General features: G+C 39.7%; 5 protein-coding genes across 5 annotated transcripts; all 5 read right to left on the minus strand.

Moving 5' to 3' along the window:
- Nucleotides 1–3,620: 3,620 nt before the first annotated feature.
- Nucleotides 3,621–4,642, minus strand: LOC106830848 (olfactory receptor 1L4-like). The gene has a single exon (XM_014840695.3). The coding sequence runs from the start codon at nt 4,554–4,556 to the stop codon at nt 3,621–3,623; it is 936 nt and encodes a 311-aa protein (XP_014696181.2). The 5' UTR covers nt 4,557–4,642.
- A 12,506-nt stretch (nt 4,643–17,148) lies between these two features.
- On the minus strand, nt 17,149–18,182 carry LOC106830847 (olfactory receptor 1L4-like). Its single transcript, XM_014840694.2, has one exon. The coding sequence runs from the start codon at nt 18,082–18,084 to the stop codon at nt 17,149–17,151; it is 936 nt and encodes a 311-aa protein (XP_014696180.1). The 5' UTR covers nt 18,085–18,182.
- Nucleotides 18,183–26,775: 8,593 nt separating this feature from the next.
- Nucleotides 26,776–27,794, minus strand: LOC106830845 (olfactory receptor 1L4-like). Its single transcript, XM_014840693.3, has one exon. It carries the CDS (start codon nt 27,709–27,711, stop codon nt 26,776–26,778), a length of 936 nt encoding a protein of 311 aa, XP_014696179.2. The 5' UTR covers nt 27,712–27,794.
- Nucleotides 27,795–46,861: 19,067 nt separating this feature from the next.
- LOC106830791 (olfactory receptor 1L4-like) lies at nt 46,862–47,868 on the minus strand. Its single transcript, XM_014840596.3, has one exon. The coding sequence runs from the start codon at nt 47,795–47,797 to the stop codon at nt 46,862–46,864; it is 936 nt and encodes a 311-aa protein (XP_014696082.3). The 5' UTR covers nt 47,798–47,868.
- A 12,548-nt stretch (nt 47,869–60,416) lies between these two features.
- Nucleotides 60,417–61,414, minus strand: LOC106830844 (olfactory receptor 1L4-like). Its single transcript, XM_044778832.2, has one exon. The coding sequence runs from the start codon at nt 61,350–61,352 to the stop codon at nt 60,417–60,419; it is 936 nt and encodes a 311-aa protein (XP_044634767.1). The 5' UTR covers nt 61,353–61,414.
- Nucleotides 61,415–72,089: the final 10,675 nt, after the last annotated feature.

Consider the following 72,089-nt stretch of genomic DNA (forward strand, 5'->3'; position numbering starts at 1 on the left):
CCTTTGTTGAAAATTAGTTGATGGTATGTATGTGGTTTTATTTCTAGGCTTTCTGTTCTGTTCCATTGGTCTTTATGTCAGTACCATGCTGTTTTGATTGCTATAGCTTTATAATATATTTTGAAACCATAAGTGAGAATCCTCCATCTTTGTTTTTTATTTTCCATATTGTTTTTACTATTTGGAGTTCTTTGTAGTTCCACATGAATTTTAGGATTTAAAAAAATCTAATTCTGTAAAAATGTCATTGGGATTTTAGGATTTCGATAGAGATTGCATTGAATCTGTAGACCACTTTGTGTAGTATGGACATTTTAACAATACTTAGTCTTCCAGTCCATGGATAGGTGATGTCTTTCCACTTATTGGGGTCTTATTTAATTTCTTTTACCAAATGTTATTGTTTTCAATTTTTAAATTTGTCACATGTTGGTTAAGTTTATTCCTAAGTAATTTATTCTTTTTGATGCTACTGATGGGATTTTTTTCTCAATTTCCTTTTCAGATTGTTCTTGTTAGTGTATAGAGTAACAACTGATTCCTTAACTCACTCTAATCTGGCTCCTTTTTCATTCCTCTATTGCAACTTCATTACCAACGTCACCAATGGCCTTCATGTCACTAAAGCCAATGTACAATCTTTCAAGTTTGTTTTACTTAAACTCTCTTCGTATTTTGATGCTGATTAAAACCTTTTGCCTCTTGAAACTTCTGTTCTTGGCTTATATGCCTACTCCTTTTCAGCCCTCTTTGCTAGTACATTCTCTAACTTTGCTAGACTCTTCAATGTCAGTTATACTCAGCACTCTTCCCTAGGCCTTCCTGAGGTTTCGTGTTTCACATCCCTCCTTGTTTACATCACTCACTTTGATAAACAGGCAAAATATGTTCAAGGAACTAAATTTTTCTTAGTTCAGTATGGAGCAAAATCTCCAGAATTTGTGTATATGTAATGAGCTTGCAGTGGAAGGACCCTTACATTTCCCTTTACAATTTTCTCATCAAAGGACATGCCTATATTATTGCACTATTATATACAACCACTTCCTGGGTATCTTTATGGTGGAAGGAGGAGCTGTTAAGGAGTTTCCTGGTCTACTCCTAAGGACCATAGAGAACATTTCACCCAACTAGGCAAGGGGTTCAGAAGGTTCACTTTGACCTTTCCCCTGATTATATCTACTTTCAGAAGGGATTTATCTTGTTCTTATCAATGCTTTTTAGCAATTTCCCAAGTCAACTTCTGGGCTCCCTTCTTTGGATAGCAAAACTTTTATTACAGTCCCCATATACTACCTGCCCAAATTAGCTCACTCTTTCTGAATCATGACAGGATATCTTGTGGGAATTGACTCATATTCTGACAGTGACAACATTTAGCTCTGACTGAGAAAGTTAAGACTAACCTGCGGGCCAGATTGGTAACTCTTTCACCCCAACGTGCTATCTCATGGTGACTTAGTATCTATAATTCCCTTTAGTTTGAACTTTTAGAATATCTGTAGGCTCTTATATAGAAAATCTTGATTTGGGGGCTGGCCAATGGCATAGTGGTTAAGTTTGTGTGCTCCGCTTTGGCAGACCAGGGTTTGTAGGGTTGGATCCCTAGTGCAGACCTAGCACCACTCGTCAAGCCACACTGTGGCAGTATCCCACATAAAATAGAGGAAGATTGTCACAGACGTTAGCTCAGTGACAACCTTCCTCAAGCAAAAGGAGGAATATTGGCAATAAATGTTAGCTCAGGGCCAATCTTCCTCACCAAAATAAATAAATAAAATCTTGATTTCTTAGTGAGTATGTGTTGTTTAGAAAAAGTGGTCTGGGACTGATGTCAGAGTGAGATCTGACCTAAAACCATATGTTAGGTTTCCTGGGACCAAGGACTTAATTAGCTTTATAAGTTACTGGAAATAGTGATTAATGAATTTATTTATTTAATATATGTCATCAATTTTCAAATTCTTAAATGGTATATTATACTTGGTTGAGCATGAGAAAACAATGGCGCATCAATAGAGGAAGTGGAAAGGGTCCAGATCTTCCAGGCCCGCATCCCCAAAGCTGAGTGATTAGTGATGAAAGCCAGGTATGTCTTCATAAATATGAAGGATATTGCAAATGGAGTTTGTTTCCTGGATTTCTGGTTGTTTCCTGATAATTGGAAGAGGACATAGTGACAACACTGGCAGGGATCTTGAGGTTGAGCCCTAATGTTTGTTTGTTTCATTAGGCGCTTACACATTTCTTGTCATACCATTAAGGTCAACAGTCTTGTATTTAACTTCAGGTCCTGCCAGCAACAAGCTTATGATTTATAAAAGCTGGTGGTTGTAAAAATGTGAAGAAATAATTGAAGCAAGAGGATTCCAGAGAGGGTATGTATCTTACATTACTATTATTTTTGACAGTAACATAATCAGAGAATGACTGATTAAGCCACAAATTCCCACACTTATGTATTTATGTATTATTAGTAGTCATTAATGCAGTTCACCAAATACTTCTGGCTCTCCATTTTGCAGATACATCCTTGAATTGTGCCTGTTGGCTCTCTTGTGTTCGATGGGGTCGTGAGATTAGTTGTGGACAATGAGATGTGGTCAGAAGTGGCATGAGTCACTTCTGGATCAAAGTATTTAATTGCCAGTGCAAGCTCTTCAAGAGTCCTTCTCAGTTTCTGACAGAGTGATCATTAACAGTGGTGTTAATGTAAACAATGGTCACTACTCCATCAACTTTGGTCCCTGAGTATTAAAAAAGAGCAGCATCCTTATGTTTTTCTATGGTGGCTATGCAGTGTGAATAAGGAATAAACCTTTGGTTTTAAGGAATAAAGATTTTGAGAGTGTTTGTTCCTAGCTTGTCCTGAGTGATACACATTACTTTTTCCAGGATATAAAAGGCATTTCCATGAGGATTGTTGTTATGTGGAGGAAGAATTAAGAGGGAAGGGAAAAGGAGTTGAGTACTAAGAATTCACATTGTGATGACACTTTGGTGTTGGTGGGGTATAAAGCTGCTTTGTAGATTCTTTTAGCTTTCCAGCCTTTTTCTCCCTACTCTCAAATTGACCAAGCCTCACAGGGCTTTTCACTGTTCCTCCAACACGCTCCAATGTTTAATGTCTCTACCTGTTTGGGTGGTTTCCACTATTTGAAATGCTCTGCCCATTTCCTTGTCCTTTTATCTTTTGTCTGTAAAAGTTTAACCTATCCTTAAGGATGATCTTTTGTCATAACTCCAGAAGTCCTTCCCAATTGCCTATGAAATCCATGTAATGTCTTATTCTAAAAAGTAATAGGATTTTATAATTCCTTGAGTACTAGCTGATATCAAGCTTATAGAAGAGTTATTTGGAAATACCTTATTCCACTATATGGGTGGCAGAAACTGTTTTCTTGAAATCTGGATTCCTAGTAGACCTGATCTTGAATTAAACATATATTTGGTCAAGGTCATTGATAGAAACCAAGTATTCCATCTTCTAAGTCAATTGCTCTTACTCCTGTTAAATACCACCTCTCATGACCTCTTTGGGTGCCACGTGAAAAATGAGTAGGAAGGAAGGTAATCTGATCATCGTTCAGGTCATCTCCCATTCTATGTGGTTATTCCATCTATGATTGAATTCTGAATCTTAATTTTCTCATACTCATCTTCATATCTTTGTTCCTCAGGCTGTAGATGAAAGGGTTCAGCATGGGTGTCACTACTGTGTACATAAGTGTGGCAGCCCTGTCCTTCACCCCTGAGTATATGGACAGGGGTCTAGAATAGACATAGATGGCACTCCCATAGAACAAGACCACTACGGTGAGGTGGGAGCCACAGGTAGAGAAGGCTTTCCACTTCCCAGCTACAGAGGGGATTCTGAGCACAGTAATGATGATTCTCAGGTAGGAGAAGAGGATGCACAGGAAGGGGGTCACAATGACAGCCAGGGTCTCAGTCATGACCACAGTCTGACTGGAGGAGGTATCAGAGCAGGATAGCTTCAGCACGGGCTTGGTATCACAAAAAAAGTGCTTAACAACATGGGAGGCACAGAAAGACAGCTGGGACATGAGTAGCACACGAAGCATGGAGTGCAGGTGGGAGATGGTACAAGAGACCAGCAGCATGAGGAGGCAACGCCGTGGGTTCATAACCACATCATAGTGCAAGGGGTTGCAGATGGCTACCAGTCGGTCTATGGCCATAGAAGCCAGCAGGTAACTGTCAGTGTTCCCAAAGGCCATGAAGAAGTACATCTGAATGAGGCAGCCAACGTAGGAGATAGACTTTGTGTCTGAAAGGAAATTCACCAGCATCTTGGGCACAATGTCTGTTGTGAAGCAGATATCCATGAAGGACAGGTTGCTGAGAAAAAAGTACATAGGGGTATGGAGCCGGGAGTCCGAGTGGATGGCCAGGATGATGAGTATGTTCCCCACTATGGTGACCAGATACATGATGAGGAAGATGGCAAAGAGTGGCTTCTGTAGCTGAGGGTTGGAAGAGATGCCCAGGAGGATAAAGCCTGAGGTGTTGCTGCTGTTGTTCTTGATCTCCATGTCTCTGACTTCCTGGGCAGGGTTTGGAGAAGAAATGGCAGAGATATGAAGGGCAATTTCATTAAGACAATTTCTTCACTAACCTCCAACCTATTAAGACGTCCACTGTTATTTGTTGTATTAAAGAATATTTACTTCAGGTAATATAGTCATGTGCCCCTTAATGATGGGGATGTGTTCTGAGAAATGCATTTTTGGGTGATTTCATTGTTGTGTGAACATCAGAGAGTGCACTTACACAAACCTAAATAGTATAGCCCACTACACACCTAGGCTATATGGTGCTAATCTTATGGGACTACCTTTGTTTATGTGGTCTGTCCTTGATTAACATGTCGTTATGTGGTGCGTGACTGTACAGAGAAACAGGAAGTAATTTCCACCAAGGGGAAAATTTAAAAAATTGCTGGCTGCTTCCTGAACAAGACACTAAAGTTCCCCCACATGTTCTTAGGAACTTCTATTAGCCTAATTTGTCTCAGTTCTTGTCAATTCTCTTTCTAAAGATTCTTCTTCAGTTGCTTCTTGACTAAATCCTTAGCCTCTTCATTTCTTCTTTCAGGAGAAGAAGCTCCTGGGTCCCACCTTGAATCAGGATCCTTTCATACATGGGTCCCCATGAATGAGGTTCTCTCCTACACATAGGTGCAGAAGTGGGAGTGGGGGTAGTGGGGATAGAACAAAAGGGAGCAACAGACTTAATCAATGCTCTTTGTACCCACAGAATTCAGATGAGACTTCGTCAAGTCCTCAGAGCAAAACATGCTTAATGTTTATCTGAGCATTTCTGTTTGGCTATCACGATCTGGACACTTAAATTATAAGTTTAGTTTCAGGGGCCGGTCCGGTGCTGCAGTGGTTAAGTGCACACGTTCCGCATTGGCCGCCTGGGGTTCACTGGTTCGGATCCTGGGTGCGGACATGGCACTGCTTGGCAGGCCATGCTGTGGCAGGCGTCCCACATATAAAGTAGAGGAAGATGGACACGTATGTGAGCTCAGGGCCAGTCTTTCTCAGCAAAAAGAGGAGGATTGGCAGCAGATGTTAGCTTAGGGCTAATCTTCCTCAAAAGCAAAAACGTTTAGTTTCAGAGATGCTACTCAAAATAGGAAGATTACCAAGAAAAGCTTACGTTACTGAGATTAAGTCTTTAAATATATTAGTTTTTTGTGATTAAAAGACTATGAAGTCTTCATTCTAAACATGCGTATGTTATAGGAATATTGGACAATGTTATGTGTCAATTATATTTCAATAAAGCTGGAAAAAGTCAATTCCTCTCACATTAATAAAATTCAATGCACCTGTAATAACACCCCAAGGGAATTTTTAATGAGACTTGAGGAGGTCATTCTAAAATTCATCTAGAGAGTAAATGTCTAAGGAAAGACAGGATAATTTTGAAAAAATTAGAGTAATGACAGAAGTTCTCTAACCCAAAATCACAGCACATAATAATGACAATAAGATGATGGTTCATACACAGAAAGACAAATCCAATTGCCAGCATAAAGTATTCTATACACCTGTATTAATTCATGTATACAGATTTTCATCTATATGGAACTTAATATATAATAAAGATTTATTTCATAGCTATTGAGAAAGAATGGAGTATAAATAAGATATTTATGACAAATGGTTGAACATTTGGAAAAAGTAAGGCTAGATTTCTGTCCACTTCACAGAGAGAAATAAAATCCATTTGAATGAACAGTCTAAAGTAACAAATCCAAACCATAAGGTAAATATTAGCCAAAATAAAGCAATATATTTTTATGGTCTGAAGATGGGGATGCCATTTCAGGAAAGAAATAAAATGTATAGGCAAGAACGACAAAATACTGTACTCAAAAATGTCAAAATGACACCAGAAGAGACCACAAACAAACTAAAATATAAACTATTGAATCAAAGAAAATATCTGTAACACATTTACCAAAGAAAAGTTACGAGAAGATGTTCAACTTCCTTGGTAATCAGAATAAAGAAATTAGACTGAAATACAATTTTTACCTATGAGATTGTCAATAGTATTTTTTTGACAGTATCCTAAAGGAAAAAGACGCTCATATTTACTGGTAGTGAGGTGGTAATCAGACTAGGCTTTTTGGCAGTCTCTATCAGAACTGAAAATATACATTTCTTTATCCAACAATTCTGCTTATAGAAATATATCCTTTAAAGATAGTCATATATGTGTCGAACAAAGATATGCACACACATTTTATTATAACACTGCTTATAATACCAAACAAAACAACACAAACCAACCAACCAGCAAACATAACAACCCACAGAGGAAACAACCTAAATATCTACGAATAGGTGAATTATTAAAACAATTTATAGTCACAATTCTTGTGACTCAGTATCATGCAGTCTCTAAAGAAATGAGATGGCTAATGTTAGCCAACATTTATTAGTACTCAATATGTGTCACACACTGAGCAAAGTGCTTTGAATGTCCTTCTTTTTTTAAAGAGTGGCACCTGAGCTAACATCTGTTGCCAGTCTTATTTCTCTCTTTTTTTTATTCTTCTCCCCAAAGCCCCGCAGTACATAGTTGTATATCCTAGTTGTGAGTGTCTCTAGTTGTGGCATATGGGATGCCGCCTCAGCGTGCCGTGTCCGCGCCCAGGATCCGAACCGGTGAAACCCTGGGCTGCCAAAGCAGAGCGTGTGAACTTAACCACTCAGCCACGGACCAGCCCTTAATGTCTTTTATCATTTTATTTTCTCAAAATCTTAAGAGATAGGCACTATTAGTATCTCTATTTTACAGATTAAAAAAAATCGAATTTAGCAAAGTTAAGTAACTAAGCAGATCCCATAGTTAGTACGAGGCAGAGCTGGGATTTGAATTCAGGCATCTGATGGCCAAGTGGAAGCTATTCATTGCTGAGCTATGTTATCACTGTGACACTACTCTCTGTGATATTTTGTTAAGTGACAAAACCAAGTTGCAGGATGATGCATATAGAATAATGCCATTTTTGTAAAGAGAATATGTCCTTTATATTTGTATTTGTTTGGTGTGTGTTTATGTGTGTGCAGTTGACATCTGAAGTGAGACTGAGGGCTGGAGTGAGGAGTTCCTTCCATATTTAACTTTATGTTATATTGTTTGCTTTTCAAACTAAGAGGCACATGTTTCTTTGTGTTAATTTTATAATTACAAAAGTGAAAATTCCCTATAATTCCACGTTTCAGAGAACTAGAGTTGTGTGCATATTTTAAAGTTTTTTTCTCTGCATAAATCTAGATACATATTATATTCAGGAAGGGGGTCATGTATCCATAATGGTTTTTTCTCTCCTGTGGACAGTGTTACAATGCATATTTTGTACAGTAGTCCCCCCTTATCCACAGTTTCACTTTCCACTATCAACTACAATGGAAATATATTAAATGGAAAATTCCAGGAAAAAACAATTCAGAAATTTCAAATCATGCACCATTTTCAGCAGTGTTATGAAATCTTGTGCTGTCCTGCTTAGTTATCAGACCAAATGCCGTGGTAGCACAGTGTTCATGCTCAAGTAGCCACTGACATCATCTTACCTGACATCTAACCATCGACATTGTTGTGGTTCGATGATCCTCCTTCTGACATATTGTCAGAAGGTTAGTAGTAGCCTAGGACATGTCTCAAGGCCTCCGTCATTCTCCTCACTTCATCTTACCATGTAGACACTGTATCATCTCATATCATCATGAAAAAAAGAAGGCTGAGGACAGTACAATAAGATATTTTGTGAGAGAGATAGACCACATTCACATAACTTGTATTACAGTATATTGTTATAAATATTGTATTTTATATACAGTTACTGTTGTTAATCTCTATTGTGCCTAATTTATAAATTAAACCTTATCATAGGCATGTATGAATAGGAAAAAATATAATATATAGAGAGCCTGGTACTATCTGCAGTTTCCATTGGGGGTCTTGGAACATATCCCTCGTGGATAAGGGAGGAGTAGTGTGTGTGTATATATATATATATATATATTATTTTTTTCTTTTTTGAGGAAGATTGTCCCTGAGCTAACATCTGCTGCCAATCCTCCTCTTTTTGCTGAGAAAGACTGGCCCTGAGCTAACATCCGTGCCCATCTTCCTCCACTTTATATGTGGGACGCCTACCACAGCATGGATTGCCAAGCGGTGGCATGTCCGCACCCGGGCTCTAAATTGGGGAACCCTGGACCGCCAAAGTGGAATGTGTGAACTTAGCCACTGCGTCACCGGGTTGGCCCCTGTATTTTGCACTGATAAGAGAGTTCCTATGGTCAGGATACATTCTGAGATATGGGATACTGAGTTGGAGTTTATGAACATTGAACATTTTAATAGATACTCCCAAACTGAGCTAACTACGCCTCATTCCACTCCTGGGCAATGTATTCACTTGACTCTATGAACTCTATCCCCATTTCCTTCATTATGTCTTTCAGCTTCACTCCTGGGACTTTGTTTTCTCTATTGGTGAAGGGCTGTGTAACCCTTTTTGGGGTCGAACCTGGAATTCTCCAGTTCTATGTGATATTTCTCAGGGGCAGTGCTCAGCTCCCTTCGCGTATAGCTGAATCTGGTAACATTGTATATTTCCTCATGCCTTGGGCAAGTCATTTCGTGTCAGTATACCCATCAATAAGGTGGGGTGGTTCTACTTTCTTCCCCATATACTCCTATGTTGGGAGACTCAAATGACTGTTGACATGTGCGTATCCCTTTGGTTCCATCACCACAGCAAATTGTATGCATAAAATATGTGCAGTTTTTGTATATCAAATATACCTCAACAAAGCTGTAAAAAAATAAAAAGAAACATTACAAGGCCTGGAATGTTTGCAGACTTAATCTACATAGATTATGATCAGAAGAATCTGCCCATGTGGCTGTCCCTGAATGGTTTTCAAAGGTACACTTGAAAGGAATGAAATGACTTTTGACTACAGTTGGTTGAGCGGTCTCATAGGTGAAGGTCAATTCCACTTACTTGCAATACCTGTTGGTTGCCCCCAGAGCACAGTTGGAGGAGGTACACACCTGTTACATGATGCCAGATAATTTACCTGCTGATCCTGAGACTTTGAGGTGAAAATGTGATGTTAATAAACGAGAGTGCTAGAATTCAGAAAAGAAGCACCTGTGCCTCCTCCCCATATGTTTAGCCTCTCTTTCCCATGGCTGTTGGTTTCACGTGACCCACACAAGGAGGAAGTAGAGTGATGCTTTGTCAAGGCTTATTGATGATTTAAGAGAAACATGGAGTTTGATTCACAGTCAATTTAAGAGTAAAAATGGTACCACATTTCTTTTTATTTCAAGAGCACATTTATAATAACTTGACTGGGTTACGTGCCTTCTTAATTTTATTCTGGATTTCATTTTTTCCCCACCTTCCTATTATTTAAATGAGATAATGTATGCACACACATTTTTATATGATATAGCACCATGTAATAGAAAGTTACCATGATCAGTATTGAAACATTTTGAGTTACTGGCAAAAAAATTGACAATTGAGTGAAAGAGTTTGGTAAAGCTTCCTAGAGTTGGTTAATATTATTGCTCATACAATAAGCTAGAGAAATTACACATTAATTTTGAAGCTTGTCATCAGTTAATGCTTGAGAAGGATCATCAGGACCTGGGAGCCTTTCTAAGCCTTTTAGATCACACTATCCCACCTTAAAAGGTATTTACACCCTTCCTTGATAGACAGAAAATACAGACTATTTCTACACTTCTCTACTTTCTCCATTGGAATGTTCCACTTTGCGGACATTTATCATCTCCAGCTGGTATTTCCTTCCTTGCTTCCTCACCACTTATGCAAGGCCGTTCTCCTAGTCACCAGCCCTCATGAACCCAAAGTTAAACTTGGAGCATAGAATGCACTTCCTAAACAGGATATAAAATGCTGGGTGGGTAATACACTGGTTGAAAGCTATCCATCATCCATGTACCTGCTCCCCTGAATTAGCAGGGATAGTTGAGAAGTGACTAAACTCGAAAAGCATTAAGCTAACCTTTATTGGACAGATTCTGTGCTTAAGCACGTGTCGCATTAATCCTCACAATGGCACTATGATGCTAGTAGGATTATTATCCCCCTTCACAGATAAAGAGACTGAAGTTCAGAGAGTCATACAGCTGGTAAGTGGTATATCTAAGACCCAAACCCAGGTATATCTGATTTCAAATTGTGTGTTTTAAACTACTTTACCATACCTCTTCCTGGAACCATACACATGTGGATGAGGACAAGCTGGCATGTCCTCTGCAGACAGAAGTTTCTTACTGCCAGTGCCTTAAGCCTCCTGCTGAATCACTCCTCCTTCTCCATCCTTTGCTCCCACACATTGGGACTCTTTCAGTTTCCTTCCATCCTACTCCCATTTCTGTCTCCCATTTCAAAAGCCATATGCTCTCCTTTCTTCCTTTCCTTCAGAAGGAAAGGTTGTAACATACGTTGGACCCAAGTTCTGTTAGATTCTGAGAAAAGAGCAGCTCTCTGCTTTTGAAGCATCAGTAACTGACCTTGGAATCTCTCCTGGGTCCAGAGTTTTGGAATCCTAGCTTCTCCCTGTCTACCTTCTTCCTGTTTGTAGCAGTAAGGCAAACACGTATGTAGCTCTCTCGAACAGGTGTGTCCTCCTTCGGGATTCTGCTGATACCTTCAGGCTGGGTCCTTCTCTTTCCAGCTCTCTGAAATCTCTCCTTTCTGACTAGTTTTCAGTCCTATATTTGGTTAGAGCTTTACCTAACCCTTCCCAGCTGTTAAATTCTAGATTCCAAAGAAAGTGGACATTTAAAACGTGCTCATTGAAATTCTTTTTGTGAATAATTGTCTTCCCTTTCTCTCAACATATCTTTAGTCTCCATCTAAGCGAACAAAGGTGCTTAAAGTGGGACTTTGCTGAAAACCAATCTCTTGTGTTCTTCTGCTGAGCTGGCAGTGCCTCACCCAGATGTTTCCTGTTGGAGGCTCCCACTTCATTGCAGCCCCTTCCCATGTGTGTTCTCGATCCTGGTGCTATGATAGCTAGCAGTTACACAGTGCTTACTCGTGCCGGACACTGCTTTGGAACTTTACATATATTAAGTTATTTAGTCTTTACAGCTCTCCATTTTCAGATAATGAAAGTGAGGTACTGGAAATTGAAATGAGTTGCCTAAGGCCGCGCAACTCTATGGTGGTGGAGTCCAGCTTCAGGATGTGTGCTCTTAACCCCTGTATTATCCTACTTTTTTGTTCACTTGTTTCCTGGCTTTTGAGATGGAGGAGAGAAGAAAATAGGATCAGGAAGAGGAAGAAAGTGCACATGAAGATGTTGACCCTACAGTCTCTCTTCCAAAGACTGCCTACCTGTGGGCTTGACAGAAGTCCTGAACAGGCACAGGGGCCGGCCAGGAGGTTATGAAAAGCTCTGAATCTCTAGGAAGAAGGCTGTTTGATGTGCAGATCTAGCTTCAGAAATGTGATGATCCTTCTCTGTACCTGCAGTGCAAGTTGATGATAGAAAAGGAGACCTGGGGGCCTGTCCTTCCCACAAGCCAGAGCCCTGGGGGGATTGCCCCTCTGGTCTTTCCAGAGGAGTATAACATTACTGATGCCTCTGAGCTCCATGTCCAGGAGCCTCAGGGGAACCCGAGCTCCAGATGTATAGCTTCTTATGCCCGAGAAGGGAATCAGGGCCATGCAGCAGCTGGGGTGGAGGTGTGTTCATGCACATGCATGTGAATTGTCTGCACTTGTGTGTTCATGCACCAGTGTGTGTTCTCTGCACATGCATGTGCTCCTTTGCTTATCTGTGTGTAAGCTTATGTTTGCCTACCTAGAAGCAGAGGTGATGGCCTCTGACATCTCTGAGGTTCTGTGTCTGCACATATGACGGTATAGGTGCAGGCATAGCATTATGGAGAAGGGATTAAGGTAGAGGCTGTGGAGCCAGACAATGGATCAGATGCTGGCTCTGCCTCTTACAAGCTGAGTGAGTGTCTGCAATACTTCTCTGAGTCTCATATTTTTTTGTTTGCCTTCGTTAAACATTTTATTGCTTCATTTTCTTTAGTCAGACTATTTGCTTTTGGATTCCAGTTTTACCAATTACTCAATGAGTGAATTTGAGCAAGATATTTATCTTCACTATACCCCACATTGTTCTTATCTATAAATGACATGGAAATCAGAATTTTAGATAGAAATTGTTTTCCTTTTCTTTCTGTTAAACTTTATTTTCTAGAGCAGATAAAGGTTCTCAGTGAAATTGATCAAAAAGTACAGAGAGTTCCCATATATGCGGTACCCCCATACATGTACAGCCTCCCTGTTTATCAACATCTCTCACCAGAGTGGTACATTTGTTTTGATTGATGAACCTACATTGACACTTCATCACCCAAAGTCCATAGTTTACATTAGGGTTCACTCTTGGTGTTGTACCTTCTATGGGTTTTGACAATGTATAGTGATGCCACTATAGTATCGTAGAGGATAGTTTCACTGCCCTAAAAATCCTCTATGCTCTGCCTGTTCCTTCCTCACTTCCACCTAACTCCTGGCAATCACTGATCTTTTTACTTCCTGCATAGTTTTGCCTTTTCTAGAACGTCCTCTAGTTGGAATCATGTAGCATGTAGCCTTTTAAGATTGATTCTTTCATTTAGTAATATACAGTAAGTTTCCTCCACATGTTGTCATGGTTTGATAGCTCACTCTTTTTAGTGCTATGTAATATTCCATTGTCTGAATGTACCAAAATTTATTTACCCATTCACCTAATGAAAGATAACTTTTCTGTTGTAAGTAGCCGGGGATGATTTTATTGTTACACAGGGAATGCAAAAAACTCATTCTGCTACCTGACACAGTCTTCTGTATTGTGTGTGCTGCTTTAGTTTACAGGCACTGCCTCTATCTTCTGATCCAAGCCTTATAACACCTTTGAGAGGGACCTGTGTGGGGGTCCCTTTTCCCACTTTACAAGTGAGGCAGAGCAGTCCTCTGACTTGCCAAAGTCATGATAGGGTGGGGCTGGAATAGGATCTTGGTTTTATGGTTTGTCATTTTGTTTCTGACTCCTAGTCTGCCTCTGAATTACAGCAACAGCTATACCATCTCCCTAAGGAGGGGCAGGTGTGGTGGGTTAGGGCAGGGCCTGGGGGTGGATGGATTCCATGAAGGAAATCTAAAAACCCTCAGGAATTCTAGTGGGAATCTGAAAGCTGACCATGGTAAAGAGGATTGGGACCAGGTTCCCAGTGTCTTTACGCTTATGGGGCTCTGGCTGACTTCACCTTCATCTTTTGAACTTTCTCAGTACATAAAGCCCTGGTTATTCCTGTTTTTGCGTAGCAAACCCAGAGTTACCTGTGATATAGAACAGTAGGGCCCTGGCTCAGATGAACTGAGTTTCTGGGTACACTGCTAAGAACTCCTTTATGATATGTCTCTGGAATTCCTGATACAGCCAAAGAAAACCTGTCTGAGGGATGTGTTGGCTCAGGACAAGCTCAGTGGTGTTTGCAGTTATAAGTCCTGCACCGGGTTACAGCCTAACTAGCTAATCAGGTTTGTCATGTGTAAGTTCTTCTGATGGGGCATCTCCTGGAGTTTGCTTAGTTGAAAGGAGATTCTTCTGCTTTGGGGGGAAATACACCCGTATCCTCATCACTGTTGTCTGCCTCTTGAAACTTCTCTTCTTTTTCTTCTTCTCCTTTTTTTTTTTTTAAGATTGGCACCAGAGCTAACGAGTTGTAGGTCCTTCTGGTTGTGCTATGTGGGACACCGCCTCAGCATGGCCTGATGAGCAGTGCCATGTTTGTGCCCAGGATCCAAACCAGCCAAACCCTGGGCCGCTGAAGCAGAGCATGTGAACATAACCACTTGGCCATGGGGCTGGCCCCGAAACTTCTGTTCTTGCCTTATATGATTACTCTTTTTCAGTCCTTTTGCTAATGCCTTCTCATCAGACTCTTCAATGTCAAAAATACTCAGCACTCTTCCCTAGGTCCACCTCAGCTTTCATGTTTTACACCTTTCCTTGATTATGTCACTCATTCTGATAAAAAGGCAAAATATGTTCAAGGAACTAAATTTTCCTTAGTTCAGTATTGAGCATTATCCAACATTTATGTATATGTAATGAGCTTACAGTAGAAGGACCCATACATTTCCCTTTATAGTTTTCTCATGAAAGAACATGTCTATAGTATAATTTCACTGTTGTATGCAACCAGTTCCCAGGTATCTTTATGGTGGAAGGAGGAGCTGTCAAGGAGTTTCCTGGTCCACTTACAAGGACCATAGAGAGCATTTCACCCAACCTGGCAAGGTGTTCAGAAGGTCTTATTAGAACTTTCCTCTGATTTTATCTACTTTCAGAAGGGAATTATCTTATTCTTATCAAGGCTTATTAGCAATTTCCCAACTTAACTTCTGGGCTCCCTTCTTTGGATAGCAAAACTTTTATTTAAGCCCCAGATAGTACCTGCCCAAATCAGTTCACTCCTTCTGAAGGGTAATGGGATATCTTGTGGGAATTACCTTGTATTCAGATAGAGACAGCACTCTAGCTCTGACTGAGAAGGTTAGGACTAACCTGCCATCCAGATCGGTGACCCTTTCTCCCCAACATGCTATCTCGTGGTACCTTAGTATCAAGAATTCCCTTTAGTTTGAACCTGTTAGAATATCTGTAGCATTATGCATAAATATCTTGATTTATTAGTGACTGTGTTTTATTGTGAACAAGGAGTCTGGGACTGATGGCAGAATGAGGTCAGAACTAAAAAAACATGTTAGGTTACTTTGGCCCAAAGGACTTAGTTAGCTCTATATGTTACTGGAAGTTGTTATGAAGAAATTTACTTATTGATGATAGGCCAGGCATTCTTCACATTCTAAAGTGGTGTATTTTACTTGGTTGAGCATGAGAAAACTATGGCATGCCATTAGAGGAAGTGGAAAGTGTACAGATCTCCCAGGCCAGCATCCCCAAAGCTGAGTGTTTGGTGGAAGACAGTGGTGAAAGCCAGGTGTGTCTGTACATATATGAAGGCCACTCCAAATGAAGTTTGTTTCCTGGATTACTGGTTGCTTCCTGATAATTGGAAGAGGACATAGCGACAGCAATGGCAGGGATCTTGAGGTTGGGCTCTAACGTTCCTGTGTTCCATTAGGCCGTTATACATTTCTCCTCGTATCTTTAAGGCCAAAAAACTTGCAGTCAACTTCAGGTCCTGCCATCAACAAGCTTATGATTTATAAAAGCTGGTGGTTGTAAAAACGTGAAGTAACTGAAGGAAGAGGATTCCAGAGACTATATATCTTGCATTACGATTTCATTGACAAAAACATAGTCAGAGGAGGATTGATCAAGCTACAAATTCAGACTTACATATTTGTGTGTTATTAGAGTTGTTCAGCAGTCGTTAATGCAGTTCATCAAATACTTGTGGTTCTCCATTGTACAGATATATCTTTGGGTTGTGCCTCCTGGCTCCCCTATGTTTGGTGTGATGTGATTAGCTGTGGACCACGAGTTGCGGTCTGAAGTGGTGTGAGTCACTTCTGGAGCAGAGTAGTTAATTGCCAGTGCAAAATCATCAAGAGTCTTTCTCAGCTTCTGAAAGAGTGATGACTAATGTTTACAATGGTGACTGCACCATCAGCTTTGGTCCCTGAGTGTTTAAAAAGAGCAGCACCCTTATGCTTTTCTATGGTGGACATGCAGTGTGAATAAGAAACAAACCTTTGGTTTTATGCCCTAAAGATTTGGGGGTTGTTTGTTCCACAGCATAACCTAGCTTATCCTGATGATACACTTGTTTTTTCCAGGATATAAAGGGCATTTCCATGAGGATTGTGGTCATGCGGGAAAGGGAGGATTAAGAGGGAAGGGAAAAAGAGTCAAGTATTGAGAATTCACATCGTGATGACTTAGGTGTTGCTGGGTGTGTGAGTCTGTTTTGTCGATTATTCTGTCTTTCCAGCCTTATTCTCCCTGCTTTCAAATTGAACAAGCCTCACAGGGGTTTTCACTGTTCCTCCAAGACATTCTGATGTTTATTGCCTCCTCTACTGATTGGGTGGCTTCCACCTTTTGAAATGCTCTGCCCATTTCCTTGTCTATTGAACTTTAGTCTGTCAAAAGCACTCCATGTTTAAGGAAAATGTTAGGTGAATTCCTCAAATAATTTTATCTGATCCCCTATAAAGTCCATGTAATGTCTTATTCTAAGAACTCATAGGACTTTGTAATTCTTCAAGTACTAGCTGATGTCAAGCTTATAGAAGAGTTATTTAGAAATAGTTTTATTCTACTTTTTGTCTGGCAGGAATTGTTTTCCTGAAATCTGGATTCCTAGCAATACCTGGCCTGGAATTGAACATATATTTGGTCAGTCATTGATAGAAACTAAGTATTCTAGCTTCTGGGTCAATGCTTTTTCTGTTATTCAACAGTACCTTTCATGACCTCTTTGGGTGCCATGTGAAAAATGGGTAGGAAGGAAGGGTACCTAATCATCCTTTAAGTCATCTCTCAATTATGACATTCTATGTTGTTATTCCTGCTACGAGTGAATTCTAAACCTTAATTTTCTCATACCCATCTTCATATCTTGGTTCCTCAGGCTGTAGATGAAAGGGTTCAGCATAGGTGTCACCACTGTGTACATGAGTGTGGCTACTCTGTCCTTAACCACTGAGTACATGGACAGGGGTCTAAAATAGACATAGATGATACTCCCATAGAACAAGACCACTACGGTGAGGTGGGAGCCACAGGTAGAGAAAGCTTTCCACTTCCCAGCTGCAGAGGGGATTCTGAGCACAGTAATGATGATTCTCAGGTAGGAGAACAGGATGCACAGGAAGGGGGTTGCAATGACAGCCAGGGTCTCGGTCATGACCACCATCTGGTTGGAGGAAGTATCAGAGCAGGATAGCTTTAACACAGGCTGGGTATCACAAAAAAAGTGCTTAATGACATGGGAGGCACAGAAAGACAGCTGGGACATGAGTAGCACATAAAAGATGGAGTGCACATGGGAGATGGTGCAAGAACCCAGCAACATGAGGAGGCAACGCCGTGGATTCATCACTACATCATAACGTAGGGGGTTGCAGATGGCTACCAGCCGGTCTATGGCCATCGAGGCCAGTAAGTAGCTGTCAGTGTTCCCAAAGGCCAGGAAGAAGTACATCTGAATGAGGCAGCCCACATAGGAGATAGACTTTGTGTCTGACAGGAAATTGACCAGCATCTTGGGCACAATGTCTGTTGTGAAGCAGATATCCATGAAGGACAGGTTGCTGAGAAAAAAGTACATAGGTGTATGGAGCCGGGAGTCCGAGTGGATGGCTAGGATGATGAGTACATTCCCTACCATGGTGACCAGGTACATGATGAGGAAGATGGCAAAGAGTGGCTTCTGTAGCTGAGGGTTGGAAGAGATGCCCAGGAGGGTAAAGCCTGAAGTGCTGCTGCTGTCGTTCTTGATCTCCATGTCTGACTCCCTGGATGTAGGATGGAGAAACGGTAGGAGAGATATGAAGGTAATTTCATCATGACAGCTTCTTCTCTAACCTCCAGCCTATAAAAAAAGCGCACTGCTATTTTTTAGGAGATTAAAGAATATTTAATTTAAGAAATACAGTCATGCATACCATAACAATGGGGATACAGTCTGAGGAATATGTCTCTGGGTGATTTCTTCTTTGTGTGATTATCATAGTGTGCACTTTCATTAACTTAACCCAGCCTTGATGGCCTAGTGGTGAAAGTTTGGTGTGCTCTGCTTCAGCGGCCTGGGTTTGGTTCCTGGGCATGGAACCACATCACTGGTCTGCCAGTAGTCATACGGCGGTGGTGGCTCACATAGAAGAACTAGAAGGACTTACACCTAGAATGTACAACTGTGTACTGGGGCTTTGGGAAGAAAAATAAAATAGAGGAAGATTGGCAAGAGATGTTAGCCTAGGGTGAATCTTTCCCAGAAAAAATAAAACATTGAAAAAACTGCTATGTTTTAGATTGAGGAATAGTTACTTCAAGATATACTGTTATGCGTTGCTTAATTATGGGGATAATTTCTGTGAAACGCTTCGTTGGGCGATTTTGTCATTGTGAGAACAACAAAAAGTGTACTTACCCAACCTAAATGGTATAGCATACTACACATATAGACTATATGATACTAATCTTATGTGACCACCTTTGTATATGTGAGCTGTTGTTGGCTGAAATGTTGTCATGTGGTGCATGCCTGTACAGAGAAACAGGGAGTACTATCCAATAAGGGGAAAGTTAAAAAGTTCCAACCTGATTCCTAAATGAGAAACTAGAGATTTCCCCCATATTAGGAACTTCTTTGTAGCCTAATTTGTCTGAATTCTTCTCAATTCTCTTTCTAAAGATAATTCTTCAGTTGTTTCTTGACTAAGTCCTCAGCCTCCTTTTGTTTTCTTCTTCCAGGGGAAGAGGCTGCTGGATCCCACCTTGAATCAGGATGCTTTCATACAAGGAGTCCCAGTGAATGGGGTGCTCTCTGACTCGTAGTTGTAGAGGTGGTGGTAGTGGTAGCAGGGCTAGAACAAAAGAGAGCAACAGATTTGACCACAGCTCTTTGGTACCCATAGAATTCAGATGAGACTTAGGTAAGTCTTCAGAGCAAAATGTGCTTAGTATTTATTTGAACATTTCTGTTTGGCTAACATGATCTGAGACTTAAATTATATGTTTTTGTTCAGAGATGCCACTCAAAATATGAATATTGCCAGGAATAGCCTATGTTACTGAGATTCTTTAAATGTATCATTTTTTTGATTAAAAAACTGTGAAGTCCTCATTCTAAACATTCAAACATTACAGGAATATTGGACAATGTTTATGTCTATTGTATCTCAATAATGCTGGAAAAAGTCAATTCCTCTCAAATTAATAAAATTCAATGCACCTATAATAACACCCCAGGGAATTTTTGTGTTTGTTTTTGTCTTTTAAACTGAAGTTATGATAGTTTATAGCATTGTGAAATTTCACTTGTACGTTATTATTTGTAAGTCCTCTTATTGGTGTGCTCCTTCACCCTTTGTGCCCACCCTCCACCCTTCTTCCCCCGGTAACCACTAATCTGCTTTCTTTGTCCATGTGTTTGTTTATCTTGCACCTATGAGTGGAGTCATATGGAGTTTGTTTTTCTCTATCTGGCTTATTTCACTTAACAGAATACCCGCAAGGCAATTTTTAATGGGACTTGAGAAGGTCATTCTAATAGTCATCTAGAGGTGCAGAGGGCTAAGGGAAAACAGGATAATTGTGTAGAAATTAGAATAATGACAGAGAACTTTTATAATCTACAATCAGAACATATAATAATGAGAAACAGCAAGGTAATGGTACACACAGAGAAAAAAACATGAATTGACCAACATAAAGAATTCTGTATTCTTGTACTTCTACATGTATATAGATCTTAATTAATGTGGAACTTTAATATAGTATGGATTTATTTTATAGCAATGGAGAAATGATGGACTATAATTAAGTGATGTTTATAGCAATTTGCTGAAAATTTGGAAAAAATAAGGCTAGATTCCTGTCCAACCCACACATAGAAATAAAACCCATTTGAGTGAACAATCTAAAAGTAAAAAGTCCAAACCATTTTATAAGTATTAGCCAAAAATAAAGGAGTATATTTTTATGGTCTGAAGAGGGAGAAGTCATTTTAAGAAAGAAATAAAGTGTAGAGGCAAGAATAACTAATTCTATACTGCACGATTTGAAAATTTTATTAAAAGATATCATAAGCAATGCTAATATATAAACTATTGACAAAGAAAATATCTGAGACACATTTACCAAAGAAAACTTATGGGAAGGTGTCCAACCTCTTTGGTAGTCAGAAAATATAAATTAGACTAAAATACAATTTTCACCCATGAGATTGTCAAGAAAATGATTTTGAAATATCCAAAAGGAAAAAGACACTCACATAAGCTAGTAGTGAGAAGGTTGTCAGTGTAGGCCTTTTGCTAGTCTCTATCAAAATCGAAAAGCTACATCTCTTTATGCAATAATTCCATTTAGAGAAATCTATCCTTTAAAAGTAGTCATAAATGCGACCAGCCCTGGTGGTGTAGTGGTTAACTTTGGTGTGCTCTGCTTAGGCAGCGCAGGTTTGATTCCTGGGTGTGGACCTAAACCACTCATCCGTCAGTGGCCATGCTGTGGCAGCAGCTTACATACAAAAAGAGGAAGATTGGCAACAGATGTTACAGGGAAAATCTTCCTCAGCAAAAAAAGAAAAAAAAGGAATCATAAATGTATAGTGAAAGATATGTACACACATTTATTGTAGCATTGCTTATAATACCAAACAAAACACCACAAACAAAACAACCCACAAAGGAAACAATCTAAATATCCACAAATAGGTGACTTATTAAAACAATTTACAGTGCATTCTCATGACTCAGTATCATGCAGTCTCTAAAGAAATAAGATTGCTAATGTTAGCGAACATTTACTAGCGCTCAATATGTCACACACAAAACTAAGTGCTTTGAATGTCTTTTATCACTTTATTTTCTCCAAATCAAAGAGATAGGCACTAGTATTATCCCTAAAGATTAAAAAAATAGAGTTAAGCAAAGTTAAGTAATTTGGCAGGTCCCACAGTTAGTAAGTGCTCGAGTTGGGATTTGAATTCAGGCATCTGACGGCAGAGCGGAAGCTCTTCACTGCTAAGCTATGTTATCACTGTGACACTACTGTCTATGATATTTTGCTAATTGACAAAAGCAGGTTTCAGAACAATGCATATAGAATAATCCAATTTTTGTAGAGGAAATAGGGCCTTTACATATGTATTTGTTTGGTGTGTGTGTTTGTGTGTGTGTGTAATTGCCTTCTGAAGGGAGACTGGAGGGACAGAATGAGGAGTTCCTTCCGTATTTACCTTTATATTACATTGTTTGCTTTTCAGATTAAGGAACACAAGTTTCTTTGTATTAATTTTCTAATGAAAAAGGTGAAAGTTCTTTATATTTCCATTTCCCAGAGAACTAGAGTTGTGTGCATATTTTAAAGTTATTTTTCTCTGCATGGATCCATACACACATTATGTTCAGGAATAGGGTCATACTATCCATAAGGACCCATAGGGCCAGGAAAAGGGAGGAAGATCACATGAAGCTGTTGACCCCACAGTCTCTTCCAAAATACTCCTCAGTCTGCTTACCTGTGGACTTGATAGCAGATTCAGGGTCCTGAACAGGTATGGGAGCCTGCCAGGGGATTATAATCAGCTCTGAATCTCCGAGCAAGGAGGCCCCTTGAAGTGCAGATCCAGCTTCATAAATGTGCTGTTCCTTATGTCTACCTACAGTGGGAGTAGATGATGGAAAGGGAGACCCAAGGGCCTGTCTTCCCCACAAGCCAGAGCCCTGGGGGATTGGCCCTGTGGCCTTCCCAGGAGAGAACATTACTGATGCCTCTGAGCTCCGTGTTCAGGAGCCTCCGGGGAACCTGAGCTCCAGATGTGTAGCCTCTTATGCCTGATAAGGAAATTAGGGCCATGCAGCAGATGGGGTAGAGTTGTGTTCATGAATGTGAATGTGGACTGTGTACTTGTGTGTGTTCTTGCACGTATGTGTGTTCTCTGCACATGCATGTGCTCATGTGCATGTATGTGTGTGCTTACGTGGAAGGAGAGGTGATGGCCTCTGATGTCTTTGAAGTTCTATGTCTGCATGTATGACTGTATCTAGGTGCAAGAGTAGAATCATGGGGAAGGGATTAAGATAGAGGCTCTGGAGCCAGACTGAACAGATTCAGATGCTGGCTCTGCCTCTTACAAGCTGTGTGAGCTTTTGCAATACTTAACTTTTCTGAGTCTCATATTTTTGGTTTGCCTTTCTTAAACATTATATTGCTTTTATTTCTTAAGATAGACTACTTGGTTTTGAATCCCTGTTCCACTAATTACTAAATGAGTGAATATTTGGGCAAGATATTTAGCTTCACTAACCTACATTACTCTTATCTATAAATGGCATAGCAATTACAATTTTACAAAAATATTTTTTTCTGTTTAAATAGACCTATTTTTTAGAGCAGTTATAGGTTCACAGCAAAATTGATCAAAAGGTACATAGAATTACCATAGACCCCTTACCCCTGTACACACATAGCCTCTCCCGTTATCAACATCCCCCACCAGAGTGGTATATTTGTTATGATTGATGAACCTACATGGATGCGTCATCACCCAAACTCCATTGTTTATGTTAGGGTTCACTGCTGGTGTTGTTCCTTCTATGGATATTGACAAATATATGATGACTCCCCTATAGTATCATGGAGAATAATTTCACTGCCCTAAAATCCTCTGTGGCTGTGTATTCATTCCTCCATTCCCCCTAACCCCTGGCAATCACTGATCATTTTACTGTCTCCATAGTTTTGCCTTTTCTAGAATATCTTCTAGTTGTAATCATATAGCAGTAGCCTTTTGAGGGATTCTTTCATTTAGTAATATGCATGTAAATTTCCTCTATGTGTTTTCACGGCTTAAAGCTCATTTCTTTTTAGCACTGTATAATATTCCATTGTCTGGATGCACCACAATTTATTTAACCATTAACCTACTGAAAGCTATCTTTTTTATGTACGTAGCTAGAGATGATTTTGTTGTTACGTAGAGAATGCAAAAAATTTATTCTGCCTTCTGTATTCTGTATGCTGCTTCAGTTTACAAGCACTGCCTTTATCTTGCGATCCAAACCCTACAGTGGCTTCATGTATGGGTCCTTTCTCCCATGTCACAAGTGAAGCCAAGTGGTCCTCTGACTTCCCAAGGTCACGATCAGGGTGTGGCTGGAATGGGATCCCTGTCTTATGGTCCCTTATCTGGCTCCTGACTCCCAGGTTACCTCTGAGTTACAACAACAACTATACTATCTCCAACAAGGGGCAGGTGTGGTGAGTTAGAATGGGGTCAGGAGCTAGATGGATTCCATGAGGGCAATCTAATAACCGCAACTCATTCTGGTGGGAATCTGAAGGTTGACCTCGGTAAAAGAGGCTTGATACCAGGTCCTATGTGTATTTATGCCCAAGGGTCCCGAGTGACTTCACCTTCATCTTTTGAACTTCTTCACTCCATGGAGCCCTGGTTATTCCTATTGTTGTGCAGCAAGCCCGGGGTACATATGACACAGATCAGTAGGGCCCTGGCTGGGATGAACTGAGTTTCTGGGTACACTGCTAAGAATTCCTCTATGATATGCATTAGGAATTCCTGATACGTCCAGAGAAAACTACTCTCAGAGCACTTCTGTCCAGGGATGCATTGGCTCTGGTCATGCTCAGTAGTGTTTGTAGCTGTTAGTCCTACACTGGGCTGCATCCTTATTATCTAATCAGCTTCTTCCATGTGAGGTTGTCCTGATGGGGCATCTCTTGGAGTTTGCTTGGCTGAAAGGAGATTTTTCTGCTGCGGGAGAAAACACATCCACGTCCTCATGCCTGGTGTCTGCCTCTTGAATCTTCTTCTATTCTTGGCTTATATGACTACTCTTTCCAGCCCGTTTGCCAATGCCTTCTCCGTCAGATGCTTCAATGTTAGCAATACTCAGCACTCTTCCCTAGGCCCTCCTCAGCTTTCCTGTTTCACATCCTTCCTTGTTTATGTCAGTCATTCTGATAAATAGGAGAAATACGTTCATGGAACTAAATATTTCTTAGTATAGTATTGAGTAAAATCTCCTACATTTAGTATATGTAATGGAAGGACATTTCCCTTCACAATTTGTCATGAAAGGACATGCCTATAGCGTTATTCCACTATTGTGTTCAACTGGCCTCCCAGGTATCTATATGGTGGGAGAAGAGGCTGTCAAGGAGTCTCCTCGTCTACTCCCGAGGACCACAGAGAGCATTCCAGTCAAGCTGGCAAAGTGCTGAAGGTCTGCCTAGACCTTTCCTCTGATTATATCTACTTTCTGAAGGGATTTATTTTATCTCATCAATGCTTATTAGCAATTTCCCAAGTTAACGTCTAGGCTCCCTTGTTTAGAAAGCAGAACTTAGCAAAGTCTCTGGATACTACCTGCTTACATCAGTTCACATCTTCTCAAGGGTGGCCAGATAGCCTCATATTCTGACAGAAACAACACTCTAGCTCTGACTGAGGAGGTTAGGGCTAGCCTGAGGGCCAGATCGGTAACTCTTTCATCCCAACATGCTATCTCATGGTACTTTATTAACTAGAGTTCCCTTTAGTTTGAACTTTTATTATATTTCTAGGCTTATACATAAAGTTTTTGATTTCTTAGTGACTATGTGTTATTGAGAAAAAGCAGTTTGAGGCTGATGGCAGAGCGAGTTTAGAACTGAAAAAATACATTAGGTTTCCTGGGATCAAAGGACTTAATTAATTTTATAAGTTATTGGAAGGTGTCATTAAAGAATTTATTCATTCTGTATATGCCAGGCATTCATCACATTATAAAGTAGTATTTTGCATTTGGTTAAGCATGAGAAAACTATGGCACAGCAGTAGAGGAAATAGAAAGCGCCCAGATCTTCTAGGCCCGCATCCGTAGGCTGAGTGATAGTGGTGATAGTGGTGAAAGCCAGGTGTGCTGGTACAAGCATGAAAGCAACTTCAAACGGAGTTTGTTTCCTAGATAAGTGATTACTTCCTTATATTTGGAAGAGAACATAGTGACAGCAATGTCAGGGACCTTGATGTTGGGCCCATGGGGGTCCTATCTTTTGCTAGGCTGCTATACATCTCTTGTTATATCATTAAGGCCAAGAGACTTGTAGTCAACTTCAGGTCCTGCCATCAAAAAGCTTCCGATTTATAAAACCTGGTGGTTAACTAGTTGAAATTATTGAGGTAAAAGTATTGCAGAGAGAGTATATACCATACATTACTATTGTTTTTGACAATGACACAATCAGAATAAGACTAATTCAGCCACAAATCCACACTAATGTATTTATGTGTCATTACAGTGGGTAGTAGTCATTAATGAAGTTCACCAAATAGTTCTGGTTCTCCATTTTACAGATAGGTTATTGGATTGTGCCCCTGTCTGTCTTGTGTTTTGTGGGGTCATGAGATTAATTGTGGACAATGAGTTGTGGTCTGAAGTGGTGTGAGGTACTTCTGGAGCAGAGTAGCAAATTGCCAGTGCAAAATTCTCAAGAATCTTTCTTAGCTTCTGGAAGAGTGATGACTAATGTTTACAATGGTGACTGCTCCATCAACGTTGGTCCCTGAGTGTTTAAAAAGAGCAGCACCCTTATGCTTTTCTATGGTGGACATGCAGTGTGAATATGGAATAAACCTTTGGTTTTATGGTTTAAAGATTTTGATGTTGTTTGTTCCACAGTATAACATAGCTTGTCCTGGCTGATATACATTATTTTTTTCTAGGTCACAAAGGATGTTTCCATGAGGATTGTAGTTGTGTGGAGAAAGTAAGAATTAAGAGGGAAGGGAGAAAAGTTGAGTACTGAGAATTCACATTGAGATGACACTTTGGTCTTGGTAAGGGTGTAAATCTGTTTCATGGGTCTTCTATCTTTCAAGCCTATTCTCCCTGCTCTCAAATTGAACAAGCCTCAGAAGACTTTTCACTTTTCCTCAAACAAATTCCATTGTTTATTGTCTCTACTTGTTTAGATGGTGTTCACTATTTGAAATGCTCTGCCCATTTTGTCCTCTAATGAATATTTATGTGTAAAAATCAGTCCATCCTTAATGATAATTTTGGTCATTCCTCAAAGAGTTTTTCCCAATTCCCTTGAAATCTATGTAATGTCTTATTCTAAAATCTAATAGGACTTTATAATTTGTTGAGTACTTGCCTATGTCAAGCTTATAGAAGAGTCATATGGAAATATCTTTATTCCACTATATGGGTAGCAGAAACTATTTTCCTGAAATCTGGATTCCTAGTAGTACCTGGCCTGGAATTGAGCATTTTTTGGTTAAAGTCATTGATAGAAACTAAGTGTTCCAACTTCAAGGTCAATGCTCTTTTTTTTTTTTTTTTTTAATTCAACACCACCTCTTACAACCTCTTAGGGTACCATGTGAAAAATGGGTAGGAAGGAAGGTTACCTAATCATCTTTCAAATCATCTCTCAGTTATGAAATTCTATGTTGTTATTCCTTCTATGAGTGAATTCTGAACCTTAATTTTCTCATACCCATCTTCATATCTTGGTTCCTCAGGCTGTAGATGAAAGGGTTCAGCATAGGTGTCACTACTGTGTACATGAGTGTGGCTACCCTGTCTTTCATCACTGAGTACAGGGACAGGGGTCTAAAGTAGACATAGATGATACTCCCATAGAACAAGACCACTACGGTGAGGTGGGAGCCACAGGTAGAGAAGGCCTTCCACTTTGCAGCTGCAGAGGGGATTCTGAGCACAGTAATGATGATTCTCAGGTAGGAGAAGAGGATGCACAGGAAGGGGGTTGCAATGACAGCCAGAGACTCGGTCATGACAACAATCTGGGTGGAGGAAGTGTCAGAGCAGGATAGCTTTACCACAGGCTGAGTGTCACAAAAAAAGTGCTTAATGACATGGGAGGCACAGAAAGACATGTGGGAAATGAGCAGCACATGAAGCATGGAGTGCAGGTGGGAGATGGTGCAAGAGACCAGCAGCATGAGGAGGCAACGTCGTGGGTTCATAACCACACCATAATGCAAGGGGTTGCAGATGGCTACCAGCCGATCTATGGCCATAGAGGCCAGCAGATAGCTGTCAGTGTTCCCAAAGGCTATGAAGAAGTACATCTGAATGAGGCAGCCAACGTAGGAGATAGACTTTGTCTCCAATAGGAAATTGACCAGCATCTTGGGCACAATGTCTGTTGTGAAGCAGATATCCATGAAGGACAGGTTGCTGAGAAAGAAGTACATAGGAGTATGGAGCCGGGAGTCAGAGTGGATGGCCAGGATGATGAGTACATTCCCCACCAGGGTGACCAGGTAGATGATGAGGAAGATGGCAAAGAGGGGCTTCTGTAGGTGAGGGTTGGAAGAGATGCCCAGGAGCATAAAGCCTGATGTGCTGCTGCTGTCGTTCTTTGTCTCCATGACTCTGACTTCCTAGACAGGATTTGGAGAAGCAGAGGGAGAGATATGAAGGAGAATTAGATTAAGACAATATCTTCACTAACTTTCAATTACAACAAAAAAAGTCCACTGTTATTTTTTAGGAGATTAAACACTATTTACTTTAAGAAATGCAGTCATGCATTCCGTAACATTGGGGATACAGACTGAGAAATGCATCGTTAGTGATTTCTTGTTTCTGTGAAACCCATGGGGTGTGTTACAGAACCCTAGGAAACCTACGCACTCTTAATGTAGGCTATATTGTGCTAATCTTATCGGACTACCTTCGTATTTATAGTCTGTCATTGACTGAAACATCTTTATGTGGTGCATGATTGTATAGAGAAACAAGGAGTCATATCCAACAATAGGAAAGTTAAGAAATTCCAAGCTGCTTTCTGAATGAGAAACTAAAGGTTTCCCATGTGTTCTTCGAACCTTCCATGTGGCCTAGTTTGTCTCAATTGTTCTCAGTTCTCTTTCCAAAGACTCTTCTTCCGTTGCTTATAGACTAAATCCTTAGCCTTTTCCCCCATCATGTTTTAGGTTGAGAGGCTTCCAGGTCCCACCTTGAATCAGGATGATTTCATACAAAGGGTCCCAATGAATGAAGTCCTCTCCTATTCATAGGTGCAGAGGTAGTGGTGGTGGTAGTGGAGATAGAACAAAAGAGAGCAAGAGATTTATTCAATGCTCTTTGATACCTATGGAATTCAAATGAGACTTCGTTAAGTCCTCAGAGAAAAACATGCTTATTGTTTATTTGAGCATTTCTGTTTGTCTAACATCATCTGAACACTTAAATTATAAGTTTTTCATTCAGAAATGCCACTCAAAATATGAATATTACCCAGAATAGCCACTGTTACCTAGAATAATTCTTTAAACATATTAATGTTTTTGATTAAAAACTATGAAGTCCTTTCCTAAACTTTCAAATATTACAAGAATATTGGACAATGTTATGTGGCAATTATATCTCAGTAAAGCTGTTAAAAAATTAAATCCTTTCAAACTAGTAAATTTCAAAGGCTGGCATTAGCATCATGGCAGATTGAGTTGTTCCCTTTTTCTCTCCCCTCTAAGTTACAACCAGCGTGACATCCAATGACCAACAAAGACTCTTTGCACAGCACACCAGAATGCCTGGGAGATCTAAGCATCTGTACACTTAAAGGTGGGTGGACTGCACCTCTGGTTTGCAGTGTAAATAGGGGAGCAACTGCCTCACCCTCTCCTGGTAGCGGCAATCCAGACATAGATGTTCCTGGCAATGGCAGTTGTGCTTTGACTTGAGTTTTCAAGGAGTACTCCAGTTGTGGTGGTGGCAGAGGCTGCAGGAGCTGCCACAACTTTCATGGCTTTGCCCCTGTCCTCCCCCTAGTGATGGTGGTGGGTGGCTCACATGACCTGAGGCTCCAAGAAACACAGTGGTGCTGGTGAACCAGCCCTCTCCCCCTCCCTAGGCAGCAGCAACTCTGACCCCAGTTTTCCAGTAGCAAGGTTCACATCCAAAATATAGATATCACCAGCAGGAGCAGTGGTGCCTTGACTCAAGGTTTCAAAAAGGACACAGGTGATGCCAATAACCAAAGGCTGCAGGAGCAAGAACAACACTTGTGAGTTTGCCTCTGCCACTCCTCCAGCAATGGCAGGGGGCACCTGCAACCTGAGACTTCAGGAGCCGCTGGAGAACCCATGACCCAACCCTTAGTGGTAGCACCCCAGACATTGGCCTTACCAGGATTGGGGGCTATGTACAAGACCCCAAAACCCTGACAACAACAGTGATATCTGTGAACCAAGTGTCCCTGGAAGTGCTGCTGCTAACACCCACAGATAACCTGAAAGCTACAGCACAGGTAGTGCAAAGGACAGCAGCACCTGAGGCTGAGGAGAGTCTGTAGAAAGCAAGTAGGGGAACACAAGACCCAGGCAACCCTGGAGGCAGCAGAAGTCCTCACAGCCTGGTGACTCTGGTGGTGATATCTGAGACTGCAGCAACATAATAAGCATCAATGCACCAGCAACCTCAGAGTCACAAGCAGCACAAGGAGGGCACTGACAATGTTGCTGGCAGAAGCAGTGGAGGGTGAAAGTGCAGAACCCTGAACACAACCAGAAGCAGCTCAGAACCAAAGTAACCAAAGCCTTGCCCAAATAAGATAGGTGTTTACTACCACAAACGCACCAGCAGAGGATCAAGCGCCAGGAAAAACTACAGCAATATGGTAGGACAGAGAGAAAGTGACAAATTTACAGAAATGAAACTTGAAGTCACAGAAGATTACAATTTAACTGACACAGAATTCAAAATAGCTGTCATGAAGAAACTCAATGAGTTACAAAAAACCTCAGAAAGACACTCCAGTGAGCTCAGGAACAAAATTGATGGAGACAAGACGCACTTTACAAAGAGATTTAAACCCTGAAAACAAACAAACAAACAAACAAACAGAAATTCTGGAGGTGGAGAACACAATTAGTGAGAAGAAAAATAAAGTTGAAAGCATTGGAAATAGAGTAGGCCATAAGGAAGAGAGAATTAGAGAGTTCGAAAATAGAAATCTAGAAATGATTCAGGTGAAAGAAGAGAGAGAAATAAGATTTAGGAAACATGAAGAAATTCTATGAGAAATATGTGACTGAATTAGAGAAAGCAGCATAAGGATAATGGCTGTCTCAGAAGAAGAGAAGGAGAAAAGATCAGAGAGCTCATTCAAACAAGCAATAGCTGAGAACTTCCCAAACCTGGGGAAGAAACTGGATATACAAGCACATGAAGATAATAGAACTTCTAGTTGTCTCAATACAAAAGGCCTTCTCCAAGACATATTACATATTATACAAAAGCTGTCAAAAGTCAATGACAAAGAAAGAATTAAGGGTGGCCAGAGAGAAGAAAATCACTTACAAAGGAACTCTCATCAGGCTATCAGCATATTTCTCAGCAGAAATTCTACAGGCTCGGAGAGAGTGAAATGATATATTCAAAATATTGAAAGACAAAAACTATCACCTAAGAATACTCTATCAAGCAAAGTTTTCCTTCTTATATGAAGGAGAAATATATGCTTTCTTAGACAAATAAAAGCTGAGGGAGTTCATTGCCACTAGGCCTGCCTTACAAGAAATGTTGAAAGGAGTCCTCCTACCTGAAACAAAAAGACAAAGTTTCACAAACCATTGAGCAAGGTGATAAATAGGCAGAATCAGAAAATGGCAACTCTATATCAGAATAGGATGGCAAACACTTAATTACAACATAAAGCCTAAAAGGAAAGAAAGTGTCAAAAATAACTATTACCACTTAAGTTTGTTAACAAACTCACAAAAGAAAAAGGGATAATTGGTGACAACAAAAACATAGAAGGGGAAGAGGAAAAATATGAAACCTGCATAGGCTGATGGAGATAAGATGCTATCAGCAGAAAAAGGACTATCTCATCTATGAGATATTTTATACAAACCTTATGGTAACCACACAACCAAAAATCAGAGCAGAGTCACACATTATAAATAAAGAGGAAACTGAGAAAAACATCTCATAAAACCACCAAACTGAAATAGCAGACAGAAACACAAGGAAAAAGAAATAATGGAAATATAAAATAACCAGAAAAATAAGATAAAATAGCAGTACTAAGCCCTCATATATCAATAACTAGTCTAAATATAAATGGATAGAATTCAGCAATCAAAAGACACAGAGTGGCTGGCTGGATTAAAAAAACAAGACTCAACAATATGCCACTTCCAGGAGACCCATCTCAGCTCTACAGACAAACATAGGCTCAGAGTGAAGGAATAGAAGATGATGCTTCAAGCTAAAGCAACTAAAATAAAGCAAGTGTAGCCATACCTACATCAGACAAAAGAGACTTCAAGCTGAAAAAGATAACAAGAGATAAAGATAGGCATTATATACTGGTAAAAGGGACATTCCACCAAGAAGACATAACACTTATTAATATATATGCACCTAATATAGGAGCACCAAAGTATACAAAGCAACTATTAACAGATGTAAAGGGAGAAATGGACAGCAACAGTACAGTAGTGGAAGACTTTATCACCTCACTTACGTCAATGGATAGATCCTCCAGACAGAAAGTCAACAAGAAAACATTCGTCTTAAATGAAACACTAGATCAGACGGACTTAATAGATATATATAAAACATTCCATCCCAAAGCAGCAGAATATGCATTCTTCTCAAGTGCACATAGAACATTCACAATAATAGACCATATGTTGGGAAACCAAATAAACCTCAATAAATTTAAGAAGATTGAAATTATATCAAGCATCTTCCCCAAACACATTGGTATAAAACTAGAAATCAACTACAAGAAGAAAGGTGGAAAAGTCACAAATATGTGGACAGTAAACAACATGCTACTGAACAACTATTAAATTAATGAATAAATCAAAGGAGAAATAAGAAAATACCTGGAGACAAATGAAAATGAGAACACAACATACTAAAACTTATGGGATGCAGCAAAAACACTATGAAGAGAGAATATTGTAGCAATACAGGCCTACCTTAAATCCCAAACAAACAATCTAACACTATTCCTAAAAGAACTAGAAAAAGAACAGACAAAGCCCAAAGTGAGCAGAAGGAAGGAAATAATAAAAATCTGAACAGACATCAATGAAATAGAGACTAGAACAACAATAGAAGCGGTCAATGAAACTAAGAGTTGGTTCTTTGAAAAGATAAACAAAATTGAGAAACCCTGTGCTAGACACACTAAGAAAAAAGAGAGACGGCTCAAATAAATAAAATCAGAAATGAAAGAAGAGAAATTAAAACAGATACTATAGAAATACAAAGGATAATAGAAGAATATTATGAAAGCTATATGCCAACAAATTGGATAAGCTAGAATAAATGGATTCTTAAATCATACAACCTCCCAAAACTGAATCAAGAAGAAATAGAGAATCTGAATGGAGACCAATCTAAGTAAAGAGACTGAAGGAGTATTCAAAAACCTTCCAAAAAACAAAAGTCCGGGACCAGATGGTTTCTGTGGTGAATTCTACCAAACATTCAAAGAGGACTTAATACCTATCCTTCTCAAGCTCTTCCAAAAAATTGAAGATAATGGGATCCTTCCAAAGTCATTTTATGAGCTCACTCTTACCCTGTTACCAGAATTGGAGAAGGACAACACAAAAGGGGAAAATTATAGGCCAATATTGCTGATGAACATAGATGCAAACATCCCAACAAAATATTATCAAATCAAATATGACAATACCTTAAAAGGATCATACACCGTGATCAAGTGGAATTTATTCCAGGGATGCAGGGATGGTTCAACATCTGCAAATCAATCAATGTTAAACACCACATTATCAAAATGAAGAATAAAAACCAGAAGATCATCTCAACAGACACAGAGACAGCATTTTACATGATTCAACATCTATTTATGGCAAAAAGTCTCAATAAAATGGGAATAGAAGGAAAGTACCTCAACATAATAATGGCCATATATGACAAATCCACAGCCAACATCATACTTGATGGTGGAAAACTGAAAGCTATTCTTCTGAGAACAGGAACAAGAGATGGACACCCACTGTCTTCACTCTTATTAAACATAGTATTGGAAGTCCTAGCCAGAGTGATTAGGAAAGAAAAAGAAATAAAAGAGATCCAAATTGGGAAGCAAGAAGTAAAACTGTTGCAATTTTCAGAATATATGATTCTATATACAGAAAATCCTAAAGAATCCACCAAAAAACTATTAGAAATAATTAACAAATAAAGTAAAGTTGCTAGGAACAAAATCAATATACAAAAATCAGTTGCATTTCTCTACACTAACAATGAACTAGTAGAAAGAGAAATCAAGAATACAATCTCATTTACGTCTCAAGAAAAAGAATAAAATACCTTGTAATAAACTTAACTAAGGAGGTGAATGATATATTAAAATCTGTAAGACATCATTGAAAGAAATTGAACAAAACATAAAGAAGTGGAAAGATATTCTGTGCTCATGGATTCTAAAAGTAAGCATAGTTAAAATGTGCTTGATACCTAACTCAATCTACATATTCAATGCTATCCCAATCAGAATCTCAAAGACATTTTTCACAGAACTAGAACAAAGAATCCTAAAATTTATATATAACAACAACAGACCCCAAATAGCCAAAGCAATCTTGAGGAAAAAGAAAAAGCTGGAGGTATCACATTCCCAGAATTCAAAATGTACTGCAAAGCTGTGGTAATCAAAGCAGCATGGTACTGCCACAAAAACAGACACACGAATCAATAGAACAGAATCAAGAGCCCATAAATAAACCCAGACATCTATGGACAGCAAATTTTTGACAAGAGAGCCAGGAACATACAGTGGAGAAAGGAAAGTCTCTTCAATAAATGGTGTTGGGAAAATTGGACAGCCACATGCAAAAGAATGAAAGTAGATCATTATCTTACACCATACACAAAAATTAATTCAAAATGGACTAGTGACTTGAGTGTAGGACCAGAAAACCATAAAACTCATAGATGAAAAATAGGCAGTACATTTTGTGATGTTGATCATAGCAGTATCTTTTTGAATACTATGTCTCCTAAGGCAAGGGAAACAAAAGAAAAATAAACAAATGGGACTACGTGAAACTAAAAAGCTTCTGCATGGCAAAGGAAGCCATCAATGAAACAAAACGATGACCTACAAACTGGGAGAAAACTTTTGCAAATCATATATCTGGTAAGTGGTTAATATCCAAAATATATAAAGAACTCATACAACTCAACAAACAAAAACAAACAACCCAATAAAAAAATGGGAAGAGGATATGAACAGACATTTTTCCAAAGAAGATATACAGATGGCCAATGGGCACACAAAAATATGTTCAGCATCACTAATTATTATGGAAATGCAAATCAAAACTACAATGAGATATCACTGCACACCTGGCTGTTATTAAAAAGATGAGAAATAATGTGTTGGAGAGGATTTCTAAAAAAAGAACCCTTATACAATGCTGGTGGGAATATAAATTCATGTGGCCACTATGGAAAACAGTATGGAGATTCCTCAAAAAATTAAAAATAGAAATATCATATCATCCAGCTATTCTGCTTCTGAGTATTTATCCAAAGAACGTGAAAGCACTAATTCAAACAGATACATGCATTCCTATGTTCACTGCAGCATTATTCACAATTGCCAAGACTTGGAAGCAACCTAAGTGCCTATCAATGGATGAATGAATAAAGAAGATGTGGTGTGTATAGATATAAAATAGAATACTACTTGGCCATGAGAAAAGATAAAATCATGCCATTTGTGACAACAGGAGGTATTATGATTAGTGAAATAAGTCAGACAGAGAAAGATAAATTCTATATAATTTCACTCATGTGTGGAAGATAGAGGAGTGATATCAGCATCATGGTGGAGTGAGCTCTTACCTTAGACCCTCCATCATAAGATACAATGAAAAGGACACTCATAACCAAAAGAGTACATTCACACAACACAATAGACATCTGAGAGGTCCACACAACCACACATCTGAAGGGGGAGGGGCTGGACTGCCTGGGAGGCAGTGGAAAGAGGTAATCTCCTCTCCCTCCCCAAATGGCAGTGACCTAGGGTGCAGGACTGTGTGCAGCACTGAGAGGAGAGGGGGCAGTCCTCCGCAGGAATGCCTTCCCATCAGAGTTGCCTCCCAGCCCATAGGAAAGCTCCAAACCAAGGAGGCTAAGCAATCACGGGGGAATCTTCACCAAGCCGAGCACCCCAGGAGGACAGATAGTGAGTGCAGGGCTGGAGCACCTGCAGGATTGTTCACATGAAAGAAAGCACCCTTCTCCTCACCTGGCACAAGTAGGCCAGAACAAAGGACCCCCATCAGAGCACCTGCATATACATTTGTCAGACAGCAGCAGTAGGTGGGCAAACGCATATGGACCCTGTCAGTATAGCTTCCAAAGGACAGGCACAGCTGCCAGGGATCATGGTGGGCTCAGAATACACAGCCCCTGTCCTTCCTTTTCCAGTGGCAGCAGGTGGAATCTTGGACCAGCTACTACCACTATGTGACGGAAAAAATCTACCTCATCAAATAGTCTGAAAAGGTATATTAACACTCCAGATCAGAAGGAAAATGACAAGCACCCAGAAATCTATCCCGAAGTCACAGAAATTTACAATATAAATGACAGAGAATTCAAAATAGCTATCATAAAAAATTCAACGAGTTAGAAGAAAACTCACAAAGACAATTCAATGAAATCAGGAATAAAACTAATGAGCAGAAGGAATTCTTCACAAAAGAGATTGAAACCATAAAATAAACAACCAGAAGTGTTGGAGATGAAAAACACAAGGAATGAGATAAAGAAAAATCTGGAGTCCTTAAATAACAGAGCTGATATTATGGAGGACAGAATTAGCAATTTAGAGGACAGACATACAGAAATGCTTCAGGTGGAGGAGAGAGAACTAAGACAAAAAAGAAATGAAAAAACTCTCTGAGAAGTATCCTACTCAATTAGGAAATGCAACGTAAGGATTATAGGTATTCCAGTGGGAGAAGAGAGGGAGAAAGGGGCAGAGAGCTTGTTCAAAGAAATAATAGCTGAGAAATTCCCAAACCTGGGGATGGAGCTGGAATTACAAGCAAAAGAAGCTAATAGAACTCCTAGTTACAACAATGTTAAAGGACCTTCTCCAAGGCATATATTAGAAAAGCTGGCAAAAATCTATCACAAAGAAAAAATATTAAGGGCAGCAAGGCAGAAGAAAACAACTTCCAAAGGAACTCCTATCAGGCTTTCAGTAGATGTCTCAGCAGAATTCTCACAGGTTAGGAGAGAGTGGAATGACATATTCAAAATTCTGAAAGACTACAACTTTCAGCCAAGAATACTCTACCCAGTGAATATACCCTTTAGATATCATGGAGAAATAAAAACTTTCCCAGATAAACAAAAGCTGAAGGAGTTTGTGACCACAAAACGCCCCCCCCAAGAAATTATCAAGAAGACCCTCATACCTGAAAAAGGCTTTACGAAGACTTGAGCAAGGAGATAAACAGGCAGACAAAATCAGAAAATTGCAGCTCTCTATCAAAACAGATTAGCTAACACTTAATTATAACATTAAAGATTCAGGGACTGAAAACATCAAAAACGACTATAATCCCTTAATTTTAGCCACAAACTCACAACACAAAGTTGAATAAGTTTTACAATAACTTAAATGGGGATGAGGAAAGGGATGGAAACTGTTTAGACTAAAGAAATAGAGGCTATCAGAAAATGAACTGTCTCATCTATGCGATCTTTTGTACAAAACTCAAGGTAACCACTAAACAAAAGATCAGAACAGAGACACAAATGATAAATAAACAGAAAACTAAGAAAACCATCATAGAGAACTACCAAACTGAATTGGAAGTCTGAAATACACAGGATGAGAAACAAGGGAAATACAGAACAACTAGGAAACAAGTGATAAAATGGCATCATTAAGCCCTCATATATCAATAATCACTCTAAATGTAAATAGATCAAATTTCCTAATCAAAAGACACAGAGTGGCTGAATTGATTAAAAAACAAGACCCAATAATACGCTGCCTCCAGGAAACACATATCAGTTCTAAAGACAAACACAGGCTTAGAGTAAAGGGATGGAAGATGGTACTCCAAGCTAATGGTAAACAAAAGAAAGCAGGTGTTGCCGTACTTTATATCAGACAAAGTAGAAATCAGGATAAAAAAGGCAATGAGAGACAAAGGGGGTAGTATATAATCATATGTGGAAGATAGACAAACAAACTCATAGATAAGGGGAACAGATTGGTGGTTACCAAAGGGGAAGTTATTGCAGGAAGGATGAAAAGGGTAAAGGGGTGCATATGAATGGTGATGGATGGCAACTAGACTTTTGGTAGTGAACATGATGCAGTCTGTACAGAAGCCAAAATATAATGATTACACCTGAAATTTATGTAATCTTATAAACCCACATAACATAAATAAAATTTTTAAAAAATTCATGGCATCTGTAATAACAATCCAAGGGAATTTTTAATGGGACTTGAGAGGATCATTCTAACATTCATCTAGAGGAATAAATGGCTAAGGAAAGACAGGATAATTTTTGAAAAAATTAGAATAGTGACATAGAACATTTCTAACCCACCATCACAGCACACAGTAATGATAATAAGATAATGGTACACACACAGCAGCATGAGGAATTATGTATACTTATATTGATACATGCATATAAATCTTGATCTATATGGAACTTAATATACAGTAAAGATTCATTTCATAGCAATGGAGAAACGATAAACTATAAATAAGTGATATTTATGACAATTGACTGAACATTTGGAAAAATAAGGCTTGATTTCTATTCAACCCATACATAGAAATAAAAGCCATTTGAATGAACAATCTAAAAGTAAAAAATCCAAACCATAGGATAAATATTAGCAAACAATAAAGCAGCATATTTTTATGATCTAAAGATGGGTATGCCATTCAACGAAAGAAAGAAAATGTAGAGGCAAGAATGACAAAATGCAGTACTCAAAAATGTGAACATGACACCAAAAGAAGCCATATCAAAGCTAAAATATAAACCATTGACTCAGAGAAAATATCTTTGATATATTTACCAAAGAAAACTTGTGGGAAGGTGTTCAACCTCACTGGTAATCAGAAAATACAAATTAGACTGAAATACAACTTTCACTCATGAGTTTATCAATAAAATTTTTTGACAATATCCACAGGAAAGAGCCTCACATACACTGGTGTGAGAGAGTTTCAGTGTAGGCCTTTTGGTAGTCTCTATCAGATTTGAAAATCTACATCTCCTTATCTAATAACTCCACTTGTAGAAATCTATTGTCATTTATGTGTAGCACAATGATATGTACACATAGTTTTATTGTAGCATTGCTTCTAATACCAAACAAAACAACATGAACAAATAATCAAACAACCCACAGAGGACACAACCTAAATATACACAAATAGGTGAATTATTAAAATAATTTACAGTGCATTCTCATGACTCAGTATCATGCAGTCTCTAATGAAATAAGATGGCTAATGTTAGCCAACATTTATTAGCACCCAATATATCCCACACACTGGGCTAAGTGCTTTGCATGTCTTTTATCATCTTATTTTCTCCAAACCTAAGAGATAGGCACTATTATTGTTTTACAGATTAAAAATATTTAGCAAAGTTAAGTAACTTACCAGGTCCCACTGTTAGTAAGTGGCAGAGCTGGGATTTGAATTCAGGCATCTTTTGGCAGAATGGAAGCTTTTCATTGCTAAACTATATTATCACTGTGACCTATGGTCTATAATATTTTGTTAAGTGACAAATACAAGTTGCAGAACAATGCATGTAGAATAATCCAATTTTTGGAAAGAAAGTATGTCCTTTACATTTGTGTTTCTTTGGTGTGTGTGTTTATGTGTGTGCAGTTGCCTTCTGAAGTGAGATTGGAGGGCTGGAGTGAGGAGTCCCTTCCATATTTAACTTTATGTTATATTGTTTGCTTTTCAAACTATGGGACATGTTTCTTTGTATTAATTTTCTAATAAGAAATGTGAAAGTTCCTTGTAATTCCTTATTCCACTTCCCAGAGAACTAGAGTTGTGTACATGTTTTAGAGTTATTTTTCTCTGCATACACCTATACAAGTATTATATTCAGGAATGGGGTCACGCTATCCATAATGCTTTTTCTCCCCCACAGACAGTGTTACAATGGGTATTTTTGTACAATAATCTCCCCTTATCTGTGGTTTTGCTTTCTAGGGTTTCTGTTACCCACAGTCAACCACAATCCAAAATTCTTAAATGGAAAATTCTAGAAATAAACAATTCATAAGTTTTAATTTGCATGATGTTTGGAGTAGCTTGATGAAATCTTGCACCACCCAGCTTCTATGCCTGGGACATGGGTCATCCTTTTGTCCAGACTATCCATGCCTTATTTTCTATCTGCCCATTAGTCATGTAGTAGCTCTCTGGGTCATCAGATCACTGGAAGGATATTGCAGGGCTTGTACTTAGTAACCATTGACATCTGTGCTCCTCACATTCTGCCATCGACATTGACATCATCGTGGCTCAATGACCCTCCTGAAATTTCATCAGAAGGTCCATAGTAGCCTAAAGCCACGTCACAATGCCCACATTATTCACCTCATTTATCTCATCACATAGGCCTTGTATCATCTCAATCATCACAAGAGAAAGAAGGGTGAAAACAGTACAATAAGATATTTTGTGAGAAAGATAGACCACATTCACATAACTTTTATTGCAGTATATTGTTATCATTGTTTTATTTTATTATTAATTGCTGTTGTTAATCTCTTACTATAACTAATTTTTAGATTAAACTTTGTCATAGGTCTGTATGTATAGGGAAAAACATAATATATACATGGAATGCTACTATCCCCAGTTTCAGGCATCCATTGGGGGTCTTGGATGTATTTCCTGAAGATAACAGAGGACTACAATAAATATCTATATATTGCACTCATGAGAGAGTTTCTATGGTATAGAATACATTCTGAGATATGGGATGCTGAGTTAGAGTTTATGAACATTGAAAATTTTAATATATACTCCCAATGTGAGCCAACTATGCCTCATCCCACCCATGGGCAATGTATTCATTTGACTCTCTGGACCCTTTCCCTATGTCCTTCATTGTGCCTTTCAGCCTCATTCCTGGGACTTTGTTTTCTCTGGTGGAGAAAGACTATGTGGTCCTCTTTGGTTTTGAACCTGGAATTTCCCAGATCTACGTGATATTTCTCAGGGGCAGTGCTTAACTTCTCCCATTTTGCCAAATCTGATGACATCGTATATTTCCTTGTGCTTTGGGCAAGTCATTTCACCTCAGCATACCCATCAATAAGATGTAGGGGTGTTCTACTTTCTTACCCACCTACTCCTGCATTTGGAGACTCATTGACAGTTGACATATGCATATATCTGTGATTCCATCACCACATCAAATTACATGCATTAAATATGTGCAGTTTTTTTGTATATCAACTGTAGCTCAATAAAACTATAAAAAAAAAGAAGCATTGTGGAGCCTGGAATCTTTGCTGACTTAACATAGAAATGATCGGAGGACTCTGCCCATTTGACTGTCCCTGAATAATTTTCAAAGGTAAACCTGAAAAGAGTGAATTATTTTGACTGCAATTGGTTGAGCAGTCTCATAGGTGAAATTCAATTCCACTTACTTGCAATACCTGTCCTTGCCCCTAGAACACAACTGAACGAGGTATACGCCTGTTATCTGATTCCAGATAATTATGTATCCTGCTTATCCTGAGACTTTGTGGTGAAAATGGTGTTAGAAGATGAGAGAACTAGAATTCATAAAAGAAGTGTCTGTGCCTCCTCCCCAAATATTTAGCCTCTCTTTCCCATGGCTGTTAGTTTTGTACCACCCACACAAGGAGCCAGTAGCATGATGCTTTATCAAGGCTTTTTGATGATTTAGAAGAAGTGTGGAGTTTCGATTCACAGTCAATTTAAGAATAAAAATGGAAGTACTTTTCTTTCAAAAGCACAATTATAATAATTTGATTGGATTATGTGCCTTCTTAAGTTTATTATGAATACACACTTTGTTTCACTAGTTTCCTGTTATTTAAATAAGATAATTTATACAAACACATTTTTACATGATATAGTATCATGTAAGTGAAAGTTATGATTAGTAATAAAACATTTTGTGTTACTGGCAAAAAAATTGACAGTTGAGTGAAAGAGTTTGGCAAAGCTTTCTAGAGTTGGTTAGTATTATTGCTCATACAATAAGCTAGAGAAATGACGTTTTAATGATGAGCTTGTCATTCATTGGGCAGGATCACCAGCAACTGGGAGCCTTTTACATCACATTATTCTACCTTAAAAGATATTTACTCCCTTTCTTCACAGACAGGAAATATAGAATATTTCTATACTTCTCTACATTCCTCATTGGAATTTTCCACTTTGTGCATATTTATCACCTTGGGTTGGTTTTCTCTTTGTTGCTTCCCCACCACTTATGAAAGGCCCTTCTCCTAGTCACCAGCCCACATGAAACCAGGAAGTAAAACATGAAGCACAGAATTCACTTCTTAAACAGGATATAAAAATTCTTGTGAGTAATACACTGGTGGAAATCTATCCATCATCCATGCACTCACTCCTCTGAATGATCAAGGACAGTGGAGAAGTGACTAAACTGTAAAAACATTCAGTTAACTTTTATTGGACAGGTTCTGTGCTTAGCACTTGTCTCATTTAATCCTGACAATAGCACTACGATGTTAGCAGCATTATTATCCCCTGTTATAGATAAAGAGACTGAAATTCAGAGAGTCGTACAGCTGGTAAAGGGTATATCTAAGAATCAAACCCACGTACGTCTGAATTCAAATTATATGCTTTACACTACTCTACTCTACCTCTTCCCCAAACCATATAAGAACTAAGCCAGTATGTCCTCTGCAAACAGAAGTCCTCTTACAACCAAGTGCCTAAAGCCTCTTTGCTGACACACTTCTCCTTCTCCATCCTTTGCTCTCACACATTGGGATACTTTCAATTTCCTTCCACTCTACCTCCATTTCTGCCTCCCATTCCACAAAGACATATGCTCTCCTTTATTCTTTACCTTCAGAAGGAAAGGTTGCAAGGTACTTTAGACCTCAGCTCTGTCTGATTCTGAGACAACAGCAGCTCCCTGCCTTTGCACCATCAGTAACTGAATTTAGAATCACTCCTGGGTCCAGATTTTCTGAATCGTGGCTTCTCCCTGTCTACCCTCTTCCCACTTCCAGCAGTAAGACAAATAGGTATAGAGCCCCCTGGAACAGGTTGTCTTCCTTACGGATTCTGCAGGGTCTTTTCAGGCCATTCTTTCTCTTTTTCCATCTCTCTGAAATCTCTCCTTTCTGCCTGGTTTCTTCTTCTACTTTAGTGTAGTAAAATAGTATACTATAGTTTACTTTTATACCAGATTAGAGCTTTACCTAGCCCTTCCCACCTGTTAAATTCTAGATTCCAAGGCCAGTGGACATTTAAGGTATTCCTGTTGGAATTCTTTTTGTGAATAATTGTCTTCCTTCTGTCTCAGCATGTCTTTGGATGGCATCTTATCAACCAGAGGTGCTTAATGTGGGGCTTTGCTGAAACCAGTTTCTTGCGTTCCTTTGCTGAGCCGACAATGACTCACCCAGATGTCTCCTATTGGAGAAACCCACTTCATGCAGTCCCTTCCCATGTTTGTTCTCAATCCTGGCTATGATAGCTAGCAATTACTTAGTGCTGACACATGCCAGACACTGCTCTAAGAACTTTACGTACATTATGTTGCTTAGTCTTTACAGCACCCCATTTTACAGACAATGAAAGTGAGGTAGTGGGAATTGAAGTGACATGCCCAAGGCCACACAACTGGATGGTGGTGGAGTCTAGCTTAAGAATGGGTGCTCTTAACCTGTATATAATCCTAACTTTCTTATTTACTTGTGTCTTGTATTTTGAGATGGAGGAGAGAAGAAGATAGGATCAGGTAATGGGAGGAAGGCCATGTGGAGATGTTGCACCCCACAGTCTCTATCCCCAAATATGCCTCAGTCTGCCTACCTGTGGGCTTGACAGAGGAGACTGAGAGTCCTGATCAGGCTTGGGGTCCTGCCAGGGAGTTATGATGAGCTCTGACTCTTGAGAAAGGGTCCTGTTTAAAGTTTACATCTAGCTTCAGAAATATGCCAGTTCTTTTCTCAACCCACAGAAGGAGTGGATAGAAAGGGAGACATAAAGACCTGTGTTTCCCCAATTTAGAGCCCTGGGGGGATTGTGCCTGCAGTTTTCCCAGGAGAGGAGAACATTACTGATGCCCTCTGAGCTCTGTGTCAGGAGCCTCAGGGGAACCTGGGCTCCTGATGTGTAGCCTCTAATGCCCGGTGAGGGAATTAGGGTCATGCAGCAGCTGCGGTGAAAGTGTGCTCGTGTATGTGGATGTGAGTTATGTACATATGTGTGTTCATACACACATGTATACCCTGTACATGCATGTGTTCCTGTGCATGTCTGTGTGTACACTTATGTGTGCCTACCTGGAAGGAGAGGTGATGGCCTCTTATGCCTGTGGCTCTGTGTCTGCATGTATGACTGTTTCTAGGTAGAGGTGTATAGTTACAGGGAATGGATTAAAGTACAGGCTCTGGAGCCAGACTAAATAGATTTGGATGCTGGCTCAGCCTTAACTTCTCTGATCTCATATTTTTTTGTTTCCCTCTCTTAAACATTGTATTGCTTCAATTTCTTAACCCAGTCTACTTGCGTTTGAATCTCTGTTCCACCAGTTACTAAATGAATGAATTTTGGCAAGATATTTAGCACATGAACCCAAATTGTTCTCATCTATAAATGGCATAGCAATCACAAGTGTAGACAGAATTTTTTTTGATTTTCCTTTAAAATAGACTTTATTTTTTAGAGCAGTTATAGCTTCATGGCAAAATTCATCAGAAAGTACAGAGTTCCCAGATACCTCGTACCCACATACATACATAGCCTTCTCCATTATCAACGTGCCCCACCAGAGTGGTATATTTGTTCTGATTGATGAACCTACACATCATCACCCAAAGTCCATAGTTTACATGAGGGTTCACTCTTGGTGTTGTGCCTTCTATGGGTTTTGACAAATGTATAACGACACCACTATAGTATCATAGAGAATAGTTTCATTGCCCTAAAAGTCCTCTGTGCTCTGCCCATTCTTTCCTCCCTTCTCTCTACCCCTGGCAACACTGATCGTTTTACTGTCTCCAAAGTTTCACCTTTTCTAGAATGTCATATAGTTGGAATCATATAGCACGTAGCCTTTCCATATCAATTCTTTCATTTAGTAATATGCATGTAAATTTCCTCCATGTGTTTTCACAGCTTGATAGCTTATTTCTTTTTAGTGCTGTGTAAGAGTTTTTGTGTGGATATACCACAGTTTGTCTAAACATTCACCTACTGAAAGATATCCTTTATTTTTGGTAGTCACAGAGGATTTTATTGTTACTCAGGGAATGCAATAAATTTATTCTGCCACCTGACACAGTCTTCAGTGTTATGTATGCTGCTTCAGTTTAAAAGCACTGCTTCCATCTCATGGGCTAAGCCTTACAGAACCTTCAAGAGGAACCCATGTGGGGGTCCTTTGTCCCATTGTGCAAGTGAGGCAGAGTGGTCCTCTGACTTGCTAAGGTCACATTCGGGTGGAGCTGGAATGGGCTCCTAGTCTTATGGAGCCTTACCTGGTTTCCGACTCCCAGGCTTCCTCTGAGTTACAGCAGCTATACCACCTCCCTAACCAGGAGTAGGTGTGAGTTAGGCCATGGCCTGGGGTGGATGGATTCCATGAGAGGAATCTTAAAAGGTATTCTAGTGGGAATCTGAAAGTTGACTATGGTAAAAGAGGGTTGGGACTAGGTTCCCAGTGTCTCTATGGTCATCAGGGCCTGGCTAACTTCATCTTTACCTTTTGAACTTCTTCACTCCATTGAGCTCTGGTTATTCCTTTTTCTATGCAGCAAGCCAGGGTTACAGCTGATGCAGATCCTCAGGGCCATGGTTCAGGTGAACTGAGTTTCTGGGTACACTGCTAAGAATTCCTTTATGGTATGCCTTGGCAGTTCCTGAGATGCCCAGAATAAACACTCTCAGAGCACTTCTCCTGTCCAGGGATGCATTGGCTCTGGTCAAGCTCAGTAGTTAGTAAGTCCTATGCCGTGTTACAGCCTAACCAGCTAATCAGCCTCTTCTGTGTGTAAGTTCTGCCGATAGGGCATCTCCTGGAGTTTGCTTGGTTGAAAGGAGAGTCTTCTGCCATTGGAGGGAAATATATCCATATCCTCATCTCTGGTGTCTGCCTCTTGAAACTTCTACTCTAGGATTATATGAGGACTCTTTTTTACAGGTATATTATTGGATTGTGCCTCTTGGTTCTCTTGTGTTTAGTGGGGTCATGAGATTAGTTGTGGACAATGTATTGTGGTCTGAAGTGGTGTGAGTCACTTCTGGAGCAGGGTAGTTATTTGTTAGTGCAAAATCTCTAGGAATCTTTCTCAACTTCTGAAATGGTGATGATTAATGTTTACAATGGTGACTGCTCCATCATATTTGGTTGCTGAGTGTTTAAAACGAGCAGCAGCCTTATACTTTTCTGAGGTTGACACTCGGTATGAATAAAAACTAGATTTTTGGCTTTAAGGTCCGAAGATTTTGAGATTTTTTTTTCCACAGCATAACTTAGCTTAATTAGACTGATACACATTGCTTTTTCCAGAATATAATGGGCATTTCTCTGAGAATTGTTGTCATGTGAAGAATTAAGAAAGGAGGAATTAAGAGGGAAGGAAAAATGAATTATGTAATGAGAATTCATATTGTAATGACACTTTGGTGTTGGTGGGGGGAATAAATCTGTTTTGCAGATTCTTCTGTCTTTCCAGCCATATTCTCCCTGTTCTAAAATTAAGCAAGCCTCCCAGGGCTTTTCACTGTTCCTCACACACATTCCAGTATTTATTGCCTCTACTTGCTTGGGTGGTTTCCACTATGAACTGCTTATCCATTTCCTCCTCTAATGAAGTTTTATCTATCCAAATCGGTCCATCCTTTAGGATAATAATAGGTCATTTTTCAAAGAGACTTCCTCAATTCCATGTGAAATCCATTTAATGTCTTATTTTAAAAACTAATAGGACTTCATAATTCCTCAAGTGCTAGTCAATGCCAAGCTTATAGAAGAGTTATTTGGAAATAGCTTTATTCCACTAAATAGGTGACGAAACTGTTTTTCTGAAATCCGGATTCCTAGTACTACCTGGACTGGAACTGAACACATATTTGGCCAAAGTCATTGATGGAAACTAAGTATTATAGCTTGCAGGTCAATTTTCTTACTGCTATTTAACACCACCTCTTTGGGTGCCATGTGGAAATGGGCAGGAAGGAAGGTAATCTGATCATCTTTTAGGTCATCTCTCAATTATGACATTCTATGTTGTTATTCCTTCTATGAGTGAATTTTGAGCCTTAATTTTCTCAAACTTGTCTTCATAGTTTTGTTTCTCAAGCTGTAGATGAAAGGGTTCAGCATGGGTGTCACTACTGTGTACATAAGTGTGGCAACCCTGTCCTTTACCACTGAATATACGGACAGGGGTCTAAAGTAGACATAGATGACACTCCCATAGAACAAGACAACTACAGTGAGGTGGGAGCCACAGGTAGAGAAGGCTTTCCATTTCCCCACTGCAGAGGGGATTCTGAGCACAGTAATGATGATTCTCAGGTAGGAGAAGAGAATGCACAGGAACGGGCTCACAATGACAGCCAGAGTTTCAGTCATTAGCAGAATCTGGTTGGAGGAGGTGTCAGAGCAGGATAGCTTTAGCACAGGCTGAGTATCACAAAAAAAGTGCTTGATGACATGAGAGGCACAGAAAGACAGGCGGGAAATGAGTAGCACATGAAGCATAGAGTGCAGGTGGGAGATGGTGCAAGAAACCAGCAGCATGAGGAGGCAACGCTGTGGGTTCATAACCACATCATAATGCAAGGGGCTGCAGATGGCTACCAGCCGGTCTATGGCCATAGAAGCCAGCAGGCAGCTGTCAGTGTTCCCAAAGGCCATGAAGAAGTACATCTGGATCAGGCAGCCCACATAGGAGATAGACTTTGTTTCTGATAGGAAATTCACCAGCATCTTGGGCACAACAACTGTTGTGAAGCAGATATCCATGAAGGACAGGTTGCTGAGAAAAAAATACATAGGTGTGTGGAGCTGGGAGTCCGAGTGGATGGCCAGGATGATGAGTACGTTCCCCACCAGGGTGACCAGGTACATGTTAAGGAAGATGGCAAAGAGGGGCTTCTGTAGCTGAGGGTTGGAAGAGATGCCCAGGAGGATAAAGCCTGAGGTGCTGCTACTGTAGTTCATTATCTCCATGTCTGTTACTTCCTGGGCAGGGTCTGGAGAAGCAGTGGGAGAGATATGAAGGACAATTTGATCAAGACAATTTCTTCACTAGTGTCCAAGCTTCACAAAGAGTCCATTGCTATTTGTTAGGAGATTAAAGAAGATTCACTTCAAGAAATGCAGTCATGCATTCCTTAACAATGGGGATACAATCGGAGATATGTGTCATTGGGCAATTTCGTCTTTGTGCAAACATGATAAAGTGCATTTACCCAAACCTAGAGGGTATGGCTACTACACACCTAGGCTATATGCACTAATCTTAATGGACCACCTTTGCATATGCGTTCTGTCTTTGACTGAAATATCATCATGTGGTGCATGACTGTACAAGAAACAGGGAGTGATATCCAATAAGTGGGGAGTTAAAAAGTTTTAAACTGCTTCCTAAATGAGTAGCTAAATGTTTCACTTCTGTTCTTTGGAACTTCTATGTGGTCTAATTTGTCTGAGTTCTTCTCAATTGTCTTTCTAAAGGTTCTTCTTTAGTTATTTCTTGATCAAATCCTTAGCCTCCTTTTTTTTCTTCTTTCAGAGAAGATGCTCCTGAGTCTCACCTTGAATCAAGAGGCTTTTATACAGGGGTCCTAAGGAATGAGGTCCTCTCCTATTCATTGGTGCAGAGGTGGTGGTGGTTGTAGTTGGCATAGGAAAAAGTGAGAAACAGATTTAATTGATAGTCTTTGCTGCCTAAGGAATTCAGATAAGACTTCAGAGTAAAATGTGCTTAATGTTATTTGAACATTTCTGTTTGCCTAACATGATCTGGACACTAACATTATAAGTTTGTGGTTCAGAGATGCCACTGAAAATAGAAATATTACCAGGAATAGCATATGTTACTGAGATAATTCTTTAAATATATTAGTTTTTTTGATTAAAAAACTACAAAGTCCTTATCTAAACATTCAAATATTACTGAAATATTGGACAAGGTTGTATGTCAATTGTATCTCAATAAAGCTGCAAGAAGGCAATTCCTCTCAAATTAATTAAATTTAGAGCTGATGTCAGCACTGTGGCTGGTGAGTTGTTCCCTTTATCTGTCACCTCTGTGTTACAACCAGTGGGACACCCATTGTTCAACAATGCACTCCCTACACAACACACCAGAACACCTAAGAGATACATGCATCCACATATTTGAAGGTGGGTGGACTGGACCCTTAGGAGGCAGTGGAACTAAAGGAGAATCTCCCATTCCCTCCTGTGGTGGTGGTGATCCAAAACTGGTTGTTCCTGGTAGTAGTGGTGATGTCCTGGTCTGAGATTTCAAGGACCAGCCCAGCTAGGCTGGTGGCAAAATTTCAGGAGCAGCAACAACACTTGTGGCTTAACTCTTGCCTCCATAGCAGTGGTCAGAGGTGGTACCAATACCTCAGGCTCCTGAGGAAACACAGCAGTGCCAGCAAATCGGCTCCCTCCTCCTCCCCAGGCCGGGGCAACTCTGACCCTTGTCTTTCTGGCAGCAAGGGCTGCATCCAAAATGTGAATACCAGTGGCAGAGGTGGTGGTGCCCTCACCTGAGGTTTTAAAAATTACACTGGTGCACACCAGTGACTAGAGGCTGCGGGAGCAGCAGTGGTACTTGTGGCTTAGCTCTGTCCCTCCACCAGCAGTAGCAGGGACCTGTGACTCAAGGCTTCAGGAACCACAGCAGAACCCGTGATACAGCCCCCGGTGGTGACACCATGGACACGGGCTTTACCAGCAGCTAGGCTGCATGCAAGACCCTTGGCCCCTGGCCCAACAATACCCAGAACCCAAAGCATTTGGCAGCAGCACAACCAGCATACCCAGGTAATTCAGGAGCAGCAGCACAGGTGGTGCATGGGGCAGCAGTACCCAAACCTGAGGAGAGCCCTTGAGGAAAGCCAGTGGGGGAATACAAGACCCAGGTGCCCCAGAAGCAGCAGAAGTGCTTGCAGCCTGGTGATGCTGGTGGTGACACCTGAGACTGCAACAACATCATAAGCAATAAGGCACTAGCAATGTTGGAGGCCCAAGCAGCAGAAGGAGGGCACTGAAAACACCTCTGGCAGAGACAGTGGAGGGTGGAAAGTGCAGGCGTTCAAACACAACCCAAAGCATCTCAGAATCAAAGTAATCAAAGCCTTACCCAAATGAGAAAGGTGTTTGCTGCCACAAATGCACTAATAGAGGATAAGCTCATCGAGCAGCATGACGAACTATGGTAGAACAGAAAGAAAATGGCAACTCTCCAGAAACCAAATTTGAAGTCACAAGAGATTACAACCTAACAGACAGAGAATTCAAAATAGCTGTCTTGAAGAAACTCAGTGAGTTACAAGAAATCTCAGAAAGACAGTTCAGTGTGCTCAGGAACAAAATTAATAAACAGAAGTAGTACTTCACAAAAGAGATTGAAACTAAAAAATACAAAACAGAAATTCTGGAAATGAAGAACACAATTAATGCAACGAAAAATAAAGTAGAAAGTATTGGAAATAGAGCAGACCATAAGGAAGAGAAAATTAGTGAGCTCAAAGATAGAAGTGATTTGCTGGAAGAGGAGAGAGAACTAAGACTTTAAAAAGATGAAGAAATTCTACAAGAAATGTCTGACTCAGTTAGGAAAAGCAACATGAAGATAATGGGTATCCCAGAAAGAGAAGAGAGGGAGAAAGGAGCAAAGAACTTAGTCGAAGAAATAATAGCTGAGAATTTTCCAAACCTCAGGAAGGAACTGTATATACAAGTACATGAAGCTAATAAAACTCCTAATTACCTCAATGCAAAAGGACCTTCTCCAACGAATATTATATTAAAACTGTCAAAAGTCAATGGCAAAGAAAGAATATTAAGGGTGGCCAGAGAGAAGAAAATCACTTACCAAGGAACCCCATCAGGCTATCAGAAGATTTGTCAGCAGAAACTCTACAGGGCAGGAGAGAGTGGAATGATATATTCAAAATATTGAAAGACAAAACGATCACTCAAGAATACTCCATCCAGCAAAGTTTTCCTTCAGATATTAAGGAGAAATAAAGGCTTTCCCAGACAAACAAACGCTGATGGAGTTCATTGCCACTAGACCTGCCTTACAAGAAATGTTGAAAGAAACCCTCCTACTTGAAATAAAAAGGCAAAGGTTTACAAACCTTTGAGCAAATTGACAAGCAGACAGGCAGGATCAGAAGATTTCAAGTCCATATCAAAATAGTTAGCTAAATACTTAATTATAATGTAAAGGCTAAAAGGGAAGAAAGCATTAAAAATAACTATAATCACTTCAATTTATTAACAACTTCACAACATGAAAAGAATAATTTGTGACAACAAAAATGTAGAAAGAGAAGAGGAAAAGGATGGAACCTGCAAAGGCTAATGGACATAAGATGCTGTTAGCAGAAAAATGACTATCTCATCTATGAGATCTCTTATACAAAGTTCATGTTAGCCACAAAACAAAAAATCAGAGCAGAGTCACAAATCATAAATAAAGAGGAAACTGGGAAAAACATCACGGATCGCCACCAACCTGAAATAGCGGACAGAAATACAAGGAAAAAGAAAGAATGGGAACACAGAACAAGCAGAAAACAAAAGATAAAATGGCAGCGTTAAGCCTTCATATATCAATAATCATTCTAAATGTAAGTGGACTGAATTCACCAATCAAAAGTTACTGAGTGGCTGGATGGATTAAAAAACAAGATCCAATAGTACGCTGCCGCCGGGAGCCCCATCTTAGCTCTAAAGACAAAAAGGCTCAGAGTGAACAGATGGAAGGTGATAATCCAAGCAAATGGCAACCAAAAGAAAATGGATGTAGCTGTACTTAAGTCAGACAAAATAAACTTCAAGTAAAGTCAAAGCAATAAGAAGAGACAAAGATTGTCATTATATGACGATAAAAGGGACATTCCACTAAGAAGACATAATACTTGTTAATATATATACACCTAACATAGGAGCAGAATGTCAATAGTAGCCTAGAGTTGTGTCATAATGCCTGCATCAATTCATCTCATTACATAAACATTGTATCATCTCACCTCATCACAAGAAGAAGGGTAAGTACAATAGAATAAGAGATTTTGTGAGAGAGATAGCCCACATTCACTTAACTTTTATTACAGTACATTGTTACAATTGTTCTACTTTATTATTAATCTCTTATTGGGGCTAATTTATTAATTAAACTTTATCAGAGGTATGTATGCATAGGAAAAAACATAATATATATAGGTATCAGTAGTATCCATGGTTGCAGGCATCCACTGTGGGTCTTGGAATACATCTCCTGTGGGTAAGGGAGGACTAGTTTATATATATATATTGCAATCATGGGAGAGTTTCTATGGTGTATAATACACTCTGAAATATGGAATGCTGAGTGCAGTTTATGAACATTGAAAATTTTAATAGATACTCCTTGTCCTAGCCAATTACCCTTCATCCCACTCCTGGTCAATGTACTCATTTGACTCTCTGGACTCTTTCCCCATTTCCTTCATTGTGTCTTTCAGCCTCACTCCTGGGACATTGTTTTCCCTGGTGGAGAAGGGCTATGGGATCCTCTCTGGGCCTGAATCTGGAATTTCCCAGATTTGTGTGGTATTTCTCATGGTCGGTGCTTAGACCCCTTCCCATTTAGCTGAATCTGATGACATGGTATATTTCCTCATGCCTTGAGCAAGTCATTTCACCTCAGCATACCCATCAACAAGATGGGGGTTCTACTTTCTTTCCTACCTACCCTTGCATTTGGAAACTCAAATGACAGTTGACATATGTATATTCCCCTGATTCCATCCCCACATGAAAAGTATGTATTAAATATGTGTAGTTTTTGTATATCACTCCTCAATAAAGCTGTAAAACAAAGCAGCATTGCTGAGACTAGAATATTTGCAGACTTAATCTACATAGACAATGATCAGAGGACTCTGTCCATTTGAATGTCCCTGAATGATTTTCAGAGGTAGACCTGGAAAGAATGACATGATTTTGACTGTAGTTGTTTGAGCAGTCTCATAGGTGAAAGTCAATTCCACTTACTTGCAGTACCTGTTCGTTGCCTCCAGAGCACAGTTGGAGGAGATACACACCTGTCATCTGATGCCAGATAATTACATATCCTGAGACTTTGAGGTGAAAATGCAGTGTTAGTAAATGAGAGTGCTGGAATTTGGAAACGGAATGCCTGTGCCTCCTTCCCAAATGTTTAGCCTCTCTTTCCCATTGCTATTGGTTTTGCACGACCCACACAAGGAGGAGATAGAATTATTTTTTAGCAAGGCTTTCCGATTATCTAGGAGAAGGATGGGGTTTTGATTCACAGTCAAATTAAGAGTAAAAATGGAAGCATTTTTCATTTCTTTCAAAACATAATTATAATAACTTGATTGGATTATGTGCCTTCCTAAGTTTATTATGAATTACATACCTTGTTTCACAACCCTATTATTATTTAAATAAAGTAATGTATGCACACATATTTTTACATGATATAACACGATGCAGAGAATGTTATAAGAAATTATAAAACATTTTTTGATACTGGCAAAAAACTTGAAAGCTGAGTAAAAGAGCTTGGTAAAGCTTTCTGCAAGTGGTTGGTACTGTTGCTCATACAATAAGGTAGAGAAATAACATATTAATGACGGGGATTGTTATCAGTTAGTGCTTAGGAAGGTCAACAACAACTGGAAGCCTTTCCCAGCCTTTTAAATCACGCTATCCACCTGGAATGGTATTTATTCTCCTCCTTGACAGACAGGAAATAGACGATATTTCTATACTTCTCCGCTGTCTCCATTGGAATTTTCCACTTGGTGGACTTTTGTCATCTCGTGTTGGTTTTCCCTCCATGCTTCTTCATCACTTATGCAAGGCCCTTTTCTAGACACCAGCCCTCATGAAACCAGGAAGTAAAACTTGGAGCACAGAATGCACTTCTAAACAGGATATAAATATGCTTGGTGGATAACACACTTGTGGAAAGCTATCCATCATCCATGCAGCTGCTTCCATGAGCAAGGACAGTTGAGAAGTGACTAAACTGGAAACACATTAAACTAACCTTTATTGGATAGGTTCTGTGCTTAGCACTTGTCTCATTTAAGCCTCACAAAGGCACTATGATGTTAGCAGCATTATTATCCCCCTTTATAGATAAAGAGACTGTGAAATGGTATATCTAACACTCATACCTAGGTACGTCTGATTTCAAATTTGTATTTTAAACTGTTCTACCATAACTTTCCTGGAACCATACACATGTGGTCAAGAACTAAGCTGGTGTGTCCTGTACAAAGAGAAGTCCTCTTACTGCCAAGTGCTCTAAACCTCTGTGTTGACCCACTCCTTCTACTCCATATTTTGCTCCTGCACACTGGAATCCTTTCAATTTCCTTCCATCCTATTCCCATTTCATAAACCATGGGTTCTCCTTTCTTCTTTGCCTTCAGAAGGAAAGTATGTAAGGTACTTTTGTCTTCAGTGTTGTCAGTTTCTGAGGAAGCAGCAGCTCTCTGCTTTTGCAGCATCAGTGACTGACCTTAGAATCTCTCCTGGGTACAGATTTTTGGAATCCTAGCTTCTCCCTGTCTACCCTCTTGCCTCTTCCAGCAGTAAGATAAACAGGGATATAGGTCTCTGAAGAGGTATGTTTTTAAGGATTCTTCAGGGCATTTCAGGCCAGATCCTCCTCTTTCAGCTCTCTGAAATCTCTCCTTTCTGCTTAGTTTTCAGTCCTATATCAGATAAGAGCTTTACCTACCCCTTCCCAGCTGCCAAATTCTAGATTCCAAGGCAAGTTGACATTTAAGATATGCCCATTGGAATTCTTTTTGTGAATAATTATTGTTTCTCTGTCTTAACATACCTTTGCTCTGCATCTGAATGATCAGCCAAGCTTAAACTGGACTTTTGCTGAAAACCGATCTCTTGTGTGCTTCTGCTGAGCTGGCAATGCCTCACCCAGATGTCTCCTATTGGAGACACCCACTTCATTGTAGCCCCTTCCCATGTGTGTTCTCAATCCTGGTACTATAATAGCTAGAAGTTACATAGTGCTGACACATGCCAGCTACTGCTCTAAGAACTTTACATACATTGCCACTTAGTCCTCACAGCACCTCATTTTACAGATAATGAAAATGAGGTAGAGGAATTGAAGTGACTTGCCTAAGCCTGCATAACTAGATGGTGGTGGAGTCTAGCTTCAGAGTGTGTGCTGTTAACCCCTGCATTATCTTCACATTCTTGTTCACTTGTTTTGTGGATCTTGAGATGGAAGAGAGAAGAAGACTAGATCAGAAAAGGGAGGAAGATCACATGAAGATGTTGACCCCATAGTCTCTGTTCCCAATGGCACCTCAGCCTGCCTACCTGTGAACTTGACAAAAGAGACTGAGGGTCCTGATCAGTCCTGGGGACCTTCCAGGGGCTTATGATCAGCTCTGAATCTCCAAGGAAGGAGGCCGTTTGAAGTGCAGATTTAGCTTCAGAAATGTGCTTGTTCTTACCTGTACCTATAGTGAGAGTAGATGATAGAAAGGGAGACCCAGGGGACTGTCTTCCCTGAAATTCAGAACCCCGGGGGAATTGGACCTGTGGCCTTCCTAGGAGAGGAGAACATTACTGATGCCTCTGTGCTCTGTGTTCATGAGCCTCAGGGGAACCTGGGCTCCAGAGGTGTAGCCTCTGATACCTGGGAAGGGAAGTAGGGCCATGCAGCCGCTTGGGTGGAAGTGTGTTCATGCACATGCATATGAATTGCATATGTGTGTGTTCATGCACATGTGTTCCCTGTACATGCATGTTTTCCTATGCATGTCTATGTGTAGGCTTACGTTTGCCCAGCTGGAAGAAGAGGTGATGGCCCTGACAACTCTGAAGTTCTGTGTCTGCATGTATGACTGTGTCTAGGCACAGGTATAGTGTTATTGGGAAGAGATTAAGGCATAGGCTGTGGAGCCAGAGTGAAGAGATTCAGTCGCTGGCTCAGCCTCTTACAAGTTGTGTGAGTGTTTGCAATACTTAAGTTCTCTGAGTCTCATATTTTTTGTTTGCTTTTGTTGGACATTTTATTGCTTCAATTTCTTAAGCCAGACTACTTGCTTTTGAATCCCTCTTCCACCAACTGCTAAATGAAAGAAATTCCATAAGATACTTAGCTTCACTCACCCACATTGTTCTCATTATATAAGGCATGGCAATTGTAAGTTAAGACAGATTTTTTTCTATTTTTTCTGTTTGAATTGACTTTATTTTTTGAAGCGTTAGAAGTTCACAGCAAAATTAATCAGAAAGTACAGAGAGTTCTCATATACCCCTTGCCCCCATACACGCCCAGCCTCCCTCATTATCAGCAGCCCTCACCAGAGTAGTACCTTTGTTATAATTGACAAACCATCATGAACATTTCATCACCCAAAGTCCATAGTTTACATTTGGTTTTACTCTTGGTGTTGTACGTTCTATGGGTTTTGACAAATGTGTAATGACTCCTGTATAGTATCATAGAGAATAGTTTCACTCTTCTAAAAATCCTGTGTTTAAATATTCATTCCTCCCTTCTCTGTAACCTCTGGAAATCATTGATCTTTTTACCATCTCCTCAGTTTTGCCTTTTCTAGACAGTTGGAATCACATAGCATGTGGGCTTTCCAGTTGGATTCTTTAATTTGGTAATATGCATGTAAGTTTCCTCCATGTGTTTTCATGGCTTGATAGCTCATTTCTTTTTTAGCTCTATATAGTAGTCCACAGTCTGGATGTACAACAATTTATTTAACCGCTCACTTACTGAAAGACATCTTTTTTTTTGTAAGTAGCCAGAGATGATTTTATGATTTACACAGGGAATGTAAAAAATTTATTTTGCCACCTGACTCAGTCTTCTGTGTTTTGTATGCTGTTTCAGTTTACAAGTACTGCCTCTGTCTCAGGGTCTGATACTTAACAGTGCCTTCTAGGGAGACCCATGTTGTGGTCCTTTGTCCCACCTCACATATTAGGCTGAGTTGTCTTCTGACTTTTTAAGGTCATGGTTAGGGTGGGGCTGTAATGGGATCCTGGTTTTACGGTTTCTTATCTGGTTCCTGACTCCCAGGCTGCTTCTGAGTTACAGTAGCAGCTGTGCTATCTCCATAATAAGGGGCAAGTGTGATGGTTAGGGCAGAGCCTGAGGGTGGATGAATTGTATCAGAGGAATCTAAAAACCCTATGGCGTTAGAGTGAAATCTGAAAGCTGAGCACAGTGAAAGAGGCTTGGGACCACATCCCCAGAGTCTCTATGCCAAGGCGACCTGGCTGATTTCACCTTCATCTTTTGAACGTTTCAGTCCAAGAAGCCCTGGTTATTCCTATTTCTGTGTAGCAAGCCTAGGGTTATGTATGATGCAGATTATTAGGGCCGTGGCTGAGATGGACTTAGTTTCTGGCTATACTGCTAAGAATTCCTTTATGGTATGCCCCTGCAATTCCTGATGCGTCCAGAATAAACTGCTCTCAGAGCTCTGGTCAAGCTCAGTAGTGTTTGTAGTTATAAGTCCTGCACTGGATTCCAACCTAACCTGCTAATCAGCCTTTTCTGTGTGTAAGTTCTGCTGATGGGGCATCTCCTGGAATTTGCTTGGTTGAAAGGAGATTCTTCTGCCATGGGGTGAATACATCCATATCCTTGTCTCTTGTGTCTGCCTCTTCAAACTTCTTACCCTCTAGGATTATATGAGAATGCTTTGTCAGTCCTTTTGGTAATGCCTTCTCTATCAGACTCTTCAATGTCAGAAATACTCAGCACTCTTTCTTAGGTTCTCCTCAGCTTCCATGTTTTACACCCTTCCTTGTTTATGTCACTCATTCTGATAAAAGGCAAAATATGTTCAAGGAACTAAATATTTTTTAGTTACATTGAGTAAAATCTCCTACGTTTATGTATATGTAATGACCTTGCAGTGGAAGGATTTCCTTTTACAATATTTTCATTAACAGACATGTCTATAGTTTTATTCCTCTAGTGTATTCATCCCATCCCCAGGCATCTACATGGTGGGAGGAGAGTCCGTTAAGGAGTTCTCTGGACTACTCCCAAGGGCAATAGAGAGTATTTTGTCCAACTTGGCAAAGTGTTCAGAAGGTTAGTTTAGATCTTTCCTCTGATTATATTCTACTTTCAGAAGTGATTTATCTTATCCCTACCAATGCTTATTAGCAATTTCCGAAGTTAACTTCTGGTCTCCCTTGTTTGAGTAACAAAAATTTTGTGAAAGTCCCTGGATACTACCTGTCCACCGCAAATTCTACGTGCCCACATAAGATCATTACTTCTGAAGGATGGCAGGATATCTTGTGGGAATTGCCTCATGTTCTGACAGAGACAACACTCTGTGACTAAGAAGTTTAGGACTAACCTGAGGGTCATGTTGGTAAACCTTTCACCACAATGTGCTATCTCATGGTCACTTATTATATAGAATCCCCTTTAGTTTGAACTTTTTAGACTATCTGTAGGCTTATACATAAAAGATTTTGATTCCCTAGTGACTGTGCGTTATTGAGAAAAAGGAGTGTGGGGCTGATGGCAGAGTTAGGTTAGAACTAAAAAATATGTCAAGTTTCCTGGGACCAAAGGACTTAATTAGCTCTATAAGTTACTAGAAGGTGTAATTAATGAATTTCTTTATAATATATGCCAGACATTCTTCACAGTCTAAAGTGGCATATTGTCCTTGGTTGAGCATGAGAAAACAACGATGTATCAATAGAAAAGGTGGAAAGGGTCCAGATCTTCTATGCTTGCATCCCCAAAGCTGAGTGATTGGTGGGAGAGAGTGATGAAAGCGAAGTGTGCCTGTACAAATATGAAAGGTATTGCAAATAGAACTTCTTTCCTGGATTGCTGGTTGCTGCTTTATAATTGGAAGAGGACAAAGTGACAGTAATGACAGGGACCGTGATGTTGGGCCTGAATGTTCCTGTGTTCTGTTAGGCTGCTATACCTCTTGTTAAGTCGCTAAGGCCAAAAAACTTGTATGCAACTTAAGGTACCGCCATCAATAAGTTTGTGATCCATAAAAGCTGGTAGAAGAAGGTAGAAGAATCCCTGAGGGCCTGCCCCGTGGCTGAGTGGCTAAGTTTGTGCACTCTCCTTCGGTGGCCCAGGGTTTCGCCAGTTCGGATCCTGGGTGTGGACATGGCACTGCTCATCAAGCGATGCTGAGGCAGCATCCCACTTGCCACAACTAGAAGGACCCCAACTAAAAATACACAACTATGTACCCGGGGGCTTTGGGGAGAAAAAGGAAAAATAAAATCTAAAAAAAAAATAATAAAAAAAGTTAATTAAAAGAAAAGAATTCCTGAGACCGTATATATTTTATATTAGTATTTTTATTGATAATAACATAATCAGAGAAGGCTTGATTAAGCCACGAACCCACACTTATGTATTTGTGTGTTATTAGAGTTGTGTGGTAGTTATTAATACAATTCACCAAATACTTCTGACTTTCCATTTTACAGATATGACATTGGCTTATGCCTCTTGGCTCTCTTGTGTTTAGTGGGGCCATGAAACAAGGTGTTGTGGTCTGAAGTGGTGTGTCACTTGTAGACCAGAGTAGTTAATTGCCTGTGGATAATATTCAAGAGTTTTTTTCAGCTTCTGACTGAGTTATCATTAATGTCTACAATGGTGACTGCTCCATCAGCTTTCGTCCTTGAATGTTGAAAAGGAGCAGCACCCTTACACTTTTTTACAGTGGACATGCAGTGTGAATAAGAAATAAACCTTTGGATTTAAGGTCCAAAGACTTTGAGAGTGTTTGTTCCAAAGCACATAACGTAGCTTATCCTAACTGATATGCGTTGCTTTTTCTAGGATATAAAGGGCATCTCAGTGAGATTTGTGGTCATGTGGAAAAAGGAAGAACTAAGAGGGAAGGAAAAAGGTGTCGAGTACTAAGAATTCACACCGTGATGACACTTTGGTGTTGGTGGGGTGTTAATCTGCTTCTAGGTCCTTCTATCCTTCCAGCCTTATTCTCCCTGCTCTGTAATTGAACAAGTCTCACAGGGCTTTTCATCATTCCTCAAATAAATTCCAATGTTTGTTGCATCAATCTGCTTGGGTGGTTTCCATTATTTGAAATGCTCTGCCCATTTCCGCATTTACTGAAATTTTTTTCTGTCAGAATCAGTCTATCCTTGAAAGCAATCTTAGGTCATTCCTCAAAGAGTCTTCCCCAATTCCCTTGAAATCCCTGTAATGTCTTATTTCAAAACTAGTAAAACTTTATATTTCCTTGAGTACTAGCCTATGTTAAGCTCATAGAAACGTCATTCAAAAACAGCTTTATTCCACTATATGGGTAGCAGAAGCTGTTTTCCTAAAATCTGCATACCTAGCAGTACCTGGCTTGCATGTGAACATATATTTGGTCAAAGTTGTTGATAGAAACCAAGTATTCCAACTTCCAGGTCAGTGGTCTTACTTGTATTCAACACCACCTCTTATGACTTCTTTGGGTGCCATGTGAAAATGGGCAGGAAGGAAGGCAACCTGATCATCCTTTAGGTCATTTCCTAAATATGACATTCTACTTTGTTATTCCTTCTATGAGTGAATTCTGAACCTTAATTTTCTCATACCCATCTTCATATCTTTGTTCTTCAGGCTGTAGATGAAAGGGTTCAGCATGGGTGTCACTACTGTGTACATAAGTGTGGCAACCCTGTCCTTAACCACTGAGTACATGGACAGGGGTCTAAAGTAGACATAGATTATACTTCCATAGAACAAGACCACTACAGTGAGGTGGGAGCCACAGGTAGAGAAGGTCTTCCACTTCCCAGCTGCAGAGGGGATTCTGAGCACAGTAATGATGATTCTCAGGTAGGAGAAGAGGACGCACAGGAAGGGGGTCGCAATGACAGCCAGGGACTCGGTCATTAGCACAATCTGGTTGGAAGAGGTATCAGAGCAGGATAGTTTTAGCACAGGCTGGGTATCACAAAAAAAGTGCTTAATGACATGGGAGGCACAGAAAGACAGGCGGGAAATGAGTAGCACATGAAGCATAGAGTGCACGTGGGAGATGGTACAAGAACCAAGCAGCATGAGGAGGCAACGCTGTGGGTTCATAACCATATCATAATGGAAGGGGTTCCAGATGGCTACCAGCCGGTCTATGGCCATAGAGGCCAGTAGGTAGCTGTCAGTGTTCCCAAAGGCCATGAAGAAGTACATCTGAATGAGGCAGCCCACGTAGGAGATAGACTTTGTCTCTGACAGGAAACTCACCAGCATCTTGGGCACAATGTCTGTTGTGAAGCAGATATCCATGCAGGACAGGTTGCTGAGAAAAAAGTACATAGGGGTATGGAGCCGGGAGTCCGAGTGGATGGCCAGGATGATGAGTACATTCCCCACCAGGGTGACCAGGTAGATGATGAGGAAGATGGCAAAGAGGGGCTTCTGCAGCTGAGTGTTGGAAGAAAGGCCCAGGAGGATAAAGTCTGAGGTGCTGCTACTGTAGTTCTTTATTTCCATGCCTCTGACTTCCTGGACAGGGTCTGGAGAAGCAGTGGGAGAGACGTGAAGGGCAATTTCATCAAGACTACTTATTCTCTGGTCTTAGCCTATAAAAAAAGCCCACTGCTATTTGTTAGGAGATTAAAGAATATTTAATTCAAATAATACAGTCATGCATCTCTTAATGATGGGGATAGATTCTGAGAAATGTGTCATTGGGTGATTTTATTTTTATGCAAACGTCATAGAGTGTACTTACCCAAACCTAGATAGTATAGCCTATAACACACCTAGGCTATATGTTATAACCTTATGCAACCATCTTCATATATGCGGTCTGTTGTTTCCTGAAACGTCCTTATGCGGTGCATGAGTGTACAGAGAAACAGTGGGTGATATCCAATAAAAAGAATCTAAGAAAATTCCATAATGCTTCCTGAATGAGAAACTAAAGATCTCCTACTTGTTCTTAGGAGCTTCTATGTGGCATAATTTTTCTAAGTTTTTCTCTAGTCCCCTTCAAAAGCTTCTTTTTAGGTTGTTTCTTGGATAAATTCTTAACTTCTTTTTTTCCTTCTTTCAGAAGAGGCTGCTGGGTCCCACCCTGAATCAGATGCTTTCATACAAGGTGTCTCAATGAATGAGGTCCTCTCCTACTCATTAGTGCCGAGGTGGTGGTGGTGGTGGTACTGGTAATAGAACGAAAGTGAGCAACAGATTTAATCAATGCTCTTTGGCACCCAAAGAATTCAGAGAAAATTTCTTTGAGTCTTCAGAGCAAAACAAACAATGTTTATTTGAGCATTTCTATTTGTCTAACATGATCTAGACAGTTAAATTATAAGTTTTTAGTTTATAATGCCACTGAAAATAGGAATATTACTAGGAATAGCCTATGTTACTGAGATTAATTATTTAAATCTATTAATTTTTGAATTAAAAAGCTATGAATTCCTCATTCTAAACATTGAAATATTACAGGAATATTAGACAATGTTATATGTTAATTATATGTCATAAAGCTAGAAAAAATCAATTTCTCTCAAATTAATAAAATTCAATGCAACTATAATAACACCCCAAGGAAAGTTTTAATGGGACTTGAGAAGATCATTCTAAAATTCATTGGGAGGAGTAAATGGTAAGGAAAGGCAGAATAATTTTGAAAAAATTGGAATAAGGAGAGAGAACTTTTCCAATCCACCATCACAGCACCTAATAATGAAAATAATGAGATAATGGTATACACAGAAAAAAACAAATTCATGACCAGCATAAAGAATTCTGTACAAGAGTTTTGATAAATGTATATAGATCTTGATCTATATGGAACTTAATATATAATAAAGATTTATTTCATAGCAATGGAGAAATGATGGAGTATTGAATAAGTGATGTTAATGACAATTGGCTGCAGATTTTGAAGAAATAAGTCTAGATTTCCAACCAACCCACACATAGAAATAAAACCCATTTGAGTGAACAATGTAAAAGTAAAAAATTTAAACACTACAATAAGTATTAGCCAAAAATAAAGGAGCATGCTTTTATTATCTGAAGATGGAGATGTCATTCCAAGAAGGAAATAAAATGTAAAGGTAAGAGTGACAAAATATTGTAGTCAAAAATCTGAAAATAACACCAAAAGAGACTATAAGTAAAGCTAAAATATAAGCTGACTCAAAGAAAATATCCGCAACACATTTACCAAGGAAAACTTATGATAAGATGTTCAACCTCATTGGTAATCAGAAAATATAACAGACTGTAATACAGCTTTTACCCATGAGATTGTGAAGAAAAATTTTTGACAGTATCCAAAAGGACAAAGACCCTCATATTGATGTGGGTGGGTAATCAGTGTAGGCCTTTTGGTAGTCTCTAGAGAATTCAAAATCTACATCTTTTTTACCCAATAATTCTACTTATGGAAATCGATCCTTTAAAAATAATCGTATATGTGAAGCACAAAGATACACACAGACATTGTTATTGTAGCATTGCTTATAATACCAAACAAAACAACACAAACAAATAAACAAAACAACCCACATAGGAAATAGACTAAATATCCACAAATAGTTGAATTATTAGAAGAATTTATAGTGCCTTCTTATGACTCAGTATCACGCAGTCTCTAAAGAAATAAGATGGCTAATGTTAGCCAATGTTTGTTAGCACTCAATATGTGTTACATGCTGAGCTAAGGGTTTAGCATGTGTTTGTCATTTTTTTCCTCCAAATTCTAAGACATAAGCACTATTATTATCTGTATTTTACAGATTAAAAAAATAGAATTTAGCAAAGTTAAGTTACTTACCAGAACCCACAGTTAGTATGTGGCAGAGCTGGGATTTCAATTCAGGCGTCTAATGGTAGAGTGGAAGCTATTCATTGCTAAGCTATTTTATTTCTGTGATAGTAATGCTTACGATATTTTTTAAGTGATAGAAGCAAGTTGCAGAACAATGCGTACAGAATCATCCCATTTTTGTGAGAAAATATGTCCTTAATATTTGTGTGTGTTTGGTGTGTGTGTTTATGTGTGTGTCGTTGCCTTCTGAAGTGAGATTGGAGGGGTGGAGTGAGGAGTTCCATGTTTAACTTTATATTACATCGTTTGCTTTTCAAACTAAGGGACACATATTTCTTTGTATTAATTTTCTAATTAAAAAGGCGAAAGTTCTTTTTAATGCCACTTCCCAGAGAACTAGAGTTGTGTGCATATTTTAAAGTTGTTTTTCTCTGCATAGATCTATACACATATTACATTCAGGATGGGGTCACACTATCCATAATGCTGCTTCTCCCTCACAGACCGTGTTACAATGAATATTTTTGTACAGCACCCCCCATCTGTGGTTTTGCTTCCTCAAGGTCAGTCACAATCCAAAAATATTAAATTAAAAATTCCAGAAATAAGCAATTGGTAAGTTTTAAATTGTGTGCCGTTCAGAGTAGGGTGATGAAATCTCCCACTGGTGTGATTCATCCTGACTGGGAAGTGAATCATCCCTTTGTCCAGCGCATCCAGAATGTATACTCTACCCACCTGTTAGTCACTTAGCAGCCCTCTCGGTTATCAGATCCCCTGCCCTGGTATCACAGTGCTTGTTTCAAGTAATTAAGTAACCTATTATTGTGCTTAATTTATGAATTAAACTTTATCATAGGTATGCATGAATTGGAAAAAATATGTATATAGGGTTTCGTACTACTTTGGTTTCAGGCACCCACTGGGGGTCTTGGAACAAAAGCCTGACAGATAAACGGGGACTAGTTGTGTGTGTGCGTATCCCTCGTGGATAAGGGAGGACTAGTGTTTACATATATTTTGCACTCATCAGAGAGTTTCTATGGTATAGAATACATTCTGAGATCCAGGATGCTGAGTTGGAGTTTATGAACATTGAAGATTTTAATACGTACTCCCAATCTGAGCCAACTTTGCCTCATCCCAATCCTGGGCAATGTATTCATTTGACTTTCTGGACTTTTCCCTCATTTCCTTCACTGTATCTTTCAGCCTCACTCCTGGGACATTGTTTTCCCTGGTGGTGAAGCATGGTCTCATCTCTTTGGGCTTCAACCTGGAATTCCCCAGATATATGTGATATTTCTCAGCAGCAGTGCTCAGCCCCCTCCCCATTTTCTTCACAGTGTCTTTCAGCCTCACTCCTGGGACGTTGTTTGCCTTGATGGAGAAGGGCTATGTGATCCTCCCTGGACCTGAACCTGGAATTCCCTAGATCTATGTGCTATATCTCAGGGTCAGTGCTTAGCACCCTTCCCATTTAACTGAATCTGATAACATTGTAAATTTCCTCATGCCTTGGGCAGTTAATTTCACCTCAGTATACCCATCAATAAAATGTGAGGGGTTCTATTTTCTTCCCTGCCTACTCCTGCAGTTGGAAACTCAAATGACAGTTGACATATGCATACACCCATGGTTCCAACACTACATCAAATTTTATGCATAAAATATGTGCAGTTTTTCGTATATCAGTTTACCTCAATAAAGCTGTAAAAAACAGAAAAAGAAGAATTGCTGAGCTTAGAATATTTGCAGCCTTAATCTACATAGATAATGATCAGAGAAGAATGCGCACTTGGCTGTCCCTGAATAATTTTCAAAGGTAGACCTGGAAAGAATGAATGATTTTGACTGCAGTTGGTTGAGCAGTCTCGTAGGTGAAAGTTGATTCCACTTACCTGCAACATCTGTTCGTTGTCCCCACAGCACAGTTGGAGGAGGTGCACACCTGTCATCTGATGCCAGATAATTACGTATCCTGAGACTTTGAGGTGAAAATGCAGTGTTAGTAAATGGGAGTTCCAGAATTCAGAAAAGAAGTACCTGTGCCTCCACCCCAAATGTTTAGCCTCTTTTGCCCATGGGGTGTTAGACCCATACAAGGAGGGGGTAGAATAATGCTTTATCAAGGCTTTTCGATGATTTAGAAGAAGCATGGAGTTTGATTCACAGTTAAATTCAGAGGAAAAATGGAAGCACTTTTCATTTCTTTCAAAAGCACAATTATAATAACTTGATTGGATTATGTGCCATCTTAATTTATTATGAATTACATACATTTTTCACCACCTTCCTATTATTCAAATAAGATACTATATACGCACACATTTTTACATGGTATACCACTAGGTAGGTGAAAGTTATTATAATTGGTCATAAAATATCTTGCATTACTGGCAAAGAAATTGACAGTTGAGTGAAAGGGTTTGGTAAAGATTTCTTCAGGTGGTTAGTATTATTGCTCATCTAATAAGCTGGAGAAAGATATATTAATGATGGGACTTGTTATCAGTTAGAGGAAAAGTCAGCAACAACTGGGAGCCTTTGCAAGCCTTTTAAGTCACACTATCCCACCTTAAAAGGTATTTACTCCCTTCCTTGATTGACAGGAAATGTACACTATTTGTGTACTTCACTTTTTCCATTGGAACTTTCCACTTTGTGGACATTTATCACCTCAGATTGGTTTTCTCTTCTTTGCTTCCTCACCACTTCTGCAAGTCCCTTCTCTAGCCACGAGCCCAGACGAATCCAGGATGTAAAACTTGAAGCATAGAATGTATTTCCTAAACAAGACATAAAAATCCTGTATGAGTAATACACAGGTATATGAAAGCTATCGATCATCCATGCAGCTGCTTCCCTGAATGAGCAAGGAAAGTTGAGAAGTGACAACCTAGAATAACATTCAACTAATATTTATTGGACAGATTCTGTGCTTGCACCTTGTCTCATTTAATCCTGACAAAAGCACAGTAATGTTAGTTGCGTTATTATCCCCCTTTAAAAATTAAGAGACTGAAGTTCTGAGAGTCATTCAGGTGATAAGTGGTATATCTAAGACTCAAACCCAGGTATGTCTGATTTCAAATTGTGTGTTTTAAAATAGTCTACCACACCTCTTCCTGGACTATACACATGTGGTCAAGAACTAAGTTGGTGTGTCCTCTGCAAAGAGAAGTCCTCTTACCGCCCAGTGTCGTAAGTCTCCTTGCTGACCCACTCCCCTTCTCCATCCTTTGCTCCCACATATTGGATCCTTTCAATTTTCTTACATCCTTCTCCCATTTCTGCCTACCATTCCAAAAGCCATATGTTCTCCTTTCTTCTTTGCTTTCAGAAGGAAAGTTTGTAAGGTACGTTGGTCCTCAACATTGTCAGAATCTAAGAAAACAGCAGCTCTCTGCTTTTACAGCATCAGTAACAGACCTCAGAATCTCTCCTGGGTCCAGAGTTTTGGAATCCTAGCTTCTCCTTGTCTACCCTCTTCCTATTTCCAGCATTAACACAAACAGATATATAGCCCTCTCGAACAGGTATGTCCTCCTTAGGGATTCCACAGACTTCCCAGGCTGGATCCTTCTCTTTTCAGCTCTCTGAAATCTCTCCTTTCTGCCTAGTTTTCAGTCTAATTTCAGATTAGAGCTTTACCTAGCCCTTCTTGGCTGTTAAATTCAAGATTCCAAGGCAAGTGGACACTTAACATATGCCTATTGGAATTCTTTTTGTGAATAACTGTCTTCCGTCTGTCTTAACATACCTTTGTTCTGCATCTGAATGACCAGAGGTGCTTAAAGTGGACTTTGCTGGAAACTTATCTGTTGTGTTCCTCTGTTAATCTGGCAATATCTCACCCAGATGTCTCCTACTGGAGAAACTCATTTCATTCCCTCCCATGTGTGTCTCAATCCTGGCACTATTGCAACTCACAATTACATAGTGCTGACATGTGCCAGACATTGCTCTAAGAACTTTACAGACATTAAGTCACTTAGTCCTTACAGCACCCCATTTTACAGATAATGAAACTGAACTACAGGGAATTGAAGTGACTTGTGTAAGGTTACACAGCTTAATGGTGGTCAAGTCCAGTTTCAGAATGTGTGATGTTAACCCTCCCATTATCCTAACTTTCTTGCTCACTTGTTTCCTGGCTTTTGAGAAGGAGGAGAAAAGAAGATAGGATCAGGAAAAGGGAGGAAGATCACATGAAGTTGTTGACTCCACAGTCTCTGTTCCCACTAACACCTCAGTCTGCCTACCTGTGGACTTGACAGAGGAGATTCAGGGTCCTGATTAGTCTTGGGGGCCTACCAGGAAGTTATCATCAGCCCTGACTCTCCGAGGAAGGAGGCCACTTGAAGTGTAGATCTAACTTCAGAAATGTGCTGGTCCTTCTGACTACTTACAGTGGGAGTTGAGGATAGAAAGTGAGACCAATTCAGAGCCCTGGGAGAATTGGTCCTGTGGTCTTCCCAGGAGAGGAACATTACTGATGCCCTCTGAGCTCTGTGTTCAGGAGCCTGTTGGGAAACTGGGCTCCAGGGTTGTAGCCTCTTACACTCGGTAAGGGAATTAGGGCCATGCAGCAGCTGGGGTAGAAGTGTGTTTGTGCACACGTATGTGAACTATGTATTTTTTAATACGCATATGTGTGTTCCCTCTACCTGCCTGTGCTCCTGTGCATGTCTGTGTGTAGGCTTACACACATGTGCCTACCTGGAAGGGGATGGTCTCTGACATCTCTGTGATTCTGTGTCTGCATGTATGACTGTATCTAGGTGCTGGTGTAGGGTTATAGGGAAGGGATTAACGTATAGGTTCTGGATCCAGACTGAATAGATTCAAATGCCAGCTCTGCCTCTTACAATCTGTGTGAGCGTTTGTAATACTTAACTTTTCTGAGTCTCGTATTTTTTTATTTGCCTTTGTTAAAAATTTTATTGCTTCAATTTCTTAAGCCAGACTACACGTTTTTGAATTCCTATTCCACTAATTACTAAATGAGTGAATTTGGGCAAGATATGTAGCTTCATTCACCCACATTGTTCTTATCTATAAATAGCATAGCAATTACAATTATAGAGAGATATTTTTTCTGTTTAGGTAGACTTTATTTTTTAGAGGAGTTATAGTTTTTCAACAAAATTGGCCAAAATGTACAGAGAGTTCCAACATACTCGCTACCACCATACACTCATAGCCTCCCCCATTATCAACGTTTCCCACTAGAGCGGTACGTTTGTTATAAGTGATGACCCTATATTGACACATCATCAACCAAAGTCCATAGCTGAGATTAGGGTTCACTCTTGGTGTTGTACTTTCTTTAGGTTTTGACAAATATATAATGATACCACTATAGTATCATAGAGAATAGTTTCACTGCTCTCCAAATCCTCTGTGCTCCGCCTGCTCATTCCTCCCTCCCCACAAGGCCTGGCAGTCACTGATCTTTTTACTGTCTCCATAGTTTTGCCTTTTCTAGAATGTCCTCTAGTTGGAATCATAATGCATGTAGACTTTTCAGATAGATTCTTTCATTTAGTCATACACATGTATGTTTCCTCCATGTGTTTTCATGTCTTGATAGTTCATTTCTTTTTAGCACTGTGTAATATACCATTGTCTGGATATTCCACAGTTTATCCATTTTTCTATTTAAAGATATCCTTTTTTTAGTAGTTAGAGATGATTTTATTGTTACAAAGGGAATGCTGAAAATTTATTCTGCCACCTGATGCAGTCTTCTCTGTTGTGTATGCTGCTTCAGTTTACAAGCACCGCCTCTGTTTCATGGCCTGAGCCATTTAGTGGATTCTAGAGGGACCTGTGTGGGAGTCCTTTCTCCAACTTCGTAAGTGAGGCAGAATGTTCCTCTGAATTGCCAAGGTCACGGTTAGCTAGGGCTGGAATGGGATTCCCGTTTATGGTTCCCTATCTGGTTCCTGCCTCCCAGGCTGCCTCTGAATTGCAGCAGCAGCTATGCTGTCTCCATAACAAGGGGCAGGTGTGGTGGGTTAGGGCCGAGGTTGGAGGTAGATGGGTTCCATGAGGGGAATCTAAACACTCTAAGGCATTCTAGTGGGAATCTAGAAGGCTGACATGGTAAAAGAGGCTTGGAACCACGTCCCCAGTGTCTTTATGCCCATGAGGGCCTGGCTGACTTCACCTTCATCTTTTGAACTTCCTGAGTCTATGAAGCCCTGGTTATTCCTGCTTCTGTGCAGCAAGCCCAGGATATATATGATGCAGCTCATTAGGGCTCTGCATCAGATGACCTGAGTTTCTGGCTACATGATAAGAATTCCTTTATGGTATGCATCTGGAATTCCTGATACATCCAGAGAAAGCTGTTCTCAGAGCACTTCTCCTGTCCAGGGATGCAGTGGCTCTGGTCAAGCTCAGTAGTGTTTGTAGTTAGAAATCCTGCACTGGCTTCCATCCTAACCAGCTAATCAACTTCTTCCATGTGAAGTTCTGCTGATGGGGTCCTGGAGATTGCTTGGTTGAAGGAGATTCTTCTGCTTTTGGGGGAAATACATTTGTATCCTCACTCTGGTTTCTGCCTCTTGAAACTTCTTCAACTCTAGAATTATATGACTACTTTTTTCAGTTGTTTTGGTAACGCATTCTCTATCAGACTCTTCAATGTGGGAAATACGCAGCACTTTCCCCTAGGTACTCATCAGCTCTCAGTTCTCCTACCCTTTCTTGTTTATGTCACTCTGATAAATAGGCAAAACGTGTTCAAAGAACTAAATATTTCTTAGTTCAGTACCGAGTAAAATCTCCAACATTGACGTATACGCAATGAGCTTTCAGAGGAAGGATGTTTGTTTTCCTTTACAATTTCTCATGAAAGTACATGCCTATAGTATTATTTAACTACTATTTTCAAGCAGCTTCCCAGGTACCTATAAGATGGGAAGAGAGGCTGTCAAGGAATTTCCTGGTCTGCTTCCAAGGACCATAGAGAGGATCCCATTCAACCTGATGAGGTGTTTAGAAGGTCCGCTTAGACCTTTCCTCTGATTATATCTACTTTCAGAAGGGATTTATTTTTTCTTACCAATGCTTATTAGCAATTCCCCGAGTTAACTTCCGAACACCCTTATTTTGGATACCAAAACCACTAAAGTCCCTAGATACTACCTGCCCACTATCAGTTCACTCCTTCTGAAGGGCGACAGGATATCTATTAGGATTTGCTTCATATTCTAACAGAGACAACATTCTAGCTCTAACTGAGAATGTTAGGATTAACCTGAGGGCCACAGTGGTACCTCTTTCACTCCATTGTGCTCATGGTCACTTACTATCTAGAATTCCCTTAGTTTGAACTTTTTAGAATATCTGTAGGCTTATACATGAAGATCTTGATTTCTTAGTGACTGTGTGTTGTTGAGAAAAAAGAGTCTGGGCCTTATGGCAGAGTGAGGTCAGAATTTATAAAATATGTTTGGTTTCTTGGGACCAGAGGACTTAGTTAGCTTTATAAGTTACAGGAAGGCATGATTAATTAATTTATATATTTAATATATGCTGGTCATTCTTCACATTGTAAAGTGGTGTGTTGTACTTGGTTGATCATAAGAAAACTGTGGCACATCAGTAGAGTAAGTGGGAGGGATCCAGATCTTCTAGGCCTGCCTCCCCCAAACTGAGTGATTGGTGACAAATAATGGTGAAAGCCAGGTGTGCCTGAACAAATATGAAGGCTATTGCAAATTGACTTTGTTTCTTGGATTTCTGGTTGCTTCCTGATATTTGGAAGAGGACATAGTGACAGTAATGGCAGGGACCTTGATGTTGGGCCCTAGCTGTTCCTATCTTTTGTTAGTCTGCTATACACCTCTTGTAATGCCATTAAGGCCAAAAGACTTGTAGCCAACTTCAGGTCCTGATATCCACAAGCTTATGATTTATAAAAGCTGGTAGTTGTAAAAACTTGATGAAATTATTGAAGGAAAAGTATTCCAGAGAGAGTATATATCTTTTGCTACTGTTGTTGTTGACAATAACATAATCAGAGAAGGATTGATTAAGACACAAATTCACACTTACGTATTTGTGTTATTAGAGTTGTGTAGTAGTCATTACTGCAGTTCACCAAATATTTCTGGCTCTCCATTTTACAGATACATCATTAGATTGTGACTCCTGATTCTCTTGTGTTTGATGGGTCTTGAGATAGTTGTGGACAAGGAGCTGTAGTCAGAAGAGGTCTGAGTCACTTCTGGAACAGAGTATTTAATTGTCCGTTCAATTCTTCAAGGGTCTTTCTCAGCTTCAAACAGAGTTATGGTTAATATTTATGATGGTGACTGTTCCATCAGCTTTGGTCACTGAGTATTTAAAAAGAGCAGTGCCTTTTTATTTTCTATGGTGTGAATGAGTGATACATCTCTGGTTTTAAGCTCCGAATATTTTGGGAT

The sequence above is a fragment of the Equus asinus genome, chromosome 10 (assembly GCF_041296235.1).
Source record: "Equus asinus isolate D_3611 breed Donkey chromosome 10, EquAss-T2T_v2, whole genome shotgun sequence".
Lineage (NCBI taxonomy): Eukaryota > Metazoa > Chordata > Mammalia > Perissodactyla > Equidae > Equus > Equus asinus.

Excerpts from the sequence above, each read along its gene's own strand:
- LOC106830848 (XM_014840695.3), bottom strand. The coding sequence starts at position 4,556 with ATGGAGATCAAGAACAACAGCAGCAACACCTCAGGCTTTATCCTCCTG.
- LOC106830847 (XM_014840694.2), bottom strand. The coding sequence starts at position 18,084 with ATGGAGATCAAGAACGACAGCAGCAGCACTTCAGGCTTTACCCTCCTG.
- LOC106830845 (XM_014840693.3), bottom strand. The coding sequence starts at position 27,711 with ATGGAGACAAAGAACGACAGCAGCAGCACATCAGGCTTTATGCTCCTG.
- LOC106830791 (XM_014840596.3), bottom strand. The coding sequence starts at position 47,797 with ATGGAGATAATGAACTACAGTAGCAGCACCTCAGGCTTTATCCTCCTG.
- LOC106830844 (XM_044778832.2), bottom strand. The coding sequence starts at position 61,352 with ATGGAAATAAAGAACTACAGTAGCAGCACCTCAGACTTTATCCTCCTG.